Below are 72,089 nucleotides of genomic sequence, written 5' to 3'. Positions count from 1 at the left end.
GTTTTCTTTCCTTGAAACTGTGCCACGTTCCCTCATTGCTAGCTAATTTAAAAAAGATTATCCACCTATAATGGCACCAATAATAGCAATGGCAGAGATCAAGCTAAACTAAGCTAAAGGATGTGTTGCCTCAAAAGTGTGATTGGTAAAATTTTTGATTATGGAGCAATGACTGCTATTGCACCAACAGGGACATACACAGAATGAACTCACAAGCAGTGGGAAAGATTAGAAGTGAAACTCCACTGGGCACTCTTTCACACACAATTGGTTTACATTAATAAATGTCAGATTTATTGTCAAATCTGGTCAGATTGCTTGTTATGTCTGAGTTGTAGCAGACAGCTCAAAATCATTTTGGAACTATGGCCGATGGACAATAAACTGGACCTTTGGGAAGTTGCAAATAATTGCTTTTCAGAATGGCAGCTAGAATAAGAAGTAAATTGTACAAGTAAGTAAGAAGTAAATTGTTTGACTTTTAGAAGAAAAAGTTTTGACATTTTGTTCTAAACAGTTTTAGTTTGTACAAAGTGTCCTCTCATTATGAAATATCTCTTCACATATTAAACTCCATCAAATACTCTATAAATGTTTGAGTTTCAGTCAAATATCCAACATGAACACGCAGGAAGTCGACATGTCGCTACTGAATGTTTCGGTATCCAAACATTGGCCCCATTCTGCCGAGTTACTGACAAGCACCATCTCCCATCAGATATCTTTGCATCAATTCGAATGTGTTTACCTTTTTTTGGCACTACTGATTGCATATTGCGCAAACAGACTCAGAGACAAAGGTGGTTCGTCCCATAACGCACATTTCCAAAGGTGTGGGAAGGGGGGTGCTGAGGGTGCTGAAGCACCCCCTAGTGAGTAAGACTGGAAAATGGCATAAATGAGATTTCATATATTTCATTGCATTTATGTGTCACACCACGTTCTGTCCAGCAGAGGGGAACCTAGAGGACAAGTCCTTCCAAAACGTCCTCCTAATTTCCTGTTCATTATTAGCTCAATGATATCACCTGTGCCTGGCTTGTTAGAGTGTGTGTCTGTATAAGACATGCTTTTGTTTGTATCTTTGCTCAGTCTTGAATAGGTTAACCACCTGGCTATTTTGCAGGACAATGCGGGACACGAGGGAGTAATAACTTACTATTATCATATTAGGTGAATAAATACTGATTTTATATTAGATGTCTTTTTGCAGTGATGTTAACATGTTTAAAATCGCTAATAGGCTTTATAAAATATTAATGACGGTGCTGACCGTCGCTGTGGACGTCACTTAGTTTGGCAGAAGGTCTATGACTAATTTTAACAGCACGGACCTACTCAATCTAACTATAATGAAGTGAAAATAATAATCGAATCGTTAAAAAGCACATTTCCAAATAAGCACATAATTTCCATTAGGAAAATCTGTTCTTACCGGATTTAGTGCATCAGGTGGTCACCCTAGTCTTGATTATGTATTTGTCATGTTTAGTCTGTTGGTTAATGTTTTCATGTCTTCTAGTTTGAAAATCTAGTTCATGTTTTATGTCATGTGTTCCCTAGTCATGTGATTCCTGTTTCCCTCATGTGATCTTGTCATGTTTTTCCCCTGTTCATGTGTCTTGTTTTCATTGGTTAATTGGTTGATTACTTTGTTATTAGTCTTGTATATAGTTTTGTCTTGTGATTGGATGTGTTGTTTATTTGTTAACCATGTCCTTGTATTTAACCCCTCATGTTTGCCATTGTCTTTGGTCAGGTATTTGTAAGTTTGATTCATTACTTTGTTGTTTTGTTCATGTCAAGTCAAGTTTATGTGTAGTCTAGTTTTAGTCATATCAAGTTCATGTTTATGTTAACTACACGTTTGGAGAATAAACTGCACTTGGGTTTGCACTTCATCATCGTCTCTTCATCTAACAGTTTCCAGCAACGTTACAGTATTTAAAATACAAAATAAACGTAACTGTATTCCACTACAGTTACAGTTTAAATCATTGTTAATCAGAATACAGTTACATTCAAAAAGTATTTTGATTACTGAAGAGTCTGAGTGGTAGCGGTGTAGTGGGCTAAAGCACTAAACTGGTAAGCAGAAGGATGTTGGTTCGATCCCCACAGCCACCACCATTGTGTCCTTGAGCAAGACACTTAACTCCAGGTTGCTCTGGGGGGATTGTCCCTGTAATAAGTGCACTGTAAGTCTCTTTGGATAAAAGCGTCTGCCAAATGCATAAATGTAAAATGTAAATGTAAGAGATTACTTTGCATCTTATTGTGATATGTTTAGACTATTCAGTTGGAAAACATTTATCCATATAAATTATGCAATCTGAGGAGCTTTCGAACAGCAGTGAAACATATGGATATGACATCATTGAGGAATTTTCCCTTCTTAATAGAGGAGCTACATCATGTTTCTACAGTTGAACTAGAAAACAGTTAGAAACGCTTTGACAGATGAAACGTAAATCCAATAAATACAAGATTATACACCTTGTCAAAGTTTTTTATGAGATTAGGGTGCTTTTACAAGAAATGCTAACCAAAGTAGCCTTTACATAGTATAGAAAAATACAACCAATATATCTATGATGAAAATGTTTCTCTAGTAAGACCTTTTGATATTAGAGCAAAGATGTACTGCCAAAATATTATTCTTAATGTGAATTAGTTTTTCTGTAAAAATATCAAGAAATCCTTAAAGCAAGAGACATTTAAGTGAATTTTTTAGTCAAAACAAGTGAAACAATTTGCCAGTACTGAAGAAGTAGTCCAAAGTATTTAGATTACATTACTGATTTTGAGTAATCTAAAGGAATACATTACAAATGACATTTTACAGCATGTATTCTGTAATTTGTAGCAGAATACTTTTTAAAAGTAACCTTCCCAACCCTGGTAACAGATAAGACATTTCTTTATAGCGTAATAATTTAGCATATGGCTTTATTTTAATAGGTATTTTGTCTGAATAATTATATTGTCTTTTATGGTTATTTTTCATTCACACTGACACGACAGCGGTTTTGAACATGGTAGAATGTAACTAATGCATTGGCTGGCTTATTGAATGACTTAATTGCTGGTGAAAATTTTCCATTGCATTTTTTGTATTTGTGTATACAGTGATAGGGAGACACATGGTTCTCTGATGTTAGTGTTACTATCTTGAACCGCTCAAACAACAAGGGAAGCATTTCCCAATGCATCGTTAGCCCACTATGTTCGCAAGTTTCATTGTTACCAACATAGTTGGTGTTTCCCGAAACCAAAGTTCCAATGAATATCGCGTACAGCATCGCAAAGTTGTGTGGTTGGAACTGTCGTGACTAGCTAGTTAATTTCTCCAGTGATGGTTAAGCAGTTAGTTACGTCATTGTATGGGAAACGCACCCCAGAGCAATGTTGAAAGTGGTACAAACCACTTTGTTGACTCTTTTTGAGAATTAAACCAATGAATGACTTACTTAAAGTTCTCTCTGCACACCATCCTCAGGCTAAGTCTCCATCAGAGGGGAATTTCAGAGGGTTTTCTCCCTCACCGAGAGAAAACAGTCATCCGTACGCCACCTTTTCCACACCGTGTGGTGGGGCATTAGGAACTAGGCTCTTCCCTCTTCGCTCGCTGCTACTGAGAGAAACCTGGTCTTCTCAACAGGGTTTATATAAAAAAAATAAAACCAACAATTTAAACTGAATGTCTATTTTGAAAGAAGCTTGTTGGGACCAACAGTGACATAAACTTGGCATGAGGTATTATCAAAGTAAAACTCTATCTGACTGCCAAGCTCGCTATAAAGGTTTTGCCCTTGAGGTCTACAGAGGTTGAGAACAGGCAGATGGCATAAGAGAAAACAATGGCAAACAAAGCCATTGTTCTCTATTTAAATAAAGAACTTAAGGCTTTTAATCTTGTTCGGGGTTGAGTCAGGGAACTGTTGTTTCAAAACAAGAGGGTAAGAAATGTTTGGGGATCTTTGTACAATGATTAATGTATCAGAGAAAATGACTATTTGAAGGTAAGGCTTCTTAAGAATTATTCCCTTTGATCTAGCCAAAAAGACTTATTGTTCTGTACTTTATACTGGATGCATAAAAAACTATTTTTATGAGTAGTTATTCTTCTGTTTGCGAAGATGTGGGACAGTATATCCACCTCTGTGTCTGGTTTCACACCAAAGGAGCAAATTTTGTTCATTTCTTTACTCTTTACATAATTCAAAACAGTTTATGTTAATAGCATGGAGGAAGTGATTGCCTCCAGCAATTTTTTCTGAGCCAAATGCTCTAATTTTTGTGCTTACAACACAGCATTTGTTTTGATACACTTAAATAAGTCGCCCCCCCCCCCCAATATCTAATTTTCTCTTAAGGCTGTGCACTGCTTCAGCAAAACTGGTTCAGGCCAACTTGGATATGTCAATTCTCATGATTTATGTGTGTGTATATATAATTCTTTTTTTTTTTGCACTTTACTTTGGTTTTAGTGCTGCCCATCCAAGGAAAATACCTTGGTTGTACCTTGAATACCTTGAAAATACGTGTGGTTTTTTTTTAAGCAAGAATGACTATTACTAAAATAACTGAGGTGACTGTGGACATTAATGATACCATTGCCATGTTGAAAAAAGGTGTGTATGAAATGATTTTTATTATTTTTTCAAGGTGCATTCAGTAACTTTTGTCTTTGTATCATCTTGAACTTACACTGACACGTAGCAGTTTGGATGTAGCATCATTTAAAATCAATAGTTTTCTGTTTCCGATACCCTTGTAGAATTTTTTTATTCACAGTCAGCCATTGTTACTTTAACCAATGAGTAGGGTTGCCACCCTTCCCATAAAATACGGGATCGTATTTAAAGATACAATTATGCGTCCCATATTGAATCAATACGGTATTTGTCCAAGGCACCACTATTTGTCGCGTATTTAAGCTGGTCAGATGGCATCACGGTGAAATCGTTCCAGATTGTCAATTTAACATTGATATAAGTTGGAAATTTTGCCTACGGTCAGTAAGGGACCATCTGAAAAGTCGACACATTGTGCTAAAACGTGCTGCTACTGTAGAGGGTGTGGTACAGGACTATCTGAAATGGTCGTAAAACTGTTTTTTATATAAATGTTCAATAAAATTGAGCAATGTGTGAATACAATCATAAATAAGATAAAGAAGACAAATAATAGAAAAAAATAAAATAAATATATTTTTTACATATAAATAATGTATTTTTTTTTATAAGTCATGGGTCAGGAAAGTTCTCATTTTAGCATATTAGAAAGGATATAGAATTTATTTTAATAACACATATTAACTAAAACTAAACCTCCCATGCACCAAATCTTAGGAAGTAACATGCTCTACAGGACATACTGTACTGGATGTCAGTACTTATCTGTTATATATGCAAAATGCTGAGTGGTCACTACCCTTACAAGATGCAACAGTGTTTAAAGGTTTGGACATGCTGGTGTTATGTTCATTAATGTTGGTCAAGTATTCAGGGAATGGACTCTTAATGCCCACGGGCATGACCAGATGTCTAACATCCTCAAACCTTTTTTAGAGTGCTTGGCTCAGCATTGTAGTAGCCTCTGACAACACAATCACTGTTTTCATTATTACATCATTACATTATTTCATCATGCATACAATCACAAGATGTGTTCTCCTCAGGATATAGCTAAACTCCCAAAGCCTGTTAGCAAGAAAGTGCATCACAGCACCAAGGGGCTAGTTAGGCTTAAATATGCATCTTGTTGAATTTGTGGTCAAAGTATGTGGCTTGCTTGATGTGGAAGTATTTTTAAATAAAAAAAAAATAAAAAAAATAGGCTTACTTTATGATATAACATGTGAAGTATCTTAGTACAAATGCTCTTTGATAATACCAATGTCATTGGCTTCAAGTGAGATAGTCTATGTTGAAACAACTTTGTTGATACCTGTGGTGGTCTGGGAGTACAAGACCACCATAAGACCACCACAGGATATTATCTTGAATATCCCACAAGATATTCAGGATAATAGCACTGGAATACACTTAAATATGTGCACTGCTAGCATCACTATTCAGTAGACCTACAGTTTGGGTCCTATCTTGATCTTTTGATCAGGATCAAATTTGAACAGTAGAGCAAAACATTCCTATATTCGTCTATAGACTGGAAGGTTTTTACTACTAAGCACACAGACAGAAATGGATTATGTCGTAATAAGCCACACTATTGCACAGATGGAATATTTTTCACTTGGAGACATATAGAGGCCCACAGCCATATCTAGATAATGGAATATCTTTGAGACCCCCACAGTGGGGCTCCAGAGCTCCCTGGGACAAGCTCCCTGTCTAGGCAAAAGAATTGTCCAACTCTGACGTTTATGAGGACTTTTTGTGCATGTTTCATGTTTTTGTTGTTTTCTTCCCCTTTTCTCCTTGATTTGGAATGCCCAATTCCCAATGCACTCTAAGTCCTCATGGTGGCATAGTGGCTCACCTCAATCCAAATGGCAGAGGACGAATCTCAGTTGCCTTTGCATCTGACATCAATCCATGCATCATATCACGTGGCTTGTTGAGCATGTATTACCGCGGAGACTTCACCCTATTCTCCGTGGCATCCATGCACAACTCACCATGTGCCCCAACAAGAGCGAACCACATCATACCCCATGGGACTCTACCCTCCCTAGCAACCAGGCCAATTTGGTTGCTTAGGAGACGAGGCTGGAACCACTCAGCATGCCCTGGATTCGATCTAGCGACTCCAGGGGTGGTAGTCAGCGTCTTTACTCACTGAGCTACCCAGGCTCCCACTTTATAATGTATTTTGCATTAGAGCTCTAAGTGGAATAAAATCGGTGCCAGGACTCCTTCCCAGATAGTTAATTTGTCCGTCTAGGGGTGGGGTGCCCACAAGAATTTCTATATCTTCGCGCATTCAAAGAAGAGCTGCCGGTACGGAAGAGATGCTGCCGTTACTGTCATATAATTTTTTTGATCTGACAAGAAATTCTAAATATGTTTTCATAGGATGAATAATGAGTAGTACTTGTTCCCTTTTTATTTATAAAGTGCAAATTAATTAATAATATTGGCTATATACTTATATGCATAACAAATAGCTTTCTACCAAGTGTAGTATAATCAAACTTTGAGTCCACTCATGAAGCAGAAGCATTGCCTAAAACCAGCAATTTTAATTAGACGAGCAATAAACCATTAAGATGGTCTTTCACACCCAACGAGACGAGAGCTTACAGCAACTATGGAAGATTAAAGTTATAGTAACCTTAAATACCATCCGACCGTAGGAACCTGGATATCCTCTAGCAACTATGAACCAAAGCCACTGAAAATACATCAAACGTCCTCTCTAACCCACACTCCACCACCAGCACCCAAATGCAGCAGCTCACTGCTCACGTCTCAACAGCACATTTAATCAATGCACAGGCTTTCACAATCCTACACTGATTAGTCCATGTGTTTAATGGCTGCATTTTATGATTGCACATGCTGTGATGAAGAACTGCAGGTGTGCTCTATCGCATTTGGCAGATTGTTGGGAAACAAAGCGAGTGATTTGAGATTAGTGCTGCTTCTCGTAGCAAATTTGTGTAATTGTAAAACAATTTCTCAACGGTCCCAGAATAAACTCAAGTGTATTAAAAAGAACAGATATCAGACAAAACAATTTATAGAGGCAAGTATTTGATTACAGTTCTCCTAAATTGTACATACTTCTGGAAAAATCTGCAAAATGTTTATTATTAAAAAAATTAAGAATAAAAAAAAAATATAGTTAATAAAAAAATAGTTGTTTTTACTTTCATTTTGTACTAGCCAGATTATGAGATCTCCTCTACATTGGTTCAGTGATGTTCAGATCCAATTTTGACACTCACAATTTAGGGACTCACAACTAATACACAACTATTACAAACAGTTTCAAGTATTTATTGATACTTTGAGGCCACACGCAATATTAAGAACCAATTGTATGTAAACTTTGGAACTGGATAATTTGTGTAATTTAATTTATTATTTTGTCTTGTCATTTATATGTCTAGGTATTTTGTCTAGGTATCATGAACTAACTGTGAACAATATTTCTAACAACCCTTATAGTGGTGGTGGCGTAGTGGCTAAAAGCACAGGGCTGTTAATCAGAAGGTCACAGGTTTTAACCCCATGGCCACCACCATTGTGTCCTTGAGCAAGGCACTTAACTCCAGGTTGTTCCAGGGGGATTGTCCCTGTAATAATTGCACTGTAAGTCGCTTTGGATAAAAGCGTCTGCCAAATGCATAAATGTAAATGTTATAAATCTGGGTTCATTTTAATGTATAAACATACACTCATTGAGCACTCTATTTGAAACACCAGTACACCTACTTATTCGTGTGATTATCTAATCAGCTAATTGTGTGGTAGCAGAATAATGCATAAAATCATGCAGATAAGGGTCAGAAGCTTCAGTTAATGTTCGCATCTACCATCAGAATGGGGCAAAAATGTGATCTCAGTGATATAGACCATAGCATGATTGTTGTTGCTAGACAGGCTGGTTCGAGTATTTCTGTAACTGCTGAACTCCTAGGATTTTCACGTTCAGTATTCTCGAGTTTACTCAGTATGGTGCCAAAAACATCCAGTGAGCGGCAGTTCTGCATACAGAAACACATTGTTAATGAGAGAGGTCCACGGAGAATGGACAGACTGGTTTGAGCTGGCGGATGGGCTACAACTGCTGAAGTCCATGGATCGCAGAGAGCAGCATGAGCCACCATATGCGGAGTCTCCGCATAGTCATCCACAACGAGCTGCGTGATAAGATACGTGGATTGAAGTCTCAGAAGCGGAGGCAACTGAGACTAGTCCTCCGCCACCCGGATAGAGGTGAGTAACTGCGCTACCACGAGGACCTACCAAGTAGTGAGATTTGGGCATTTCATATTGGGAGAAAATGGGATAAAAAAAAAACATTAACTAATTATATTCATTGATAAAGATTCCACATTCCACAAGTAATCAGATAATATTACCTGCAAATCTAAAAGATCATGTTACTGATTGAAATATAATCTACCCAACAATGAATGTTAATGTACACATTTAATTTTAAAAATGTATAGGTATAAAATGAAATTAATGTTAACCAAAATTAATATATGCTGTAAAATTATTGTTCATTGTTAGTTTATGTAACTTAATGTAGTTAATTAATGTTAATGAATGAAGTACAACTTTATATTAAAGTGTTACAGTTTTTCACCACTGACTTTTTTTGAAGACCTCATAAATTCTTCGAGATTTCGCTAGGGTTGTGTAAACTTTTGAGCACAAATGTTAGTGGATGCATTTGGATATGTGTATCAAGATACTTTGCTTTCTAAAAATGGCATGATACAATCTTTCGCCACTTTTGGTAACTTTTAAGTTTGATTTGCATTCAACAACTGAAAAACATTTCAATACATCATGAGAAAGAATAATAAGAGATCATTTATTGTTAAAAAGTACATTTACAGTACATAAACAGAATAAGAGATATTAGAATGCACATTCTCTCTTCATAACTGGGACCCTGGCTGCAAAACAGGCCAGTTAAAGCCGGCAGAGAAGCTAGTCATCGGAAACAGATCTAAACAATCCTCGTGTGAATGGCTCAGCATGAAAATATAATCCATCTTGTTTGACCTTGGGATATGCTTTAATGATTTATTGCAGTCTGTTGAGGGGTGACCCTTCCAGGTTCAGGACATCTATGGTCAAACAAGGTCTTCAAGGCATTCTGTGTTACTTTGAAAGAGAAGAGCAAGTGTATGTTTACCCTCTGCTTATAGTGTTGCTTTTTAAGAAGATTCCTAGGCACCAATGTTTGGTTGGTTGTTATGGTCCAATTAGCCTTTACTGGTAGATGATGTAACTACACAACTGTAGGGGCAAAAACCCATTCACTATAAAAGTAGTAGTGTATTCTGATGAAATATATTTCGTTTTTACAAGCAAATCAGATCTACTGTATTTTATGATATTATACTGTAGGTGATTTGGAGGGCTATTATAAGTATGAAATCGACCAGACTGATCACATTGTGAATTCGGAGAAAGGAGGTCTAAATTCTGCTGCTGAAATCTTCCCACTGAAATCTGTTCCTACAGATTCCTTGCATGCAGATTGCATTCTTTGCACAGATTCTAGGTATAACCTAGACTTGCTATTGTTGTCTTTAATTAAATTTGCACTATCAGGCCAGTGGTCCACTATGTTCCACTGTATATCAGGCACAATGTTCCACTTCAGTGATAATACCCATCATAATGTCTCCTGCTCAGTAATTGATTTGGCTCCAGGCTGATGCTTTCGAAATATGGGCAACAAAGCATATAGGTATGTTTCCATCAAAATATACCATGCATTTGAATTATGAATCAAAGTTGCTATCAATAATGTATTCATTCTGGATTTTCTCAAGAAAAGTGTTAATCAAAATTGCTGACAAAGGCCAAATGTATTCAAGGCAGCGGCTTAAAATGTGTTTGCTTTCCAAGTACATGTTTTGATGGAGGTAATATATGTCAGCCTTTTTTTAAGTTTTTATGCACAGTGTCAGTGAAAAGAGCTGTCATCCTGGAATGGTTTCCGCATTTATATAGTGATTTAGAATTTCATAGAGGATGAGTATAACCATTTGAAAAAACTATATTGTTTATGTACAAAAATTTAAATGCTAATAGTCCTTTATGTATATGGAATTAAATCTATTATATATAAATATTTATCTTAACATCAAAAAAATTGTGTCATAAAAATAACAGTTTACACATTTTCAGTTTGAACTAATGGTAGCCTATTTATTTAAATTCTTTGGCACTTTGGAAAGTCTTCATTCCTGGAATTCAAGTATTTCATTATGTTTACTCCCAGCAAAGTTTTAAATTGAATTGTAATGCTATAAGCATTATTTTATTTTAAATCTAAATGTACGAGCATATTCAAATCACAGATGTTGTTTATATTTAGGACATTTTTCAGTAAGGAAAGCCAGATGATCAGGAGAAGAAAAAAAACAATAGATTGCAATTGTGATAATAATGGTAAATAAATGCTACTAATGTTTAATTTTCATGAGAAGATGTTGTTAAACCTGGCGTAAAGATTTTTGGCTGTTAGTTTGCAAGATAAATACAGTAATTAACAGTACATGATCCATTGGTAACCTGCATCAACCATCTGGCCCAAGGTCACCTTTTCATCAGCATTAAACTGGGGTGACTTTGGCTCAGGTGGTAGAGCAGGATGGCCACTAATCGCAGGGTTGGTGGTTCAATTCCTGGCTCACATGACTCCACATGCTGAAGTGTCCTTGGGCAAGACACTGAACCCCAAGTTATTCCCAATGGCAGGCTAGCACCTTGTATGCAGCTCTGCTGTCATTGGTGTGTGAATGGGTGAATGAGATGCAGTGTAAAGTGCTTTGAATACCACTAAGGTTAAAAAGGCGCTATATAAGTGCAGACCATTAAACTCTCCTCTTAGCAGGTGCCATGTGGAGCCATGTGGAGACTAAGTGGAGTTTGGTCTTGGCCAAAAGTGTTGACCAGGCTGAAAGCATGGTTTGTGAGATTACCAATCACTGTATTTTCATCCCTTTAACAATCCATGTTGTGGAATTTCATGAAATGGAATAATGTTTAAAGGAATATTCAGGGTTCAGTACAAGTTAAGCACAATTGACAGCACATTTGTGGCATAATGTTGATTATGACAAAACAAAAAAAAATCTAACTGTGATAGTGGAAGTGGAGATTTATAGTAAAAACAATGACTTAAATATTGATCTGTTTCTCTCCCACACCTATAATATCGCTTCTGAAGACATGGATTTTATGCTGCTTTTATGTGCTTTTAAGAGCTTTAAAGGCCTGGGCACCATTAACTTGCATTGGAAGGACCAACAGAGCTGATATATTCTTCCAGAACTCTTTGTATTCAGCAGAAGAAAGAAAGTCATACACATCTGGGATGGCATGAGGGTGAGTAAATGATGAGGGGATTTACATTTTTGGTTGAACTATCCCTTTAAGGTGTTCCTTTAGATGTTGGCTATATATGTGTGAGAGTATTCTTCATTTGTAGCCTGCCTGCTCCAGAAAATTGGTAATTTCTAAATACATAAATATATGTGTGTACACTGGTGGGCAAATGTTTGGAATAATGTACAGATTTTTTTGTTTCGGAAGGAAATTGGTACTTTATTTCACCAAAGTGGCATTCAACTGATCACAAAGTATAGTCAGCACATTACTGATGTAAAAAAAATAGCACCATCACTGTTTGAAAATTTTACATTTTTTTAATCTAGACAGGCCCCATTTCCAGCAGCCATCACTCCAACACCTTATCCTTGAGTAATCATGCTAAATTGCTAATTTGGTACTAGAAAATCACTTGCCATTGTATAAAACATAATTGAAAGCTATTTGGTTCATTAAATGAAGCTTAACAATGTCTTTGTGTTTGTTTTTGAGTGCCACAGTATGCAATACACTAGCATGTCTTAAGGTCAATATTAGGTCAAAAATGGAAAAAAAGAAAAAGCTTTCTCTAGAAAGAATAGGTCAATCATTGTTTTGAGGAATGAAGGCTATAAAATGCTTGAAGTTGCCAAAAAACAGAAGGTTTCATATAAATGTGCACATTACAGTCTTCAAAGACAAAGGACAACTCGCTCTAACAAGGACAGAAAGAGATATGGAAGGCCAGATGTACAACTAAATAAGAGAATAAGTGCATTAAATTATATTACATAATATAACATGTACTAAAGAAATATTATTATTATTATTATTAATGGAATCATTCACCATCATGTTGTTCCAAACCGTATGTCGGAGATATTAGACAGAATGTTTGCCCTGAGTCACTATTTACTTTCAGTGAATATATATATATATATATATATATATATATATATATATATATATATATATATATATATATATTGAAAGTGAATGGTGACCAAGGCTATCAGTCCCTAACATTCTGTCTAACATATTTTGTGTTCCACATAATACAAAGCCTCACACTGGTTTGGAACAACATGAGGGTAGAGAAATTACAGAATATTAAATTATGGCTGAGCTATCACTTTAAAGAGATAGTTTACCCAAAAATGAAAATTCTCTCATCATTTACTCAGACTCAAGCCATCCCAGATGAGTATGACTTCCTTTCTTCTGCAGAACACAAATTCAGATTTTGAAAATAATATTTTAGCTCTGTTTCTCATCCACACCTATCACATTGCTTCTGAAGATACTGATTTAACATTTCTGGTGTTAATGTTAGATTCTTATGGATTATGTTTATGCTGATTTATGTTTGTTTTTTAGCTTTCGAATGTTGCCACCCATTTACTTGCATTATATGGGCCTACAGAGCTGTAGGCCCAGGTTCTTCTAAAAACCTGTATTTGAGTTCAGCAGAAAAATTAAAGTTATACACATCTGGGGTTGCATGAGGGTGAGTAAATAATGAGAATTGTAATTTTTGGGTGAGCTAGCCCTTAAAGGGCTCTTGTCAGATCAGGATAAATTGGTCAATAAGAAGAGAGGTTTGGAAATGTTTCTAGTAATTATTACAGTGAAAACATGAAAATGTCCCACAAGAACATTATATATAATGCTGAAATATAATGCCTTATTTTGCTATTTCATAGCTTTTAAAGTCCTGTGTGGATTCTTATTTCAGTGTAATTACAGTTTTCAGTGTTGTAAGTATTTAGATCATTAGTTCAGAACAGAAGTACCGCTGCTCTCTAAATGCAGAGTACACAACCTATGTAGGGCACCAACCCTGATCGTGGAACACTCACTGTGTCTGAAACCACCCCCTATCCACTCAATAGTTCACTATTTCAAGTTTTCACTATTTTGTAGGAGTGTCTGAATTCTGAGTGAGCCTCTCATTCCCTAATTTTTTACACTCATTCTTACCCACAATGCATTCTAATTTCAAGTGTACATTTCAAGTACACTCGATGATGGTTAATTTCCCACAATCCACAACGGGTAAGATGTATGAGCTAGGAGTTTACTGCTTTCTTCACTCCTGCAATATTTTATTTCATGCTGAATGTAGTAAATTACTTTTTGACAAATCATTACTGGATTAAAAATAACATAATAAGATATAGAGAGACAAAACATACAGATACATTTTAAAATGTACTCTTTATTTGATCACATGTGTTTACAATTATATTAACACACAGTAAATATAAAAAATGTCAAACAGAATGAAGATTTATTGTATTAATATATTATTTAATAAAAATAACAAATAAGGCCCAAGCATTTTAAAATTTCATATGTGACGTTTCTGCACCAATCCCAGAGCTCTGACACTCTCGTCCTCAATCGCTAATTTCTTTCAATTAGTGCTGAGCTATAGTGAACTAACTGCCATTCACTCTATAAGAAATAGTGAATGAGTGAACGATTGTGGACACAGCCACTCTCGTTGCCACGATTGCCTCGTGCCCGCACATCTCACACGTGTGCGCCCCTTGCACCTCACTGTGCACTAGCAGAAATGCTGTCGATTACGCAAATGGCAGTGATTTACACTCAACTTGGATGTTTTCACTGTACAAAAATGTACACGTAAAAACTGATGTCATAAGAGCCCAGTTACACAATCACCCTGAAAATGACCATCTCATTAGACAGAAAAGCCCGCTTTAGAATTAGAGTAACAACTTACCTCAGTGTTCGGCCTGAAGTTGGAGCTGTGACTTTAATCTTGAAATATCAGCTTGTCTTGGTGTTAAATGAAGGCGTTGCATGACGAAACTATTCTTTTTTTCACTGTGTGGAGCACAGAAAGTGTTTCACTTTGAAGAGTTTGATGCTGCTGCACTGATGACTTGAGTGACAGTCTCATCACTCTAGTGGGAGCGTCTCATCGCACGCAGCTGTGAACTTCCACTCTCTTAAAAGTCCCATTTAATAATCTCTCAATAAATTACACATCAATTCAAATTAAACCCAGTAATGTAACGACAGTAACGCCACACATTGTAAAGAAGTAAAAGTAAAAAATATTCTTTAGAAAATTACTTGAGTGAGAGTAAGTAAATTTTCCCCAAAAAAGTTACTCAAGTAAATGTAACAGAGTAAATGTAATGTGGTGCTACTCACCTCTGTTTGAATGCCACTTTGGTGAATAAAAGTACCAATTTCTTTCCATAAGAGCAAAATCTTTACGTAATTCCAAACTTTTGGCCACCAGTACGTGTACACACACACACACACACACACATATATATATATATATATATATATATATATATATATATATATATATATATACACACACACACACACACACACACACACACATATATATATATATATATATATATATATATATACACACACACACACACACACACACACACAGTGTATATTTTTTGCTGCAAAATAACTTCCTAAATCGATATCCACTCTGCCCACACTGATTCCCAGCATATCTGAAGGTGCCTCTGTTCAAAAAATGGCTGAAAATATCTATGAGCAATTTCACCTCTGCTGAGACACCTTGAGTCACCAAGAAAGCTTTGAGAAGTGTCTGCTGCTAACTTCGGCTGACAGGCTTTCACAAGATTCACTTGTACACGTGTGACATGGCCAGGCAAGAATCTATGAAGCAAGTCAGACAGACAACAAAGCAAAAAATGACAAGGTCTAGCCCCCATATTGCCCTCATCACAGTTCCAGTGATGGACAATTGAGCTAAATTAGACCCAAGCCATCACTTTGCACTCCAGTCTATTTGGCCTAGAAGTGTTCTCTTTGTCCTCAGGTTGATGTCACCACAGCCGTATTTCAGAATAGAGGTGAGAATGATAATCATTCCAGATTTTTTCTTGACATTTTTGGATGATTGATCTCCGACTCTATTGGTAATTCAGTATTAAAGTTGCTGGTAGGCAGGGATAGGGAGTAATGGAATACATGTAACGGGATTACTAATTTAAAATACTAAATATAACTAACTGTATTCCACTGCAGTTCAATTTAAATTGTTGGTATTTAGAATACAGCTACATTGAAAAAGTATTCTGATAACTGAAGAGATTACTTTGATTTTATTGAATTCGTTTCATTTAATATTTAGTCATTTCAGATGGAAAACATTTCTACATATAAATGATGCGATCCAAAGTGCATTTGAACAGTGGTGAAACACTTTCTTATGATGTGATACATTCATACGAGCAGACAGTGAAGTAAGTTTGGAGCATAAAAAATAGAATTAAACCTTGTGTAAATTGTCAGCTTAACGCTAAGCTAAAATGCTATTTTTAGCAATTCTTTTATCAAGAAAATTCACATTTGATCATTATTTCTTTTTTTCTTATAAGACCTTTGATATTAGGGCAAAATCAAATAATATCTACAAATTCTTAAAACAAGTTCAATTTGATTTATCTTGTTTTAGAAACAACACTGAATAAGATATTTAGGTTTTTCAGAGAATGTATTTTCAACATGTGTATTTTATCTTACTGTACAGGCAGATATTTTATAGTCAAAACAAGTGAAAATATCTACCAGTGCTGAAGAAGTAATCCAAAGTATTTAGAATACGTTACTGGCCTTGAGTAATCTAACGGAATACGTTACAAATTACATTTTACAGCACGTATTCTGTAATCTGTAGTGGAATACATTTCAAAAGTAACCCAACCAACCCTGCCGGTAGGCAATAGTCATAAGGGATGAACATTAGCTCTGTGTTGGAGGTGCTGAACCTAAAAAAGCAGTGCAAAAGGCCTTACATTTTTAAACATGACATTAGGTAGGAATTTAGACTGATGTAATATTTCAGCTGGACACTATTTTTCTAATACTTCTAAAAAAAAAAAAAATCTGGTGTGATGTTTTGTCAAGCACAGCTTTATTCTGGTATAAATACAGTATATTTAAATAAGCGTAGCACTTGTATACACACTTCTGGTAGGACAAACTAAGCCACCGTAGCTGTGACTCAATTCAAATGGTCCCTAAAATATGCACATTACATATTAATCATGGGATATCTGTTGTAGTTTACTTCACTTGACAAAATAACATTTGAGCTACCCATATAAGGGTTTATAATGCATGAAATACTTGTGTGAATAAATATTAATATAATATATATTACCATACTTTGATATGCTATATAAAAGTATATAATGCATCCAAGTGTATTTTTATAAAATATTTGGAAATTTAACAAATGTTCAAGGTTCAAAACAAGTTAAACTCAACTGACAGCATTTGTGGCATAATGTTGATTAATACAAAAGTTAATTTCAACACGTCCCACGTTCATTTTTAAAAGAAAACAATAGCAAAAATCGCAGTTACAGTAAGGCACTTACAATGGAAGTGAATGGAACCAGCCTAAAAATGCAAAAATACACTCTTTCAAAAATATAGTTACAAGACTGAAACATCATACTTGCTATTCCCATGTGATAAAATCACATACTAACATATCTGTGTAAAGTTGTATCCAATATTACAACTTGGTTGTCGTTATGGCGTAATGTCGGTAAACCCTGCAATCTGGTTAATGTCGTATCACTGGTAAGTCCCTGATTTTATTGTACTAAAATCATGTCATTACATATTAAGTTTATGTGTTGTGGCTATACTATATAACGTTTTGTATTTTAGCATTTGTGAACTGGCCCCATTTACGTCCATTGTAAGTGCATTACTGTAATTGTGATTTTTGCTTCTTATATATATATATATATATATATATATATGGGACACATGAGGAGAAACTTTGCAGAGTGTTGACACTGCACTTTCAAATACAATATATATGAATGGTGATATTTTTTTAAATCATTTGAATTAAATCTCTTCCTCTTACATACAGAAGCCCCCAAAGACTTCAGGCTCTGAAATCTTGTGGAATCCTCGGTTGGTTGAAGCACTTATGGCAGCAGTTTCTTCCAGTAAATTCATTTTGCAAACTTGGAGTCCCACACCCCATTCACTATATTGAATCATTCCAACCACACTCTCATATAGGGATGTGCGAGACTAGTTGACTAAACGTTTCTGATGCTGCTAGTCGACACTGAAATTACTAGTTGGTTAATATTTCTGGAGCAGATATAAATTTACATTTCACCTCAGGCTGCGTGTGCTTCTTCCCTCTCTCTCTCGTGGCGCGTGCAGGAGAATGTCCTCTCGCTAGATACGCAATTTCAGTAAAGTAGTTAAGAAATTGAAATTTCACTTCAGTGGTGGTGCGAAAATCAGATTCCCAAAAGCTTGAATGTCCCTATGGGTGTTTTCACATTTGAGTATTCTTTACATCTGTGCGTGCTTGTATGTTATTTTCAACCCAATCTCATGAAACGTCATACATAATTTATGAGTTGGCTATTTCATATGGTCTCGCAAAATGCTGTTCGCATAAACTCGTATGACTTCATCACATACAAATTCCCGTATGTCTAATGCGGAAGCGACAGTTTTCCGTGCACAAGGCATTAAGGACAATGTGTAAACATGATAGGAAGCAAGTAATTGTCACGTATTACATGAAAACGATGTCCAGTGACGTCATTGGCTGTAGTGAAAGTCGTAGGAATTAAACAAGTGCAGTCACACAATATCATATGAATTAGGCAAATTTAGAAAAGTCCTGACGATTTCTGACGATTTCATCGTGAGAGTGTGTTGGTTATTTTTCTGCTGTGCAGGCTTTTTCAAGCGCAGGATAGCAGCTTCAGGTGAGTCAAGTCCTGTCTTTCAACATACTATGTCGATGTGTTAAATTTGTTCATCAAAAAATGTATGCGTTTGAGGAAGAAGCCTAGCCTAGTTTATCTTCAGCGAGGTGCCGACTGCTTAACGGGTTAAAAGCTATATTTTGTTCTGTGTGCACATCATGTTTAAAATACATTAGGTTAATTGCAGGCTACATCACAGGCCCATTTTTCCTATGGCTACTTTTTTCACATCGTAACTGTTGTTGGTTAACGTTCTTTACCGAACCGCTATCATATTAGATCAATGGCTAATACATGACAGCACATCGTGAAATACGTGTAACTTTTCAGCTAATTTTTTCTCGCTAGTAGGTTTGGCTTAGTCTACCTGTCAATTATTTTCAACAATGACCTGACTGTTTTAATATGTTAAGTAACTTGTACGTGGTGAATTCCGTTAAGAACAGGTTGAGTTGTTCTATTATTCCTGCACTTTCATTCAATTGTTAAAAATTCACTAACGTTGATTCAGTGAATATGTGTCATGTTCTATATTTAATGTACAATGATCATAATGTAAACACGTAGCAGATAAATGCCCCTTTTCAGTGGAATTACGCTTTGGATTTGGAATAAATGTAAATGTATTTTAAATTGGTTGAATAAAAAAAAAAATTGTTGTTGAATGTTTTCTGAAGGTTGGTTTCTTTTTAGAATATTTGACTAGTCAATTTCAAAAGTTCCATACTTCAAACCCATTCATACATCTCACTCGCAAGGATTATCCTTTTCTTTCACTCATTGCAGTGTCAACAATATGAAGACCTGAAGGACCTACTGATAAACCGCTAATGTGCCGAACAAAATAATTGAAAGCAGCATAATAATATAATGGGTGGATAGAAAGTGGGTAAACTGATGAAAATATTATGTGCGTGTGTGTGTGTCATATATGGAACATTTAATTAAGTAAGACAATGGTATTTCTGGAAGAAAATACTAGTAAAATAAAAATGTTATTAGACAGCATTGCCAAATTTAAGGAGGTGAATAAAACTGAACACAGAACATGCTTGAGCGGTCCCTGTTTTCCTCTCCTCATTCCCGACACACTGAATCTGATTGAATCAGGTTTTAATTGTTGTGGCATGACATCTTTTTTTATTTTACTGCAGAGTAAAGGAGTCTATGAGTAAATTATGTGTATAATTTGTAATAAATACTGAAACAAGTTATTGAAAGTTGAGAAAAACCTAATGATTGATGTATCAAAAATATTTCAGATGTCTATTTAAATAAATAAAATCTCAATTCAGAGTAAAATGAAATATATGGATTGGAGGACTTGGACATGTGGCAGCAACAAAACTCTTCAAGTGGGATGGCTATGATGGGTCCAGAAATACTGTAGCCTTACCATAAGATTTTGGGCTGAATACTCGCCTTAGTTTAAAAATGTGTGAAAACAGGTTGGGGGTGATGGAGTGTTCATGGTTAACAGTAACCTTAGAATCTGCAGTATATCGTGGTCAGACCGGGTGGTCCCAGTCCAACACGACCAGCAGAAGTTGCACAGAGAGGCAGAGAGGAAGCATCAGGGGAAAGAGAGTGAGTAAGAGGCGGGAAGTGTCTTTTAACTTCTGATGGAGGTCCCTCTTCTTGAGTCTGGCTTTACCAATGAGAAAGGTGTAATTTCCAAGCGGGCAATGTTCCTTTGTTTGGAAGCTTACTCATTTGCATGATTGGGAGTAAGCTGTTAATCTGTGCCCCTTTATGCTCTGATTAATATAGCAAGCATACAATGCATGCTATCAGGATTTGAAATATCCCACTTTGCAGTGTATCACAAAGGATTATTTTGATAGGAAACATGGTTACACAAATTGTACATTATCTGGTGGTTCTGTCATAAGGCATGCATAAAACAGTATGCAGTACAAAAGAAACTATACGAGACAGTAATGATCATATACACAATGTCCTAAGGATATACATGTTAATTTATAGAACAGTTTGTCTGTAAATTAATGAAGAAAAGTCTGTTGTTCTGGGCTTTTAGTCAATTTCTTATGGGGGCAATATGGCAATCTGTGGGGGAGCAGACATCTCTGCTTGGTTAGACCTTTGCTTGTTACAGTCTTGAGACATCAGTTGGCTTATTCATTAAATAATGAATAATTGTGTGTCTGATTGGTCCAGATGCTACAATGTCATATGTGTGGTGTGATTACCATCAGCATATGCAGTGGTGGCCAAAAATATTGGCACCCTTGGTAAATATGAGCAAAGAAGGCTGTGAAAAATATATCTTTGTTGTTTATCCTTTTGATCTTCCATTCAAAATATTCACAAAAATATATTCTCTAATGGATATCAAACCATTGAAAACACAACACAAGTTTGATAAAAAAAACAAATATTTTTGTCAAAGATATGTGTGGCACAGTTATTGGCAGCCCTAGAAATTCTTATGAGTAAAATATATCTGATGTATATTCCCATTCATATTTTACATTTTTTAGTACAACTGGGTGACTAGGAACATGAAATTGTTCAGTCATGACTTCCTGTTTCAAAGGGGTATAAATATGAAGTAACACAAGCTAAATTCCCTTAGTCATCTATCACAATGGGTAAGACCAAAGAATAAAGTTATGATGTGTGGCAAAAGGTTGTTGAGCGTCACAAAATTGAATCAGAAAATAGCTAAAGCATTGAAAATACCCATTTCCACCATCAGAGCAATACTTAAGAAGTTCCAATCAACTGGAGTTGTTATGAATATTGTCTCCACACAAATTGTTGAGGATGGTTCAAGTGGCCAAAGAATCTCCAAAGATCACAGCTGGAGAATTGCAGGAATTAGTTGGGACTTGGGATCAGAAAGTCTACAACCAGTCATCACCTACATCACAACAAATTGTCAGGGAAGGTTTCAAGAAAAAAGCCTCTGCTCTCATCAAACAACAAACTCAAGCTTTTGTCTGTTCAGTATGACAGACACCACTGGTACTTCGACCGGGTTCTATATTCAGATAAAACAAAATAGAGCTTTTTGGCAACAAACACCAGAGATGGGTTTGGCAGAGATGTAGCCATATGGAAAAGTACCTCATGCCCACAAAATATGGTTGTGAATCTTTAAAGGTGTGGGGCTGTTTTTATGCCAAAGGTCTAGGACATCTTGTTCAGATGCATGGCATCATGAACTCTATCAAATACTAACAGATAAAAAAATTAAAACATGACTGCCTCAGCCAGAAAGCCTAAAATTGGCACTGGAAGGATCTTGGATCTTTGGATCAATGATACAAAACACATCAAAATCAACACCAAAATGGTTCATTGACCACAATATCAAGGTTCTACCATGGCCATCCCAGTCTCCTGACCTGAACCCCATAGAACATTTGTGGGGTGAACTGAAGAGGAGAGTCCACCAACATGGACCTCTGATAGATTCTGTGTGGAGGAATGCACCTGGAGTATCTCCCAAATTCCAATAAATTGTTATTTAGAGCATTTATTTGCAGAAAATGACAACTGGTCAAAATAACTAAAAAGATGCAGTTTTTAGACCTTGAATAAAGCAAAGAAAACAAGTTCATATTAATTTTTAAACAACACAATACTAATGTTTTAACTTAGGAAGAGTTCAGAAATCAATATTTAGTGGAATAACTCGGATTTTAAATCACAGCTTTCATGCATTTAGTCATGCTCTCTACCTGTCTTTCATGTTGCTGTTGGGTGAATTTATGCCACTCCAGGTGCAAACCTTCAAGCAGCTTGGCTTTGTTTGAGGCTTGTGGCCATCCATCTTCCTCTTGGTCACATTCTAGAGGTTTTCAATGTGGTTCAGGTCTGGAGATTGTGCTGGCCATCATATGGACTTGATCTGGTGGTCCACCATCCACACCTTGATTGACCTGGCTGTGTGGCATGGAGCGTTGTCCTTCTGGAAAAAACAATCCTCAGAGTTGGGGAACAATGTCAGAGCAGAAGGAAGCAAGTATTCTTCCAGGATAACCATGTGCATGGAACATATGTTTTACTCAAACATACAAGGGCATATAACCATAGGTTTCTTTGCTCAGCTCCAGAGAACCATTTATGCCAAAATGGTTCTATTTAGAAAGATTGACAGAAAAAATAACTTTTTTTTTTGCATAAAAGTTTTATTTAGGTTGACAATTGCTTAATGTGGGTATGTATGTATGTGCACAAATTACATTATTGAAAGTTTTGTTTATAAATTGTTTTGAACACTAGCTACATTACTTTTGCATTTGCATTTCACACTGCAGAAATTGTTTTAACTTTTACAATATACTGTCCTTTCTCTTTTAGATGAGAGGTTTATCTTAGTAGTAATATACAGTCTTAAATAATCTGTTTTTGACTCATAAATCAACAAAGGATGCACACAAATCAAAAATGTGTTTATCATAAACAGCAAACAACTTGAGCGTATAGTGCTGTTTCCCCCTCCTACATAACACAAAGGCGAATTGCGCTCACAGACAAACGAGTGATCAAAATTTCAAATGGTCACAGAAAGTCAGTTGAGCTGAAAGCTTGAGGGCGACGTTACCCTGGAAAGTAAGATAAATAATTTTATTTGTTGATTAATGTTATGTATTATTTATTTTGACATAACTTGTGACTTACACGTTTATTTCAGCAAGCACCAATATTAAATGTCGACAAACTTGAATCATTAAAATATCTACCTAGTAATCCTGATTCCAGGTTATGTTATAATTACATTTTCTTTGCATCTAGAAAACATGGGGACAAAAAAACAAGTTTCCAGGAGCACATCACAGCAATGAATTATTCCAACTGCACTGATTTAAAGAGATTAATCAAACTATATTCAGGAGTGTGAATATGTCAAATGTGCAAGGTCAAAGAGACAAAGTAATGGAATGTGTCAATTTCTCAACTTGTGAGTATTTTGAGTTTGTAGTTATGTTGTCGTGTACAAAAATATGATAATCATGTGTGTGTGTGTGTGTGTGTGTGGGGTGGTGTGGGGTGGGGTGGGGTGGGGGGGGGGGTGCAGAGAGTAAAGAGAGTTGGCATCAAACTGATGATATGGAGATGACTGAAGGGAAGTTTTGTTTAATTTGTTGTATCCAAAAGACCTCACTCAGTATGTCAGACCAGTTGCAACTAAATTATTCTGTATCTGCCCCGGTGCTAAAATTGTTTAACAGCTTTTCATAGGTAATTTGTTTTTATTTATTTGTACTTAGTTTTTTACTTGTTTATTAATATAATTTATTTGTATAATGTTGACTTATAGTTAATGTTAAATTATTTAATATTTATGATTTTTATATTAATAATATTACTACTATTTAACTTTTAGCTTATTATTACAAACCTGTGGATTTATTAAGTCAATTCTCTATTGCATAATGAATTGTGTTAATTATTGCTTGCGTTTAAAATGCTTTAATTAATAATACATACATGTCTCTTATATGGTTATTTCACTTTCTTAGTGATATAGTATATGAACTATTAAATTTGCATATCCCTTAAACGTTCTTCTGTTAATAAAAAAAAAAAAAATTTTATTTAAAAACTAAACAAAACCCAAACGTTATGGTTGCATTTTGGGAACCCTTAAAAGGTTCTACAGTGAGGAAAATAAGTATTTGAACACCCTGCTATTTTGCAAGTTCTCCCACTTAGAAATCATGGAGGGGTCTGAAATTGTCATCGTAGGTGCATGTCCACTGTGAGAGACATAATCTAAAAAAAAATATCCAGAAATCACAATATATGATTTTTCAACTATTTATTTGTATGATACAGCTGCAAATAAGTATTTGAACACCTGAGAAAATCAATGTTAATATTTGGTACAGTAGCCTTTGTTTGCAATTACAGAGGTCAAACGTTTCCTGTAGTTTTTCACCAGGTTTGCACACACTGCAGGAGGGATTTTGGCCCACTCCTCCACACAGATCTTCTCTAGATCAGTCAGGTTTCTGGGCTGTCACTGAGAAACACGGAGTTTGAGCTCCCTCCAAAGATTCTCTATTGGGTTTAGGTCTGGAGACTGGCTAGGCCACGCCAGAACCTTGATATGCTTCTTACAGAGCCACTCCTTGGTTATCCTGGCTGTGTGCTTCGGGTCATTGTCATGTTGGAAGACCCAGCCTCGACTCCATCTTCAATGCTCTAACTGAGGGAAGGAGGTTGTTGCCCAAAATCTCGCAATACATGGCCCCGGTCATCCTCTCCTTAATACAGTGCAGTCAGCCCTGTCCCATGTGCAGAAAAACACCCCAAAGCATGATGCTACCACCCCCATGCTTCACAGTAGGGATGGTGTTCTTGGGATGGTACTCATCATTCTTCTTCCTCCAAACACGGTTAGTGGAATTATGACCAAAAAGTTCTATTTTGGTCTCATCTGACCACATGACTTTCTCCCATGACTCCTCTGGATCATCCAAATGGTCATTGGCAAACTTAAGACGGCCTTGACATGTGCTGGTTTAAGCAGGGGAACCTTCCGTGCCATGCATGATTTCAAACCATGACGCCTTAGTGTATTACCAACAGTAACCTTGGAAACGGTGGTCCCAGCTCTTTTCAGGTCATTGACCAGCTCCTCCCGTGTAGTTCTGGGCTGATTTCTCACCTTCTTAGGATCATTGAGACCCCACGAGGTGAGATCTTGCATGGAGCCCCAGTCCGAGGGAGATTGACAGTCATGTTTAGCTTCTTCCATTTTCTAATGATTGCTCCAACAGTGGACCTTTTTTCACCAAGCTGCTTGGCAATTTCCCCGTAGCCCTTTCCAGCCTTGTGGAGGTGTACAATTTTGTCTCTAGTGTCTTTGGACAGCTCTTTGGTCTTGGCCATGTTAGTAGTTGGATTCTTACTGATTGTATGGGGTGGACAGGTGTCTTTATGCAGCTAATCGACCTCAAACAGGTGCATCTAATTTAGGATAATAAATGGAGTGGAGGTGGACATTTTAAAGGCAGACTAACAGGTCTTTGAGGGTCAGAATTCTAGCTGATAGACAGGTGTTCAAATACTTATTTGCAGCTGTATCATACAAATAAATAGTTAAAAAATCATATATTGTGATTTCTGCATTTTTTTTTTAGATTATGTCTCTCACAGTGGACATGCACCTACGATGACAATTTCAGACCCCTCCATGATTTCCAAGTGGGAGAACTTGCAAAATAGCAGGGTGTTCAAATACTTATTTTCCTCACTGTATATAGAACCTTTCCACCTGGCTCAAAGAACCCTTTACTGTTCTTTTTATAGAACCGTTAAAAAAGGCTCTATATAGAACCTTTTAGGGGTTCCAAATATGAAGCGAACAAAGAGTGTACCCTGATTTACCTACACTTCTAAGAGTGTACCCTGTTTTACCTTCACCACCACTCTAAGACCTGAAAAATCATTCTTGCTTCATACATCAAGCAGGCTTGATTGATGCACTGTGGCAGGCCACCTGCTATCTGCACAGAAAGTTTCAGTACTCACACCTCTGAGCTGCCCACCCTGCCAGACCCCCAGTGACAAGAGCATACACAATTGCTCTTATAACTTTCAGCAGGGGGTGGATGAGAGTATTGCTCACTCTAACCTCTGGGTCTTGTTCTTCTTCAGTGTAATGTGATCAGACAGACTGCATGTATTTATGGACACTGGGCACCAGTGATCACCAGCAGACTGCTGTGAGTGAATGAGTACAGTGTATAAACATATGTGGATTGAGTTGTGGTATATTTACAAATAAAGTTACCTAATGTTGAAGCTATTATTAATTAGGAGGCTATTATTAAAACAGGAGAAGCGATCTATCTACAGGAGTCTGCAGTTGTATGTAAGTGTGTTTATTTCATTGTTTTTAACGTTGTTATAGTGGTATTCATTGCTAGATCAGGTGCTGTTTGTTTACTGTCTTTAACGCGGGTCGCTTAGACGTGTGTTTGGTGTGTGCGCGCTATATTTGTGTTGACTTGTCCCATAGTATTCGCTGATAGAATTGCTAGACTTGTTTAAACTTGTCACGTAGGATTCGTTGCTAGATTTGCTTAGACTTCGGGTTGGTTATCCTGTGTGTGTGTAAAACTTTCGTCGTTTTAGTGTCTGCAAACAGTGCTTCACTGGTTTCAGAGTATTATTTATTGCTAAGTGCAGCATAATTTATTTGCGCTGTACAGAAGTTGCGTTTGTTCCCGCGCAACCCTGAGTTTCGGTTTCGGGTGACCACGTGACTAGCTTTGTTGTGATAAGTAGCATTAAGGCGTGGCCAGCGCCAGGTAAACTATTTAAACTGTTAGAAACATAGTCATTCAGGAGAAGCGATCTATCTACAGGAGTCTGCAGTTGTATGTAAGTGTGTTTATTTCATTGTTTTTAACGTTGTTATAGTGGTATTCATTGCTAGATCAGGTGCTGTTTGTTTACTGTCTTTAACGCGGGTCGCTTAGACGTGTGTTTGGTGTGTGCGCGCTATATTTGTGTTGACTTGTCCCATAGTATTCGCTGATAGAATTGCTAGACTTGTTTAAACTTGTCACGTAGGATTCGTTGCTAGATTTGCTTAGACTTCGGGTTGGTTATCCTGTGTGTGTGTAAAACTTTCGTCGTTTTAGTGTCTGCAAACAGTGCTTCACTGGTTTCAGAGTATTATTTATTGCTAAGTGCAGCATAATTTATTTGCGCTGTACAGAAGTTGCGTTTGTTCCCGCGCAACCCTGAGTTTCGGTTTCGGGTGACCACGTGACTAGCTTTGTTGTGATAAGTAGCATTAAGGCGTGGCCAGCGCCAGGTAAACTATTTAAACTGTTAGAAACATAGTCATTCAGGAGAAGCGATCTATCTACAGGAGTCTGCAGTTGTATGTAAGTGTGTTTATTTCATTGTTTTTAACGTTGTTATAGTGGTATTCATTGCTAGATCAGGTGCTGTTTGTTTACTGTCTTTAACGCGGGTCGCTTAGACGTGTGTTTGGTGTGTGCGCGCTATATTTGTGTTGACTTGTCCCATAGTATTCGCTGATAGAATTGCTAGACTTGTTTAAACTTGTCACGTAGGATTCGTTGCTAGATTTGCTTAGACTTCGGGTTGGTTATCCTGTGTGTGTGTAAAACTTTCGTCGTTTTAGTGTCTGCAAACAGTGCTTCACTGGTTTCAGAGTATTATTTATTGCTAAGTGCAGCATAATTTATTTGCGCTGTACAGAAGTTGCGTTTGTTCCCGCGCAACCCTGAGTTTCGGTTTCGGGTGACCACGTGACTAGCTTTGTTGTGATAAGTAGCATTAAGGCGTGGCCAGCGCCAGGTAAACTATTTAAACTGTTAGAAACATAGTCATTCAGGAGAAGCGATCTATCTACAGGAGTCTGCAGTTGTATGTAAGTGTGTTTATTTCATTGTTTTTAACGTTGTTATAGTGGTATTCATTGCTAGATCAGGTGCTGTTTGTTTACTGTCTTTAACGCGGGTCGCTTAGACGTGTGTTTGGTGTGTGCGCGCTATATTTGTGTTGACTTGTCCCATAGTATTCGCTGATAGAATTGCTAGACTTGTTTAAACTTGTCACGTAGGATTCGTTGCTAGATTTGCTTAGACTTCGGGTTGGTTATCCTGTGTGTGTGTAAAACTTTCGTCGTTTTAGTGTCTGCAAACAGTGCTTCACTGGTTTCAGAGTATTATTTATTGCTAAGTGCAGCATAATTTATTTGCGCTGTACAGAAGTTGCGTTTGTTCCCGCGCAACCCTGAGTTTCGGTTTCGGGTGACCACGTGACTAGCTTTGTTGTGATAAGTAGCATTAAGGCGTGGCCAGCGCCAGGTAAACTATTTAAACTGTTAGAAACATAGTCATTCAGGAGAAGCGATCTATCTACAGGAGTCTGCAGTTGTATGTAAGTGTGTTTATTTCATTGTTTTTAACGTTGTTATAGTGGTATTCATTGCTAGATCAGGTGCTGTTTGTTTACTGTCTTTAACGCGGGTCGCTTAGACGTGTGTTTGGTGTGTCGCGCTATATTTGTGTTGACTTGTCCCATAGTATTCGCTGATAGAATTGCTAGACTTGTTTAAACTTGTCACGTAGGATTCGTTGCTAGATTTGCTTAGACTTCGGGTTGGTTATCCTGTGTGTGTGTAAAACTTTCGTCGTTTTAGTGTCTGCAAACAGTGCTTCACTGGTTTCAGAGTATTATTTATTGCTAAGTGCAGCATAATTTATTTGCGCTGTACAGAAGTTGCGTTTGTTCCCGCGCAACCCTGAGTTTCGGTTTCGGGTGACCACGTGACTAGCTTTGTTGTGATAAGTAGCATTAAGGCGTGGCCAGCGCCAGGTAAACTATTTAAACTGTTAGAAACATAGTCATTCAGGAGAAGCGATCTATCTACAGGAGTCTGCAGTTGTATGTAAGTGTGTTTATTTCATTGTTTTTAACGTTGTTATAGTGGTATTCATTGCTAGATCAGGTGCTGTTTGTTTACTGTCTTTAACGCGGGTCGCTTAGGCGTGTGTTTGGTGTGTGCGCGCTATATTTGTGTTGACTTGTCCCATAGTATTCAGCTGATAGAATTGCTAGACTTGTTTAAACTTGTCACGTAGGATTCGTTGCTAGATTTGCTTAGACTTCGGGTTGGTTATCCTGTGTGTGTGTAAAACTTTCGTCGTTTTAGTGTCTGCAAACAGTGCTTCACTGGTTTCAGAGTATTATTTATTGCTAAGTGCAGCATAATTTATTTGCGCTGTACAGAAGTTGCGTTTGTTCCCGCGCAACCCTGAGTTTCGGTTTCGGGTGACCACGTGACTAGCTTTGTTGTGATAAGTAGCATTAAGGCGTGGCTGCTTTTTTCCACTGAACGGCTCGTAAAAGTTGTTATTTATTGGACTTAATGCTGACGCCGAAGCGGCAGCGAAGTGGTGGCCCTCGTGTGAAGCCCTCCTTGTGTGAAGACCTACTTGGGTAAAGACCAGCGAGTCTACCTGTGCGAGTCCACCGAGCAAGGACACCGACAAGGCACTACTCACCAAAGCACTTAAGTATTTTTCTATTCTATCTCTTTTATTATTTTACTTATACATACATACTAACATGTCTAGTTCACTAATAACACATGCCTTCAAGCACATCCCTGTTATCTGTTGTAGACCGTTCACAAGATACAGATGCAAGACAAAACGCAACCCACACAACCTACGGCCGCTTTGCACTTCAACACCTGCTCCACTCTCGTTCTCAGTGGGACTCTGGAACTGCCAGTCTGCTGTGAACAAAGCTGCCTTCATTCCGGCTTTAGCCACGCAGTCCACCCTCAGCATCCTGGCACTGACAGAGACATGGATACGTCCTGAGGATACAGCAACACCTGCTGCTCTCTCTAACAACTTCTCCTTCTCCCACACCCCTCGACATACTGGTAGGGGTGGGGGAACAGGTTTGCTCATTCATAATAACTGGACTTTTTCACCACATGCTTCACTATGTAACAATACATCTTTTGAATTCCATGCCATTACTACAATGCAACCCACAAAAATACATGTTGTTGTCATCTATCAGCCCCCAGGTCAGCTGACAAGCTTTCTTGAGGAATTGGATGTCCTGCTGTCCTCCTTGCCAGAGGATGGCAGGCCACTTGTGGTTCTTGGTGATTTCAACATACACCAGGACAAACCCCAGGCCATTGAACTGAATACTCTTCTGGCCTCATTTGACTTGGAAAGACTACACACCACAGCAACTCACAGGTCGGGCAACCAGCTGGACCTCATTTTTACACGTAACTGTACCACCTCTAATATTCTTGTTACACCTTTACATGTTTCTGATCACTACTTTGTTCAATTCAACATGATTCTCCCATCCATTGTAAAACCGACCCCACCTTTGGTTTCCTTTCGCCGTAACCTCCGTTCCCTCTCACCCTCTCGCCTTTCCACTGATGTCTCTGCCTCTCTTCCCACAATAAATGTATTTTCCATGCTTGATGTGAACACTGCCACAGACACACTTAGCTCTACTTTAACAACCTGTCTAGACAACATCTGTCCTCTCTCCTCTAGACCAGCACGGACTACACCACCCAGCCCCTGGCTGTCTGACATCCTTCGTGAACATCGGACTGTTCTCAGGGCAGCTGAGAGGAGATGGCGGAAATCTAAAGATCCAGCTGATCTAGGTAAATATCAGCTTCTGCTCGCAACTTTTTCAAATAACGTTAAAACTGCAAAAACTTCATATTACCAGACCAAAATCAACAGCACCACAGACACTCGTAGCTTGTTTAGAACATTTAACACACTTCTCTGCCCTCCCCTCCACCACCTGACACATCACTGACAGCAGATATATTCGCCACATTTTTTACTGATAAGGTTACAGCCATCAGCAATACATTCACAGCACCACACCCTGTCAAACACCTGGCTCCTGTATGCAACCCTTCTTTCACTATGTTCTCTCCTTTAACTGACACTGAGGTCTCTAAACTCCTCCTCTCCAACCACCCCACAACCTGTTCCCTTGACCCCATTCCATCACACCTTCTCCAGGCCATCTCTCCGTCCATCCTACCGGCACTTACACACATAATTAACACATCTCTTCTTGCAGGCACTTTTCCCACTACATTTAAGCAGGCTCGAGTAACCCCACTGCTGAAAAAACCTGCACTTAACCCCACACAGATAGAACACTACAGACCAGTCTCTCTCATCCCATTCATGGCAAAAACACTTGAAAGGGCAGTTTTCAATCAGATCTCCGCCTATCTCTCACAGAACAAGCTGCTGGATGACAATCAGTCGGGCTTCAAAAGTGGACACTCCACTGAGACTGCCCTGCTGTCTGTCATCGAGTCGCTGAGACTGGCGAGAGCTGAATCGAGATCATCCGTTCTGATTTTGCTGGACCTTTCTGCTGCCTTTGACACAGTCAACCATCAGATCCTACTCTCCACCCTCTCTAAACTGGGTATCACTGGAACTGTGCTTGACTGGTTCAACTCTTATCTCTCAGAAAGGTCCTTTGAGGTAGCATGGAGAGGGAAGTATCCAAGCCACACCAGTTACTTACTGGGGTACCTCAGGGATCAGTGCTTGGGCCACTTCTCTTCTCCATATACACAACATCACTGGGACCCATCATCCAGTCACATGGTTTCTCTTACCACTGCTACGCTGATGACACGCAACTCTACTTGTCTTTCCAGCCCAACGACACCACAGTGACCGTTCGAATCGCTGCCTGTCTGGCAGACATCTCGGCCTGGATGAAGGAACACCACCTTCAACTCAACCCTGCCAAGACAGAACTCCTTGTCTTTCCAGCCAACCCTGCTGTTGAACACAACATCACCGTGCAGCTGGGTCCAACTACAGTTTCGCCTTCCAAAGCGGTCAGAAATCTAGGGGTAACCATTGATGATGAGCTAAATTTCACAGACCACATTTCAAAAACTGCAAGATCTTGTAGATTTACACTCTACAATATCAGGAAGATAAGACCCTTCCTCTCTGTACATGCCACACAACTGCTCGTTCAGTCCCTTGTCATAACTAGACTGGACTACTGTAATGCTCTCATTGCAGGCCTTCCTGCATGTGCTATTAGACCTCTCCAAATGATCCAGAATGCAGCAGCACGTCTGGTCTTTAATGAACCTAAGAGAGCACATGTTACACCACTCTTTGTCTCTCTCCACTGGCTGCCGGTTCATGCACGTATTAAATTCAAGGCCCTGATGCTGGCATATAAAACAGTCACTGGGTCTGCTCCAGCATACCTAAAAACATTTATGCAGAGCTACGTTCCCACCAGAAGCCTGCGGTCGGCTAAGGAACGTCGCCTTGTCGTACCAAAACAAAGAGGCACCAAAACACTTTCCCGGACTTTCAGTTTCATCATACCACGGTGGTGGAATGACCTTTCCAACTCAATCCGGGAAGCTAACTCACTCTCTATCTTCAAAAAGCGGCTAAAAACACATCTTTTCCAAAAGCACTTAACCGGTCAATAATAATAAAATAAAAAAAAAAAAAAAAAAAAAATATATATATTTACATTTCTTGTTGCACTTAAATCTGTTTTGTATACTATTATGATGATAGTAAAACTTTGTAATATGGCACTTTTTGTACCACTGTCTCCCTAAGATGATTCGCTGATGTTCTTCCTCTTTTGTAAGTCGCTTTGGATAAAAGCGTCTGCCAAATGAATAAATGTAAATGTAATTAAGTGATACCTTTCAATTGTGCTTGCAGATTTAATCTTAAATCATCACTGTGGGTCACATGAATGTTACCCAGCATTTTTGGCATCTAAATACCATTCATTTTGAAAATGAAAATATTGTGATACCTGATATTTTACAATCTATTGCACTGATTAAGTGATACCTTTCCATTTGTGCTTGCAGATGGTTTGAGTCATATCTCACTGGAAGATTGTTCAAGGTCTCCTGGAGAGGAGAGGTGTCCAAGACACACCAGCTGACCACTGGGTTTCTTCAAGGATCAGTGCTTGGACCACTCACTCGGTATACATATCACCACTGGGACCAGTCATGGCGGCACATGGCTTTTCTACCACTGATATGCAGATGATACGCAGCTCTACCTGTTGTTCCAGCCTGATGACCCTACTGTCTCAGCTCTATCTCTGCCTGCCTCTCTGACATTTTGGCCTGGATGAAGGAATGTCACCTTCAGCTCAACCTTATTAAGATAGAACTCTTCGTGATCCTAGCCAACCCATCTGTTGACCACAACATCACTATTCATCTTGGTTCAACTACACTAACACAACCACAACAGCCCAGAACCCTGGAGATGTGGTTGATGACCAGCTTCATTTCACTGCACACATCTCATCAACAGCCTGGTCTTGTAGAGTCAAGCTTTACAACATCAGGAAAATCAGACATTTCCTGACCAAATATGATACACAGCTCCTGGTTCAAGCTCTGGTCATTTCAAGACTGGACTACTGCAATGCTCTTTTGGCTGGCCTTCCAACTAACACAATTAAGGCACTGCAGATGGTCCAGAATGCAGCAGTGTGTCTGATCTTCAATCAGCCAAAAAGGGCTCATGTCACCCCTCTCTTGATTTCACTCCAATGGTTACCTGTAGCTGCCAATTCAAAGCTCTGGCTTTGAGGACAGCCAATGGAACCGCACTCTTTTACTTCAATTCACTTTTTCAGGTCTATGCCCCAACTTGCTCTCTCCAGTCTGTGAACAAGTGATGCCTGGTGGTCCCATCACAAAGAGACTCAAAGTCCATTTCACGGTCATTTTCTGTCTCTGCTCTTCTGGGGTGGAATGAACTTCCAACCTCCACACAATCTGCTGTTACTTTCTCAACATTCAAGAATCAACTGAAAACACAACTGTTCCACGAGCACTTAACAAACCCACCCTAATTGCACTTACCACTGCACTTAACTGCACTTAATGTACTAAAAAAACTATAATAATTCCTTGTCTGTCTGTTTCTTTTGTGCTAGCACCTTTACTACTTAAGCCACTGTAAGAACTTGGTAGTCCTATCTTGCAGATGTTGTAAAACTTTGTGTGACAAATTGCTTGTTATGTGTCTCACTTGTAAGTCATTTTGGATAAAAGCATCTGCTAAATGACTAAATGTAATTCTGTCACAGGTCTAGGGATAGAAACATTATAAATATTACACTAAATTGTCTTCCACTGTGACTGGACCATGAAATAGTCATTATACAATACTGACATCCAGTGGTAGAACATAACATTTCAGACCAGAAAAATGCAATGCATGTCTCTAAAAGCTTACACAAGAGAGGGAGAGTTAAGAAGCTACATGTCTGAATAAAAAGTACTTAATTTGTAATTTTGTGACAGTAGCGATGGAGTTGTTATTTAGCTTACTTAACATAGGTCTTTAAAATTGGCTTTTCACAGCAGCTATAACATTGAATTAATTAATGAATTAAACTGACAGGTGGCCTGTCATTTCTCTTACAACAAATGAATTTAAGGAGGAAAGTTTGTATATCTATTTGCATTTGTACATTTAACTAGCATATTATTTAATCAGAGATTGGTCAACTGAAAAGGAAAGGGTTAAAACATAACATATATTGTTTAGACCCACCATTTAAAAAAATTATAATAATTATATTAAATTATAAAGCATCAATATTTCAAGAAATATCTTAAGGCATAATATTATTAGAATAAACTCAATAGGGAATATGGATGGTATACAGTATTTATATTGCCTGAAAGATTAAAATGGCTATTTTACATCTTTCTACATGACAGCAACAAATTACATTTTTCTTTTGCTGAAGGCAAAATCAGCACTTGGCCCAAAGGCCTTAAAAGAAACAAAAACCTGAGTTACAGTTTTTATGAAATGACTGAATGTGTTGTAAACCCATATTTTGATAGAGGGAGATGCTGAATGCAATTCTAAATCCAAGTGCAAGTCCAAAACCCTGTAAACCAGATGCTGGACTAAGACCAATAACAATTCAGTCTGCCCCTATGCAATCAATAACAATGACATCATTGCAGGCAGTTCGATTTTAAATAAAAGTCAGTGGGTGTTACAAGTGTTTAATAAAAAATTATAATAACTGATTCGCCCCTTTTGCTGTAAGCTACTTGAGACAAGTTGGTAAAAATTGTTTGTCAATTATTTTTATAATTTTTTATGGCTATACCATATGTTAAATCATATTGGATCTCTTTTTTTTGGAGTAAACTAAAAGTGATTACTACAGTATACCACATCCTTTATACGGTATGCTTAATAGTGATGTAGATTAAAGAGGTATTTTCTTTATTTTCTTTTATACAGCAGAAAATATTTTAAATTAAACAAAGATATTAATATAACTGCAATGATTCATATTATATAAAGTAGAACAAGGCCAGTTCTTACAGTCACAATAGCTTACATTTGTTTATTTTTACATATGTTCACATACCTTGCAAACGTAAAACATTACGTGTGTATATATATATATATATATATATATATATATATATATATATATATATATATATATATATATATATATATATATAGGTTTTTATATATATTATGGCATATACAAATGTTTATTTTAATTTATTTAATTTTTTTGTGATTTGGCAAGTGAAAATATTGCCAGGTCAAGTAAAATCTGAACTTCTGACCAATTAGCAAAATTTGCATTACAGAAGAAGCGAAGCTGAAGAGCGTCACATGACGGGGGCGTGTCTATCCATGACTGAAAGGAAGCAGACCCGTGTCACGTGACGGGGAGAAATAGGGAGGCTCTTGTGTGTTTACATCAATGCATTGAACGGCAGCTGCTGCAGAGCGTTCACACATCAATGTTTCGCTTTCATTTCCTTATAAACCAGCACGATCATCGTTACTTACGCTCGTAAACGATCACATACGGAAAAATACTTCTGCTGTTTGTTGAAGGAATCGCGAGTTGACTGCAGCTGTGATCAGTTTTGTATTAGATTACTGGCGTCATGGACGAGCTCGCGGTGGAAGTGCGAGGCGCGAGCGGAGCTTTCTACAAGGTGCGGTTCATGTCTCATATTATACGCCTCCTATATGTGCATAACTCTCCGGATGATTCAATTATCGATGAGAAAATACGTTTCAACAATCCATGTACGCAGATCCTCATGCATTATGGTGCGTTAGGCCCAGTCTGCCTTATTACACCAGGCCTCTTCGCCTTATGTATCTGAGATCAGACGTTAAATGGGGTTTAAAGATACATCGTAATCATCTGATATCATGTATATTTTTAATGCATATCTTGACACCAGTGTATGTCAATGTTCTGGCTTGGTTTTACTGGGTCAGTACTGTAAGGTACCTCTGTCCTTCATTTAAGGGTGATTGTTCACAACGTGCTGAATATTGGATTATAATATCATCTATTTCTATAATAAGGATTATTAGGAGGTGTTCCAAGCACTGGAACTAAGAGTACATTCAAAAGACATGAATAGCTATTAACATGTACCAAAAGTTTGAAATTATATACAGATTTTGCTGTTTTGGAAGGAAATTGGTACTTAATTCACCAAAGTGGCATTCAACTGATCACAAAGTATAGTCAGGATATTACTGATGTAAAAAACAGCACCATCACTATTTGAAAAAAGTCAGTTTTGATCAAATCTAGACAGGCCCCATTTCCAGCAGCCATCACTCCAACACCTTATCCTTGAGTAATCATGCTACATTGATCATTTGGTACTAGAAAATCACTTGCCATTATATCAAACACAGTTGAAAGCTATTTGGTTCGTTTAATGAAGCTGAACATTGTCTTTGTGTTTGTTTTTGAGTTGCCACAGTATGAAATAGACTGGAATGTCTTAAAGGCCACTATTAGGTAAAAAATGGCAACTCGTCAGTCAATCATTGTTTTGAGGAATGAAGGATATGCAATGCTTGAAATTGCCAAAAAATTGAATATTTCAAATAAAGGTGTACACTACAGTCTTCAAAGAAAAAGGACAACTGACTCTAACAAGGACAGAAAGAGATGTGGAAGGCCAGATGTACAACTAAACAAGAGAATAAGTACATCAGAGTCTCTAGTTTGAGAAATAGACACCTCACATGTCCTCAGCTGACAGCTTCATTGAATTCTACCCGCTCAACACCAGTTTCACATACAACAGTAAGAGAAGACTCAGGTGTGCAGTCCTTATGGGAAAAATTGCAAAGAAACTTTTGAAACAGAAAATCAAATATAAAAGGTCCGTGTGAGCAAAGAAACACAACAGAATATTGGACAACAGAAAATTGGGAAAGGGTGTTAAGGATCTTAAACCCATGAAGCTTTTGCGGGATCAGCTAGACTTTAAGGTGCATGAGAAGTGCCCGACCAGACAGCCGTATCTATGGCAAGTGCTACAGGAAGTGTGGGGTGAAATGTCACCAGAGTATCTGGACAATCTGACAGCTAGATTGCCAAGGATCTGAGAAACTGTCATTGCTGCACGTGGAGGACTTTTTGATGAGAACTCTTTGACTTTAAGAAGAATATTATTTATTTATTTATTTTTTTTCAAATTTTAATTAGTAATTTTTCATGTTATTAATGTCCTGACTATACATTGTGATCAGTTGAATGCCTCTTTGGTGAATAAAAGTACCAATTTCTTTCCATAAGAGCAAAGTCTGTACATAATTCCAAATGTTTGGCTGCCAGTGTACATTGAGTCTGAATAATAAAAACATCATTATTACTTAATAGTCCTTTCTATATAATAGGTATATTGTATAATATAGTGTAGTTGAGGCATAACGCTTCCATGTTTATCAGCATCAAGATTTTAGGGTAAAATGTATATAATGTACTTCAAGGGAAAGTTTTTATTTTTAGGTGCTGTCACCATTTCTTCTAGGGTTTTACCATTTTATTCACCTTTTTGCATTTTAAATGGCTGTCCATTGTGACAAATGAATTAGGTCATAAAATCGACATGCGCTATTATAAAAGAATGAGCAAAGTAGTTTTAGATGTAGTATAGCATGTCACACCGGAGAACAGGCCAATTCTCCAAAAAGTATTTCATGCCCACTACTCTAACCAGCCATTGTTTTAATTCTGAAGATACATAGGCAGCTTACTAATTTTTGAGACGCAGCCATTGAGTAACTGATGCAATGTCTCTTCTTACAGGCTCTTATTAAGGATGTTCATGAAAGCACGGTCACAGTGTCTTTTGAGAACAAGTATGTATTAACTTCAGAAAACAAATGCATTGTGTACAACAGTTACAAATGCATGTTTACAGTGTCACATTAGTATTAATACATTGTTACCAATGTTGTGCATTGCATAATATTATGCTTTATGTAGGATTATGGAGAATATATATATACACACACATACAAACAAACATATTCTTTATTTCACAGTTGGCAACCAGAGCGACAGATTCCTTTCCAGGATGTGCGGTTTCCACCTCCAACTGGATTTCACAAAGAGATAAATGAGAGTGATGAAGTGGAGGTATGAACGAACAAAGATTGTCCATACATCAAACAAATATATAATTTCTGTAAAAAAATAAATAAATAAAAATGTACATCTTTTCCACAGGTGTACTCCAGGGCCAATGATAAGGAGCCATGTGGCTGGTGGCTAGCCAAAGTTCGCATGGTAAAGGGAGAGGTAAGCAATTTGGTAACCAAGATCTCATCTAATCAAAGCCATAAAACAGGGTCCTGAAGTACCCTACAGAACAATTATATGCTAGAATGATGTATGCAGATTCATAAATATTGTGTTTTAATGAAATTGTCATTTCTTTTCCATCACTCCCAGTTTTATGTCATAGAATATGCAACCTGTGATGCTACGCTAAATGAAATAGTCACATTAGAGAGGCTACGACCTGTGAACCCCAACAAACCAGCTTTAAAGAACACCTTTCTCAAAACCAGACTAGATGTTCCAGAAGACCTAAGACAAATGTAAGTTTTCATAATCCGTAACCAGGTATTAAAGGTTCACACAAAAATGAAAATTCTCATTTTCTCACCCTCGTGCCATCCCAGATGTGACATTCTTTCTTCAGCTGAACACAAACAAAAATATTTTTTGGAAAAATATCTCAGCTCTGTAGGTCCATACAATGCAAGTGAATGGTGGCCAGAATTTAAAGGTCCAAAGAAGCATAAAAGCAGCTAATCCACATGACTCCAGTGGTTAAATCTATTTCTTCAGAAGCGATATGATAGGTGTGGGAGAAAAACATATTAAAATTTCAGGTGTTTTTTTTACTATTCTTCAGCTTTTGATTTTGGCAATAATTTTTTGCAGTCTTTGTACATATCGCCACCTACTGGGTGTGGAGGATAATTTATAGTAATAAAGGACTTAATTATTGTACTTTTTCTCATCCACACCTATCACATCCCCTCAGAAGATATGACTTTAACCACTGTAGTCGTGTGGATTACCTTTTGCTACCTTTTAAATGCTTTTTGGACCTTCAAAGTTCTGGCCATCATTCACTTGATTTGTATGGACGTACAGAGCTGAAATATACTTCTTAAAATCTTAGTTTGTTCAACAGAAGAAAGAAAATCATACTTCTCTAACGCGGGTTTGTAAATGATGAGAGCATTTTGATTTTGATGTGAAATATTTTTATAAAACACTGTAGAGTTAAGTAGATTCCTTTGTCCTTAGCAACTTTTCAGCTGATGTGCTACCATATAATATTTTGTATTTAATTTTTTTTACAGTAATAAACTGTATCTTTTTATTGTTTCGTAGGTGTGCAAAGGACTCTGCTCATAAGGATTTTAAAAAAGCGATCGGAGCATTTAATGTCACATATGACTCTGACGAAAAGCAGCTGGTTATTTTGGTAGGTGGCAGTGTTGTGAATCAGTTTGAGGACTAATGTACGATTAGGAGTTAAGTTTAATTAATCAGATCATTCTTTCTTTTCAGTCCGTTAATGAGGTTACAGCAAAACGAATATGTATGTTGAGTGACATGCACTTCAGGAGTCTGCGTACAAAGCTAACGCTGATCCTGCGGAATGAGGAAGCAACCAGGCAACTTGAGGTACAGCCGTGAACACTCCTGTTGTTTAGTGTCAGGTTCACCCCAGTCATTTACAACTAGCCAGCAAAGACTTCAGTCTTAAATATTTTACCTAAAAACGAAAATTCGTATGTTTTTCCAAACCTAAATGTCTTTCCTCTGTGGAATACAAAATAAGATGTAAGGAAGATTGAAAGCCTCAGTCACCATTCAGTTTTATTGAATGGAAGAAAAAAAAAATGCTATAATGTGAATGGTGACTAATATACAGCGCAATTTCTCTTTATCAAAGAAAGCATATGAGGTTAAGTAAATAATGAAGGAATTTGTATTTCAACAGTGTTTGTTGCTTTTATTTTTAGTAACACAGTATAATGTTATTTAATTCCTATAATAGAGGTGTCAAAGAAAGCCGATGTGGTTTATGCATGCGGTGTCATTAGAGACTGTCTATATTTAACAGGTGCAAATGGGTATTACCTTCTTATATGTGCAAATGCACAGTTGTGGCCTGTACCCATGTTTAGTCAGAATATGATACTCTGATGAAATGCAAAACTGTATTTACAGATGCGTGAGCTTCTTATTTGTAATGTTTAAGCTCTTGAAAATGTGCTTTTTAATACTACTGATTGTGACTAAATATTTACCTAAATTGATAACCATCTAATTTGTGTCTCCCAGAGCTCTCGGCAACTTGCCTCAAGGTTCCATGAGCAGTTTGTGGTTCGCGATGACCTCATGGGTCTGGCTATAGGCACCCATGGGGCAAATATCCAGCAAGCCCGGAAGATTCCAGGAGTCACCACCATAGATCTAGATGAAGAGACGTGCACGTTTCACATTTATGGAGAGGTAACAAGACAGCTGAAGTTACAGCCAGCGTTTAGTGTCACATTCACCCATTCATCCACAACTAGTCAGCAAAAATTGTACTAACAGCTTACGATATTATACACTACAGCTTTTATATACTGCCCTGTATTGTTTATAGTACCAATAGAAAATCATACCACTTTGGAATGTACTTTTTTGTCTTAAAGCCTGTATTCAAAACCCATTTCAGCTTTTTCAAATAACAAACAAAAGGCAACAGTTCCAGAAATGTATGTAAGCTGAAAAGCTACAATAACAGGGTTGGAAATTTGATTATACCCCTGGATTTTGCTTTAATGACAGCCATCAGTATCACACACCTAGATTGGGGAATATTTGCCCATTCTTCCTTGCAGAATTGTTTGATTCCAGTCAAACTGTTGGGTGTGTGGCGATTGACTGCTCTCCTCAAGTCCATCCACAGGTTTTCAATTGGATTCAGGTCAAGGCACTGACTTGGCCACTCAAGGACTTTGACCTTCCCATTCTTAAGCCACAGCATTTTTTTTTTTTTGACTGCATGTTTAGGGTCATTGTAGTGCTAAAAGGTGAACCACCTTATAAACACTTCTGCCAAATGGCATCAGAAGCCAAGTGCAAACGAGACTTGGTGTAGCATTTTTTCAGAAGAGGCTTCTGTGTTGCCACCCTTGCATACAGGTCATCTTGGTTTAAAGCTTGGGATATTGTTGTCACATATACAGACCACACAATCTTAGTCATAAGGGCTTGTAAATCCTTCAAAGTTGCCTTTGACCTCTTGATAGCTTCCCTGATCAATATCCTCTTTGTACGGTCACCCAGTTTAGAGGGACGGCCCAAAGTGGCAAGGGTTTGGTGGTGCCATGTGCTTTTCTCTTCTTAATAATGCTCTGAACGGTACTCCGAGGGATAGAGATAACCTTTTAAAATCATTTTGTACCCTTCTCCTAACCTGTGCCTTTCTAAAATGTTATCTCGAAGCCCTTTTGAAAGCACCTTTCCAACCAAGGTAAATTCTTGGATTCATTACCATGCACTACTAGTAATAGAATCTTCATGGAACATCCGGTTTTATTCTGAAGTATTCAAAACCACTACAACTGATGTCAGTGGGGTCTGTGATCTGAAAGGTGATCGGTTGCACCTGAGCAAGTTTGTAGTGGTTACTCTTATGGGGCTGATTACTTATCCAAACCAGGCATTTTAATAATTTTTTTTCATGTTATTTTCTCTTCAATGTTATAATTAGGTTATAATGGTTGGAATGTAAACACGGCTGAATAAACTAAACCAAAATAAATCTTTGTAAATTTCCAGGGTGTAATGATAAGGATTTTGACAGGTATGATGACTTTCTATAGGCACTGTATAAGGAATTTATAGGAATTTATAAGTTGTGATCTCGAGGCCTGGAAAAGTTATGGAAAGTTCAGATGGACTGGGAAAAGTCCATTTGCACAAGGTGCGGGAACCTTGTAATTCATACACACCATTGATTTATTGTTGTAGCCATGTTGTGCATTTTCAAACACCGACTGGGTTGACCACAGTGAAAACACTTTAAAGGTCATTTTCAGGTTCAATATAAGTTCAGATCAGTTGAAAGCATTTGTGGCATAATGTTGATTACTACAAAAAATCTTTTCGACTCGTTCCTCCTTTTGTTTAAAAAAATCTGGGTTACAGTGAGGCACTTACAATGGAAGTGAATGGGGCCAATTTTATAATGTTACAATACTCACTGTTTTCAAAGTATACCCACAAGACATAAAAGATATGAGTGTAAACATGAGTTTAGTGTGATACAATCACTTACAAACTTTTTCTGTGTAAAGTTACAGCCAATTTTACAACTTTTCCATGATGATGTAATGTCAAAAAACCCTAAAACGACTGTAAAAATGACAGTTTAAACATCTTTGCAGCTCAAATAATGCACAAGTTTTAACAGAATTAATGTAAGTGTTTTTATAAAATTAGAAGCTTCACATTTCTGGGTTTAAACCCTCCAAAAATTGGCCACGTTCACTTTCCTTGTAATCACTTTGCGGTTGATTTAGCTTCAATTGTATTGAACCCCGAACATTCCTCACCGAATTGTGCCAAGTAGTACCGGCAATGAAAAAAGACTTTTATTTTTTATTATTGTCTTTACATTTTTTCTACCAAAGTACCAGTCCTTTTGATATACATAGTGGGAATATGTCAGTCCAAAATACAAACATCTGAGACGACTTGACCTTTTTTGATTAATTTTGTTTTGTATTCTAGGACCAGGAAGCAGTACGGAAGGCCAGGAGCTACCTTGAGTTTTCAGAAGATGTTATTAAAGTTCCTAAAAATTTAGTCGGTAAGGACGAATACAATGAAGTTCTCACAGAATACAATTCTCTTTCATAGACTGAATCTTCTTATTTATACACCATTATTTATTAAATGATTAAATAATTTTTCCCTGGTCCTACAGGCAAAGTCATTGGCAAGAGTGGTAAGCTGATTCAAGAGGTTGTGGATAAATCAGGAGTTGTCAGAGTTCGAGTGGAACCAGAAAATGATAAAAAGCCGTCTCCATTAGAGGAAGTCAGTGTCTCTCTCTCTCTCTCTCTCTCTCTCTCTCTCTCTCTGTGTGTGTGTAAGTGCACTCACTGTTGTATTTATGGGTGGCAGATGTGTTGATGCTGGCGAAATGCATTAATACTCTTATCCCATCTATAACGAATGAAACCATGCATTTTAATAAATAAAATGAAGACACTATATTATTGTCTCATACTAATAATATAGAATTTGCCCAGATCCCTTTGTCATAAATTTGAAATGAATCCAGTTTGCAATTAATTAAATATTCCCTTCTTTTTTGCATCTAAAACCATTATACGTACTGGCTTTTCACCTCCAGGGAATGGTGCCATTTGTGTTTGTGGGAACGAAGGAAAGCATTTCAAATGCCCGCATTCTCCTGGACTACCATCTGAATTATCTAAAGGTAGGATTAATTTTCCCCCTTGCTGTTTCACAGATTGTACCTCCAGTGCACATCACAACAAGTCATGAATACAGCAATTAAAGAGAGATTTCTCACATTAAATGAACATGTAATCATTTACTCACCCCCATGTCTTTCCAAACACGTATGACTTTCTTAAGTGGAACACAAAAGAAGATATTTTGCAGGATTTCCAAGCTGCTCTTTTCCATTCAAAAAGTAGCGACTTTTGGTCTGTTGATCGTAATTGTTTGTTGAACAGGAGGTAGACCAGCTGCGGATGGAGAGACTACAGATAGATGAGCAGCTCAGACAGATCGGTGGAGGACCCAGAGCTCTCCCAGGACGACCCGAAAAAGACAAACCCTTCGTGGCTGATAATGGAATGGGCCCGTCGCGAGGTGGTGGCAAACCCTTTGGTCGTGGAGGAAGAGGGAGGCGGGGCCCGACACTGGCATCTGGTAAGATGGACCCAAAATATAGTGGCCTCAAAAAAGTATTTGGACACTAAAGCCACAATTAAAAAAACTTTTTTAATATAATTTAATTAAAAAAAATTAACTTTCATATATTCTAGATTCATTACACATAAAGTGACAGTGTTGTAAGCTTGATTATTATTATTGGCATTTGCAAACCTTTGATGATTAAGTCTTATCCTCACTTTTCTTAGCCATTTTGCATTTACTTTTAACTAACTGGGCTCAAGGTGGTGTATTGTGGCAATATTAAATCAACCATCCTCAAGTTCACACAGATATCCTAGTAGAGTAACCACAGGTGTAGTTCATGACATTAACTATGGACATTTTCCAATAAGTTTGACAATTTAAATGTCACTTATTTTGGTATTTTGTTGTCTAATTCAATGAATCTCAAATTAAAACTCAAATAAATTTTGGGGCCAGGTTATATATGCATTATGTCAGTCATCGACCACTCTTGTCCATATAGTAAAAAACATATCAATATAGTCAACCACGATATAAAACACAGTTTTAATTGTGTATTTTTGGAAAATGTGAGCATGAAATATCATTCTTTACTATTGATTGTATTTGCCCTAGGCACCAACTCTGAGGCCTCTAATGCATCAGAGACCGAGTCTGATCACCGAGATGAGCTAAGCGACTGGTCCCTAGCCCCCACAGATGAGGAGTCCATGGGGTACCCCAAAAGAGCCACAGACGGACGCAAAAGGGGTGGGGTGCCCCGGGGCCGTGGAGGGAGAGGAAGAGGGGGAGGATACAAAAGTCAGTAATGCAGTATTTTTATGGTCCTATTCAATGGTTTAAAAATACATAATACATATTGTTATATAAAAAATATCTGTAGAATTTGGCTATAAAGAGTGTATCAGATAAAGTTATCAGTATGATCATTTCATGTATTATTTTTTAAACATAGTTATTTACATTTCGCTTTTTGTGATCTGGAGGTAGCATAACATCAGTTTTTTTTTTTTTTGTTTATCTTTATTGTTATCCTAAATCAGCTGAAGACATGCACTGGAATGAGTCCCGCTCTCGCAGTTCCAGAGACTCCAAAGTGAGACCTCAAGATGATTCACTGCAGGTATTGTATTATTGATTTTAATGTTCTCTTATTGACCTTCACTGTAAGATCTCACTTGTCACTTTGATATTACACTTATTGTACTGCGGTTGTCAAAAAGAAAACAAAAGTTGCTTAGCTAACCCTCTGCCTTATTTTGTGTTTTGTAATTTCATCACCTGAGAACTGAAGAAACACGTTGAAGAATACACACAATAATAACATTTAGAAAAGGTTAATTGCATGTTGATATCCAAAGTTTGCTTTTCAAATAAATTAATTCTAAATGTATTTTGAAATTTGATCTTAAAAGTTCTCCAGTCTGTTTAGAAGAATTAGGAGCCTCTCTTTCAGACTGGCTTTAATATACCATGCTCAAAATTGAGTGCTAAATTCAGTATTTTGGAGTCAAAAGGAGGCCATTGTAAAAGCTTGCCTTCATAAATGTAGATGTTTGTTATGAGGCCAGTTTTTTTTTTCCTGGGTCAAAAATGGTCTTTGGTTGTGACTGATGTATACAGTCATCCACATGCTCGAAGTAGGTTTATTACATAATTGCATTTAATTTATATATAAAATAATTACTTAATTGCATTTTTCATGTTTACATTTGATGAGTTATTTTTCACCACCTTAGAGTTGGAGTCAGAAGTTTACATACACTTTGGTTGAAGTCATTAAACAATTTTAACCACTTTAACTGTAGTTTTGGCAAGTCGTTTTGGACATTTACTTTTTGCATGACACAAATTATTTGTCCAACAATTCTTTTAGAAAAGACAGATTGTTTAACTTTTAATTGACTATATCACAATTCCAGTGGATCAGTAGTTTACATACACTAAGTTAACTGTGCCTTTAAGCAGCTTGGCAAATTCCAGAAAATTTGCCTTTATACAATTAGCCAGTTAGCTTCTGATATGAGGTGTACTGGATTGGAGGTGTACTTTTGGATGTATTTTAAGGCCTATCTTTAAACTCAGTGCCTCTTTGCTTGACATGGGAAAATCAAAAGAAATCAGCCAAGACTTTTATTTTTTGGACCTTCACAAATTCTGGTTCATACTTGGGAGCAATTTTCAAGCAGCTGAATGTACCACGTTCATCTGTATAAACAATAATACGCAAGAATAAACACCATGGGACCATACAGCCATCATACCTCTCAGCATTCTGTCTCCTAGAGATGAATGTAGTTTGGTGCGGAAAGTGCAAATCAATCCCAGAACAACAGTAAAGGACCTTGTGAAGATGCTGGAGGAAATAGGTAGACAAGTATCTATATCCACAGTAAAACGTGTCCTACATCGACATAACCTCAGCAAAGAAGTCACTGCTCCAACACCGCCATAAAAAAGCCAGAATACTGTTTGCAAGTGCACATGGAGACAAAGATTTTACTTTTTGGAGAAATGTCCTTTGGTCTGATGAAACAAAAATGTATCTGTTTGGCCATAATGACCATTGTTATGTTTGGACGAAAAAGGGTAAGGCTTGCAAGCCAAAGATCACCATCACAACTGTGAAGCATGGGGGTGGCAGCATCCTGTTGTGGGGGTGCTTTGCTGCAGGAGGGACTGGTGCACTTCACTAAATAGATGGCATTATGAGGAAGGAAAATGTTGTGGATATATTGAAGCAACATCTCAAGACATCAGCCAGGAAGTTAAAGCTTGATCACAAATGGGTCTTCCAAATGGACAATGACCCAAAGCATACCTCCAAAGTTGTGGCAAAATTGCTTAAGAAAAACAAAGTCATGGTATTAGAGTGGCCATCACAAAGCCTTGACCTCAATCCAATGAAACTCAATAACTCAAAGTGTGCAAGCAAGGAGGCCTAAAAACCTGACTCACTCACACCAGAATGGGCCAAAATTCCAGCAACTTCTTGTGAGAAGCTTGTGGAAGGCTACCCACATGTTTGACAATTAAAATAAACAATTTAAAGGCAATGCTTCCAAATACCAGCAAAGTGTATGTAAACTTCTGACCCACTGGGAATGTGAAGGAAATAAAAGCTGAAATAAGTAATTTCTCCACTATTATTCTGACATTTCACTTTTAATAAATTAGTGATCCTAAATGACCTAAGACAGGGAATGTTTTCTACGATTAAATTAAAATGTTTAAATGTATTTGGCTAAGGTTTATTTAAACGTCGGACTTCAACTGTAAATTGAACCTTTTGAATTCAACGCAGATTGTAAAGGTGCTATGGCAAACTAAATGTAATTTAATTAACACCTTATTTCTATAACTTTTTTGAATGACTAACTACATTGACCTAACCACAGTAATGAGAAGCCCCCCATGGTCTTACCTATGCATATGGCATTTCAATGTAAATATAAGGACAAGTACATAAAGGGATTTGAAGTCTGGACCTCCAAGACTAATCAACAAATTCTGGACAAATTGTTCCTTCTAATATATGTTCTGTTTGTTATTAGGAAATGAACTGCCTCATTTGCTATCATATATATCTTGAGACTACTTAAATAATTTGAAGTCTGATGAAAGAAAAACAATAACTGTTCTGGAGTAGGATTTCCAAAGTAATGTGTGTACCACCTTGAGGCAACATACATATTCAAATCTTCATGGTTTTAGCTTAAGTTTTCATAATTTATCAACTAGTCCAATCATCTTGTTCTTCATTAGATCCGCATCGACAGCAATAACGAGAGGAGCGTCCACACCAGCCGAGGGTCCCAAGGTCTTGCAGCAGACAGCGGAGGGAACCGACAGAGACCCATAAAGGACAAAGGGATGAAGAAAGAGAAGCAGGATGGCCCAGACATCCAAGCTGTTGTCAATGGAGTTTCATAGACAAAAATGCCCCCCATTCTCCCACCAAGCTCCACCAATCCAGATGCTTCTTCATTAGAGACACATTAGGCCAAAGAGAAGCAGGTCAGTAGGACTGTTGCGAGACATGACATAAAGCACACTTTGTAATTGATCATGGGATAAGAAGACAAGGTTTCTTGGTATGTGGTGTGTTGAATTTCGAAGTCCTCATTGATAAGGAAGATTGGTCTCTAAAATCTGAACTGAAGCTTCACGTATTCTAATTGACTTTCTAAACGACTACCTATGAAACTAACAGAAGCTGTGGATACATGTATTTCAAAATAAGGAATCATGACTTAAAATTGTATTTTCAAAACATTTGTTTTCACTAATGTCCAAAAAAAGGGAAAGAAACACTCCAGCACTTGGGCCCAAGTTTATGCCACATCATGGCATGCATTTTCTTTTGTGTGCTTTGGTGTCCTTATTCACTTGAGCCCTTTCTGATGTGAGGTTTTCGCCACATCATTAGCAAAAACATTAAAAAAAACACACAAAAAAACAAAAACAAAGGAGAAAATAAACAAAACATAGCAAAAAATATAAAACTTGTTAAAAATAAATGCTCCTGTCTGATCTGTGCCTTTTAACTAGTGTGGATAGTATCATAATTTGGATGTTTAAATCAGGGAAGAAGACACAACACCTGTCTAACAAACATTTGTTGCAATCCCAGCCGACGACTAAAACTAAGGTGTTTTTTTCCTCTGTGCTGCATGTATTTCAAAATAATTTTGTATGTCTGGAAAGATTCCATCAAGTCAATTGATTTTATGCTTTTCATTGAATTGTGAGCAGAACAGGTATTAACCCAACTGGAAATCAAAAATTGTAAGAAAAATACTGATGCTAATTCAATAAAGTAACAGGCGGCACGAATATTAATTTATTTAGAAATTTAGCATATCTTTACATTATAGCACAGTTATGAGTTTATTTTTAAACGTAGCATTGCAGTTTCCTTTCAATGTCTTTGATTTACATTTATTTTACCTCCCATAATTTCACCTTAACACCTTTTTGTAAAAAATGACACGAGGTGAATTCGCTTTTTTCTCACAAACAGGGTGAAAATGCTCTATATGTTCCGTTCATGTTGGCCACAGTAAACTGCCACCTTTGCTGCTGTATTTTTCAGCATCAAGTGTGAAGCACTTATATCAGAGATCTATAGCTTTTTGTCTATGTCTTAACAATGGCTCATCATAGACTGAAAATATTAATCTGTGGGGTTGCATACTGTATATTATGTCATCGGTTAGGAGATTGTTGCTGTTCTTTTTAGATTTGAACTTTAAATGTGCACTTATCATGTTTGTGTTAACTCTGCAAGTACTTTATAATCTCTTAACCTATAATAAACTAGAATGTGATAAGACTTCCTCGGCAGGTGAATCACATGTATGCTGTCAACATGACTAAACTGAAGTTTAGATGTCTTTGCTAATTTTGAGTCTACTGTACTTTTTGCAGCTGAATTCGCCTTGAGGTAAAGAGAGAGGGGAATATGATGTTAACTTTGATATGAAAACCATTTGTCTTATCTGACTAGTGCTTGTGCATTAAACTTTAGTTTACATTTTGAAAAAGACGCAATGCTGTTCTGAACCCACGATTCTTTCGAAACCTACTGTGACTGTAACCATGGTAGTTTTTATGGTTTTATTTGACTGTACAGCAAGAAACCTTTTATTTAGAGTCAGTTGTGTCCTCTTTCCATTTTTTTTTTCTCTCGCTAGTCACCTTGGCAAATAACCAGCTCTACCTGTTCAGCTTATACACCAGTTTCAAAGTGATTTGCCTGGCTTAATGTCCTGTGAAAACTGTTGGAATCGAGATAAATGCAAAAGGAAAGACTTTGTAAATGTAGAAATACTCTGTGACTGGCAGAGAATTTGCAGCTCTGTGGTTTGGGAAAAAATAAACCACTTTCTTGTGGCTCTTAAAATTTTGGCTTAGCCTTCACTTTAAAATAAGGTGTTTAAATGGTTTACGCTCAGTATTTTTACAACCTGCACGTCCACGGCGGGCAGGAAACTGGCAAAATGGCACAGTTCAATGCAGTCTGTTAAAAAAAAAAACGACGTTCAGAATCTTTGAAGTGTTGCCAAAACAGACTGTTTTCTAGTTATTTATTTTTTGGAATGTATATGAAATTATGACAAATTGTAAAACCATCTCTTGCACACATCATAGGTTATTGTGATTTGAAAAGAGCTAAAAAGGGGGAGTGAAAAAAAAAAACATGAAATACTGTAGATACTGAACCGAGGTAGACTGACCTTGTATGTTACTGCACTTTGGGTAATAATTTCTTTGTACATAATAGCAGAACAGACTGGGTTTTACGTTGACATTGTTTGGTTATAGTGCAATATATTTTGTATGCAAGCAGTTTCAATAAATAAAGGTTGATCTTCCTCTGCAGTTTTAAGTGTTTTTATTCCACAAAGGGAATTTAAAAGTTTTACATTCCATATGTGATGAATATACTCATCATTAAATACGACAGCATAATTTATTAGTCATTTCCATAGTATGTTATCATCAGCAAATTCTTTTCAACATTAAAGACCCTGTGAATTCGCTTTGAGTGTAGTTTTCTTTTCTGTGTTGATGTATTTCCTATTGAAACAAGTTTGTGTTGGACTTATCGCAGGGCTTATTCCATTTTCTTTTAATAGCCTATGAAAGGAATGTTCCGAGTTCAATACAAGTTAAGCTCTGTCGATGGCATTTGTGGCATAATGTTGATTACCACAAAAATGTATTTAGACTCATCCCTCCTTTTCTTTAAAAAAACAAAAAGCAGAAATCAAGGTTACAGTGAGGCACTTAAAATGGAAGTGAATGGGGATAAAGAAAGTGAATGTGATACATTTTTTGTCATTTTAGGGTTTGTTGACATTACACCATCATGGTAACAAAGTCAAGTTGTTTTTATTTGCTTAGCACTTTTCACAACACACATAGTTTCAAAGCAACTTTACAGGCAATCATGCATTAACAAATTTGAAAAATAAATAAATAAAATGTAATGTCTATAAAGGCTTAGTGGTCATTCTGTAGTTTGATTAAATCTGATTCTAAAATGTGTATTGAAATTAAATAATTGTATTTAGAACCCCTGTGAGTAAGCTGAAGGGCGACTGTGGCAAGGAACACAAAATTCCATAAGATGTTGGTTAATGGAGAAAAATAACCTTGGGAGAAACCAGGCTCACTGTGGGGGCCAGTTCCCCTCTGGCTAAACAACATGAATATAATGCAAATATTAGTTATTTGTGTGCAGTGCAAGTCATGAGTGTAGTCCATTGATAAACAGAGGTGATGCAGGCAGAGATAAATTATGAGGTGCATCGCAGTTCAATCTGCAGAATATTTCAGTGAGTTTTGGTGGGGTCCATCCTAAGTTCAAGTTCAGTCAATGACAACCGAAGTGATATCTGGCTAGCACCGGCTGTAGTCTGTCGTCATTTCTAAGTGATGCGTAGCAGTGGAGTCCAGCACCAAGCAGGAACGGAGCTGGATCTGGTAGGCTCTGCTAACCTTGGGATATAAATCCAGAGGTTGAGACATGGAAACAATAGAATAATATTAGTGTAGATGCCATTCCATTTTATGCAGAGTAATAGATCATGATGGATCTTTCTTGTTCCGGCCGACCTAACTAAAGCAGCCTAATTGTGAGTTAAATAAATTAGGTGTATGCCTGGTTAAATAGATGAGTTTTTAGTCTAGACCTAAACTGAGTGAGTGTGTCTGCATCCCGAACCTTGTTATGGAGACTATTCCATAGTTTAGGAACCATGTATGAAAATTATCTACCTCCTTTTGTGGATTTTGATGTTCTTGAAATTATTAACAAGCCAGAATTTTGTGATCGTAATGAACGTGATGAAATATAGCATGTCAGAAGGTCACTTAAGTATTGTAAAACTAGACCATTGAAAGCTTTGTATGTAGTTAATACGAAATTGAACAGGTAGCCAATGTGACTGATAAAATTGGGCTAATAAAATCATATTTCTTGGTTCTAGTCAGCACTCTGGCAGCATATCGTTGGCAGTTGGGAGGACACTGCCTTTTCTAGTATTTTTGACATAAAAGGCAGATTTGAAATTGGTCTGTAATTAGTCAATTCTCTAGGATCAAGCTGGGGCTTCTTAATAAATGGTTTTATTACTGCCATTTTAAAGTCTCTTGGGACATGGCCTAAGGATAGCGAGTTAATAATATTAAGAAGAGGTTCTGAGATTACTGGGAATACCTCTTTTAAGAACTTAGTTGGTATTTTATCTAACATGCATGTTGTGGCTTTTGATTTGTTTGATACGTTTTGATAGTTCTTAATGACCTATTACAGCGTTGCACGTGAGCAAAATTATGAGACACTGTTTTCTGAGGTACTGTGACAGTTGATTGCATAGTTCCAAATGTATTTCTGATTATTTGAATTTTATCAATGAAGAAATTCATGAAGTCATTACTTGTGTTGCAACAGAATATCTGGTTTAGTCGATGCTGTATTCCTAACAACTTTTTTCTTTAATCAAAGGGGGCAACACTATCAAGAGTGCTAGCTTACGGAGTATGTGAGTCTTCAATTCTTGAAGATTATTAGTGAAGATATAAGAATAGTTCTACCTGAATGATAGTGTTGTGTAGATTGAGTGACATTAGCTGATCACAACAAACAAGAGACAAGGTAATGATCTGAGATGTCATCGCTCTGCGGTAGAATTTCTATAGTATCAACATCAACACCATATGACAGAATTAAATCTAGTGCATGATTATGGTGATGAGTTGGTCCTGTCACATTTTGTCTGACTCCAAGAGAGTTAAGAATATCAATAAATGCTAATCCCAATGTATTATCTATGTGAATCTTGTAGTCACCAACTATTAAATCTATCTGCATTAACTACTAGATCAGATTTTTAGATCAGAAAATTAGCAAATTCACCAAGGAAACCAGAGTAAGGCCTGGGATATCTAAATACTGTAGCAAATACTAAATACTCTGACAACAGAGATTTTTTTTATTAAGCATTAGTAGTTCAAAAGAATTAAACGTATATCCTGTCCTCTAAGTAACACCAAAAATGTCACTGTAAATTTTAGTAACACCTCCTCCTCGACCCTTCAGATGTTATATATATATTTTAACGTTCAAAAATGTATTTATTTTTTAAGAAAATGACTGAGTCAAAATAAATTTGAGGTAATCAATATTAAGCCGCAAACGCTGTTGATTGTGCTTAAATAGTTTTGAACCAGGAATAATCCTTTTAAAAAAAAAATAATAAAAAAAGTTTACATTACTGCTATGAACCATTGCTAACATCCACTTTCTACAGAGCATTTGACTGGACAAAAATCTTGGTTGTGCAAAATGAGTCATCAATATTTTTTGTCTATTTTCCAGAACAATGTTTCATTTGATCAACTTTTATGTGTACTAACGTATAGATTGCATTAAAGCTAATATACATGGACTAAAAGACACACAACACCAATTTCGATTTCATTGGGGATTTCAAACAACCTTCCTTTGCTATAGTAAAGGTAAAAACTTGATTTTCTATGCATAAACTGATGTCATTTGTCAACATTTTATTTGCAGCTGTTTGGTCTTTCTGTATTCATTGTTCTTCCACTTGGTGGAGCTCTTCCACAGGCTGTGCAGAAAACAATAAGATACATCACAATTGTGATACTAATGCCTTTTATATAATACATTTTGGCAATACATCAGTTGTTTAAATTGGCAATGGTAAATACTGCTATTAAGTAGTGTTGATCCTTTGTGTAGCAGTTATTTGCTGCATCATTCATAATGACATTTTAATTGTGAGTTTTAACCTTACATTTCTTTGTTAGGTAAGGTGTGAGATTACATTGCTAGGTTTGTGGATCTGTCCTTTGGAACCGATTTACTATTCTGGAGTTAAAGGAATGTTCCAGGTTGAAAAGTTAATCTCAAACGACAGCATTTGTGCAATAATTGTGACATTAAGGCACTTACAATTGAAGTAAATGGGGCCAGTCCATAAACATCAAAATACTAAAGTATAGCCACAAATGTAAGGTCTTACTGACCTTATTTGTGTAAAATTATATCCAATATTACATTTTTGTTGTCATGACAACGTAATGGAGGTAAACCTTGTAATTTGGGAAACGATGTAATGGCAATTAATCCTTGATTTAATCACACTTAAATCATGTTACCATGTATAATGTTTATGTGTTGTGGCTATACTTTTAATACAGTGTGTATTTTAATGTTTATGGACATGCCCCATTCACTTCCATTGTAAGTTCCTTGCTGTAGTAAATAAATAATTTAGTAAATAATTTTTTTTTGTGGTAAGCAACATTATGGCACAAATGCTCTCAATTTAGCATAACTTGTATTGAACATGTATGGATTGAGTGCATATCTGTCAACACATTTTGTTTGTTTTTACAAACTGAGGTACAAGTTGAAATAATATTCCTGTCGTAATTTACATCATGTAGAGTGTTACAGTAAAGCTTGTATTAAAGCATTCTCACAGTCTGACATGCCTTGTATTTATCATAAACAATATAATATTTTTTATATATGTTGCTTTGCAGTTATTAGGGTGCTCTGTGTGGTTCCTTTTTGCTAGGTAGTTGCCTACTGGCCCAAGTCAAAAGATCCAACCTCTAAAGCTGCGTTCACACTGCCAGTGACACGCAACAACAAAACAACCTCATCTCATTCATTTACAATAAGAGCTGGGGACTTTTGGCAACATGAGCGACGGCGACAGTTGGCGACCAGATGTGGGCGTTTCCAACAAAGTTGAGAAATGTTTAACTTTATGCAAATAAAGAGCGACTTTCGGGAGCGACATCCAATACAAGAGAAGATGGTTGAGCTCACGTGATCCTAATATTTTTATATTAATATTAATTGTAAAGAAACAGTGCTGTTTAGACTCTCCATACACAACACTAGTGACCTAACAGCCAGCCACTGGCGACGTGCCAGTGAAAACACACTGCCAGCAAAGTAGCTGGCAGTGTAAACGCAGCTTAAGTCTTCATGATATTCTGGTCCCTACATATCTCTCCTTCAGTGTAAGTCTATGGGGGGGGGGGGGTTTCACCCACCATGCATAAATTGTATTACAGTTATAGCACACCTCTCCTCAACATGCCTCATGATTTGAGGTTTCATTCTTGTCTGTAGCACAAACATGTGGGATGGGTTTTTCTTCCCCTAACAACCACAAGAAAGCACATACACTGACCTGGGATGGTTCGTCACACCCAGTTTAATCCATTATACAATTGTGGCGAATGGATTTAACAATGTAAAGAGTTCCAGTATGATATACAGTGCATTCTATGTAATCTATATACACTGATGAGAAAATTAGGTGTCCTCTGGTATCTGGCAGTAAGACATTAGCAGCAGATCCTTTAAGTCCTGTAAGTTGAGAGGTTGAGCCACCGCGGATCGGACTTGTTGCTCCAGCATCCCACTGATGTTTAATCGAATTAAGATCTTGACAATTTGGAGGCCAGAGCAACAATTTTAACTCTTCATCATGTACCTCAAACCATTCCCAAACAATGTGTGGCAGGGCGCACTATCCTGCTGAAAGATGCTACTGCCATCAGGGAATACCATTGCCATGAAGGGGTGCACCTGGTCAGCAACGATGTTTAGTTTGGTGGCACATGTCAAATTGAGATCCACTTGAATGGTTGGACCTATGGTTTCCCAGCATTGCCCAGAGCATCACACTCCATAACAATTTGGCCCTTGTCAAAGTCACTCAGGTCTTTACTCCTGCATTCTACACGTTGACTAAGAGAACTGATTGTTCTTTTACCATCTAATAATCTACCCAAACCATGACATGTGGCCTTGTTAGGAGATGATCAACATTATTTGTTGTTATGATTATTATACCTGTGAGTGGTCATAATGTTTTGGCATGAGAGTCAGAGTCAGAGTGTCGAGGCATATCTTTGGACAATTACATTTCTGGGGGGAACAAAATGCTTTTTATTGTTTGTTTTTTTTTTTTGTCAAGATCATAATATAGGGGGAAAAAAAAGATTTCTTATTTTATTTATTTTTTTACTACTGACTGTATGTGCAGTATATTACATGCATCATATGGGAGTTGTCATTTTTGCACAATTCATAAAAATTTCCACTTGTGTAATTTCCACCACATTTCAAATTTTGTATTGTGTTTTATAGAATCCCATGGTGGACATTACATGTCAGTAAGTCTCTTAAAAATATCAGACAATTTGACATTGCATCACTAGTTCAGTGATGTCAATACAACTATTTGTTTAGCTTTTTGATGAGTATGATGTAACTGTGTGTACATTTGTGTGTATTATATGTGTAAGGAATATATTGGATTACCTTTTACTTGATTCCAGAGTCTTGGTAGTTTTGTAGTCACTTGATAAAACTTTTTGTGATGAATGGTATGAACTTTTTCCGAAATGTGTGAAACCAACATGACTACAAAGACTGCATTTCTAAATTGGGACAAACATTTTAAACTAGATTTCTCCTTTTCATCGTCATGAAAATCATTGGTCATTGACCCACAAATAATTCTCTTTCTGCTTGTTGATGTTATTGTGCATCTAATTGCAAAACCATTACAGAATAAACAGTGTGTTCTGTTCTCTGTATTGTTTTACAGGGCCAGCCAGACGTAGTTATGTTCAACGTGTAAAGAACAATGTGTTTTACAGTGTAGTGCTAACAAAAAGATGCACTCAATAACCAGGAGAAAACGCTCTTCCACGCTCATTTTGAAGCCTCTCTCTCTCTCTCTCTCCGTCCCCCATGACTCATTTCTATGTTGCCTCTGGCTTGAAAGTGCCGTGTTGGTCTCATGCATGTGGTGGAGTGGGATTCAGGGGCCCACACACACACACACACACTGAGCATGATGTTAAACCACACATTCATGTGTCATTAGTCTGGGTTTAATATCACTGGCATGCTATCTGTTCTCTATCACAATATTGTCTTTCAAGTGTGACACGACAAAGCTGGAATTCTCATTCTATAGTAACTGTCATTTTTGTTTCCACAAATAATTATAGATGATTAAAAGAATTGAGGGAATTTTGGCTCTGTATTAGGGATAGGCGATATCATAATTTTATTTTCGATCCGATACCAGTAATATCAAGTCCAATATCGTTGATACCTATACCACTGATTTGTATTTTATTTTGGGATAAAATGGCTCATTTAAAATATTATTTTAGTCAAAGTCATTATTTATTTCTGCATTTACAATAAACAAAATACTATTGAACTTCTGCTTTGTTTACCCTTACAAAAATGTACCGTTGGTTTACTGCAGTAGCCATAGTTTATCTATGGTATTTAGTTAAACCATAGTTACCTCAAAATTAACTATGGTGAATGTTTGACATGGTTACTTTAGTAAAACCATGGTTTTCACCGAAAAGAAAAGAAAATGAAAAATGGTTATTACAGTCATTGTTACTACAATAAATATACTTATAAATAAACTATACATGGTTAATTTTTGTTTATTATTATTATTATTATTAATATTATTTATTAACGACAATTACAGAACATTATCAAAGTTTAATTTAAATAAAAGTGTAACAAATGTCACACAAACACATAATACGTTTTAGCTTAGATATGTTTTTATTTAGTGCAAATTTAATCTAGAAGCATGATCTCTGTTTGTCTCTCATTACCTCAGCATGGCACTGCTCCCTCTTTGAGTGAGCGTTGTGATGGCGCAAGCGCTTGTCTGCATGTTAAGATAAGCGAAAGAAGAAATAGTTCCTATCCTGCTCAAGTATTTGCTAATATAGCCTAATTATTTTTATTTCTCTTTGAAATGTATGATATATGTTCATGGTAGCCAAATAGTAATAGGCTATCCCTAGTTGAAGAAAAAAAAAAAAAACTTTAGAATCGATGTGAGGATCGATATTTTTTGATACAACATCAATATCGGAAGTATCGATACATTAGGATTGATCCGCCCTTCTCTTCTCTTTATTTTATAGGTTCAGTTCTTTTAAGTGTGTAATGCAAAGAAGTAATAAAAATGTATCAGAATCAGGCAATTTGTATGACACTAAATACATTTTATGGGTAAGGTTCAGTGGAAAGAAAAAGTATGTGAACCCTTTGGAATTACCTGCATTTATGCATACATTTGTCTTAAAAATATGGTTTGAACTTCATCTAAGTTACAATAATGGACAAAAAAATCTGTTTCAACTAATGACACACAAATTATTGTATTGTTCTTGTGCATACTGAATACATCATTCAAAAATTCACAGTGTAGGTTGGAAAAAGTATGTGAACCCCTTGGCTAATAACGTCAACAAAAGCTAATTAGAGTTAGGTGTTGGAAAACCTTGCATCCAATTAATGAAATTATATTGCAGGTGTGGTTTAGAGTGCACAAACTGAAGCTCAGAAGTTTATTGATGCAGCAGGCCAATGACCCTAAACATCGAAGTAAATCCACGTTTTCAAGTAGCCGAGTCAAAGACCTTATCCCAATAGAGATGCTGCGGAATGACATCAAGAGAGCTCCATCACCAGACATCATAAGAATATGGCTGAGCTGAAGCAGTTCTGTAAGAAAGAATGGTCCAAAATACCTTCTGAACATTGTGCAGGTCTAATCTGCAGCTACCGGAAACACTTGATTGAGGTTATTGCTGCCAAAGGACGATCAGTTATTATATCCAAAGGTTCACTTACTATTTCCCCTATACTGTGAATGTTTAATCGGATGTGTTTAATAAAGTCATGAAAGATTATAATTGTTTGTGTGTTGTTAGCTTGAGCAAATTGCACTTGTCTATACTTGTGACTACTGAAGATGAGATCATATTTTATTACCAATCAATGCAGAAAACCACCTACAAAACACACACACACCCATATCGATATAAAGAAAAGTCCCACAAAGTACAAAAAAAACCTGCTTTTTTTTTCAACCTTTAATGTTGTGACTTTCAACTTGAAACATTTAGAATGTAACCGGTTTGAATGATCATTGCACAAAATATGTTGTTAGAGAAAAATGTTATGAAGTATTAATATATTTTATTTTATAATCTTATATTTATTACAAGGCACCAAAACATTGAACATATTTAGGATTGGCAGTATATTTTTAAAGAATCAGCTGTTGAGAAATTATTGGTTGACCACTAATCTGAATGTTAATTGGTTGTTTGGGTGTGTTTGAGGTAATGTACATGTTAATGCCAAGCTGTATAATAGAGTTGATTGATAATGTTGTTTTGACAATTGACAATGTTGTATCATTTCAGAATCAGAATGAGCTTTATTGCCAAGTATGCTTTCACACACACAAGGAATTTGTCATGGTGACGGAAGCTTCCAGTTCAAGAGAATGCAATGCATATGCATACATACAAACGTATACATTTAAACATATATACATATAGTGACGTAAAAAAATAATAACATATAAAATATATATATAAACAATAGCCCAATAATGTTGTGACAATATTTTATATACAGTTATTTGCAGGTGATATAATGTATAAAAGAAGAGGTAGGATATGTTAAAGACTAAAAATATGGATATAAGTAGGAATGGATGGATTGAATATTGCATATGGTTGTATTGACAAGAGGAAAGTATTTGGGGGCAGTTTTATCTGATCATGAGGTGGATGGCCTGATGGAACAAACTGTTTCTCTGCCTGGCTGTTCTTGTGTTCAGTGCTCTGTAGCGCCGTCCAGAGGGCAATGGTTCGAAAAGGAAATGCGCTGGGTGAATGGGGTCAAGAGTGATTTTTCATCACTCTAAGTGTGTACAGTTTTAGCAGGGTGGGTAGGAGAGAGCCAATAATCCTCTCAGTAGTCAGAACTATCCTTCAAAGTCTTCTTATGTCTGACTTGGTAGCTGAACCAAAGCACTCAGTATAGAAGTGCAGAGGATAGACTCGATGACTGCTGAGTAGAACTGAATCAGCAGCGGCTATGGCAGGTTGAATTTGCTCAGCTGGTGAAGGAAGCACAAACTCTGCTGGGCAAAATTAAGTCTATGTGGGTCTCCCACTTCAGGTCCTGTGAGATGGTAGTGCCCAGGTACATGAATGACTTCACTGCTGCCACAGTGCTGTTAAGAATGGTGAGTGGGGTCAGTCCACTATCATCTCCACTGTTCTAAGCATGTTCAGCTTCAGGTTGTTTTGACATTTAGTTATATTTAAGAGTTTATAATCATCTGTAATTTTTAATCAAATGTTTTTTGTCTAGAAATTTCATCTGGACTACATTTTCCCAGTAGACTCCATTAGAACAGCTTTCTAATTCCTATTAAAATCATTCACCATATATCAACTGAATAATGTAACAAAATTGACCTCAGTACGCCTGCTGATACTGTGTATCTGTGATGAAATAATTATTTATACGTCTTTGCAAACGGTAATTAAATTGAAAATGGAATACAATGGTAAGCCCTGTTAACCTGAAATAAATCACCAGATAAACAAAGATGGGAAGACCTATTAAATATACTACATAGTATTAATTAGCAAGAGTCAAACGATGTTACCTACCTATGGGCCTTACATTTCCAGATAATACATGACATGCGGAGCTGGTCATTATTTTCAATGAGCGCTAATTCAGATGGATGGCTTTGGAGGAATTTGTGGTCAAAGAACACTGGGACTAACCTCTGTTAGTTCACTTAATTGAAAAGTGAAATTAAATTATTGATTTTTGTATTTTCTCCAGACAAATGGAGGGCCATGCTGACATCTAGAGAGAGAGAGAGAGAGCGCGAGAGGAGTCTAGCAATGGCACACAAAAGCAAAGTGCTCCCACGAGCAAGACGTCCCCTCACCAGAGTAGTCCAATTCAATTTGTGCAAGAGCCATTTTAATGCCTGTGTCAGATGCTTGTCTCCTAATGCATTTTGATGAATATGAAGTCTTCTGCTCCTAATGAGGCAACGCGCCGGGTGCATCTGAGCGATCTGATAGCTTATCTCTCTGAAGGAGAAACAATAACGATGCTTAAATGCCCTTGCCCTCATACACACATTCATGTAGCATACATTTTGTTGTTCATATTGTTAGTGGTACTTGTCAAGGCAACTATTACTATTGTTTATTCTAAGGGTTGTGGGTTTGTAAAAATCCCTAAACCAAATATTAAATGTTGTCCACTGTTTATGCTACAGGCATGAATGATTTTGTGCAGCTTATTAATCCAAAATGCACTATTACTTTTCTAAGTGACTTACTGATTTATGATTTTTCCCTGGTGGACAAAAAGGGGCTAAAAAAAGTCCAATATCAAGTATATCATAGAGACTTGGAAGTAGGCTTTTTAACTTTTGCCTGTAAGCAACCACCAGAACACACTAGCAACCTCATAGCAATGCCCTCTCAACCACCCACAATACCCTAGCATAATGGGGGCAAGTTAAGAATTGGACAGTTCTTCTCGCTTTTTCTTCAGAAAATGTAAAGCACAAGTTGTTCTGTATAATACCCTCTTCTGCATGTGCATAATGTGAAGAATCAATTATGTTTTTTGGAAACTCAATGTAGTATAAAGGTGCATTAAGTAATATTTTCTACTTATTTATTTTTTTATAACCAGAAATAAATTATTAGTACCTAAAGATGTGTTAAAACAAGTGTCACACAAGTGGAGTAAACAAAGGGGGTTGCCCCAGGTGGTTCTTGCCATGTTGAGATCATATGACCAGCATAATACAGTACCTGGGTTGTGGACTCGAGTCACACAACTAGGACTTGACTTGGACTCAAGTCACAAATGCTATGACTTGTGACTTAGACTTTGACAACAATGACTTGCAACTTGACTTGGACTAAAGCCCTCTGACTTGTGGAAAGATGTTATACCTTCTAAAATCAAAGATCAGAGTTGTACATTTAAAAAATGTGCAGCAAATCAACGATTCATTCCCCCAATATACAATTTGTTTGATTTTCAAATCTGCTTTTCCACACCACATTCAACCAATCAGACCACCAACCAATCAACTTCCTCGAGAGTAGGACCAAGTTTGAAGATTGCACATTCAAGGATGACAGCCAAAATTATACCAAAGGTAATTTCATTTGAATATAAGGAATACAATGGGCAACAAAAGTATTGCAACATGTAGAACCTGCTGTTAAAATATTACAGTTGCTTCATCAACAACGTCCAATTTTGTGAAGCATCTGAAAACCCACAGACAAGTTGACATTGTTAACTGTTACACATCAGCTATGGTTCAGATGCATTTATCGTGTTAGCTAGCTAGCTACTTCATTCCACAGAGCTCAGTGCAATGCAATTACAGTTTTGGTGTGTGTTATTTTGCATGCTTCATTGCAGAAATCAGCTAAAAGATGCACTGTTGAACACTGTTTGCCTCCCATCCCATAAAATATGGGATCATCCTGTATTTAAATATGAAATGCATCATTTCATCTTTAAATACAGGATCTAATCAATATGGAACACTATTTGTCCCATATTTAAGCTTGTCTGATGGTGTCATGGCGAAATCATTCCAGATCGTTAATTTAACATTAAGTAGGACATTTTGACTTCAGTGAGTAAGGGATCATCTGAAAAGTCCACACATTGTGCTAAAACATGTTATTACTGTGGAGGTTGTAATTACTATAGTAATTAATACTCGGACACTAATTTTGGCAAAGAGCACTAATGACTTACTTAAGACTTTAAACTTAAAGTTGAGGACTTGACTTGGACTTGCTTGTCTTGACTTAGGACTTAACTTGAGATTTCTATGCAAAGACTTAAGGCTTACTTGTGACTTGCAAAACAATGACTTGGTCGCACCTCTGTAAAATGCTATTGGTAATCCCATATTATCAGACACACATTGTGGATAAATTAATTAATGGTTGACAAATACGCCCTGGCAATATTGTATTTCTACAATGACATCAGTAAATGGAAACCTTTTCTTTTGCATAATGCTGCATCCATGGAGATAGCTGTCAGTATACATTCCTGTCTTAAATTCCTGTAAAATCCTGTTATATTGACCAAAATATATATATATAAATATATATATATATATATATATATATATATATATATACAGTATATATATATATATATATATATATATATATATATATATATATATGATTATTATACAGGCCTGAACTATGCAAACTCTGATAGTTCCTTATAAACGTTTTACAGTGTGAATTTGTGTACGCTATAAGGTGTTTTAGACATAGCTAGATTTAAGGAAAGGTCATAAGGTTAATGGAAATGGTAATTCATTAACTGTAGACCTGAGGAGGGCCGGGCTGGAACAATGCACGGTCCCCAATCAGCCTGATGGGGGCACGTGAGGGATAAAGGCGGCCGGTGACCACGGTTCGAGAGAGAGAATGACAGGCAGCTGCTCTGTGTGTTTATGTTTGTGTGTTTTTTGTTCAGTTTATTATTAAAATAATTATTTATATTTCAAGCCGGTTCTAGCCTCCTCTTTTCCATCCTGCCATCCGCCAGGGGACTGAGTAGCCCAACCGCCCGGACGTGAAGAGCGGCCGCCGTCCGTGCGGTGAGTGGGGACTGGACTCCCTGACCACCTGGAGAGGTAGGGCCACTGCCAGGGGCAGAGGAGAGGCCCACGGGTCGCCGAGAACGCGGAGGGGTGTTCTGTGCGCTGGGGGTCGGTCTGACTCCGGTCTGCCCGGGGAGGAGCAGCTGCCGTCTGCCTTAGAAGGTGGAGGAGTGATTGGGGACCACGTGAAGGTGCATCAGATAATTGTTTTTTTCCTCTTTCTCTCCTCTCTCTCTCTCTCTCTCTGTCGTTCTGTGTTGGCCTTTATCCCTCGCCTATTTTGTTTCGTTGTTGTTTTTACCCTCCTGCCTCCTCCCAGGTCGAGCAAGGTGAGGATGACCCGCCGGCAGGGGGGGGTGTACGTCATGCCAGGGGCTCCCCGGCCTGAGGCAACACCGGGAAGAGTGCAGAGGAGGAGGGCCGGGCCGGTCTGGAACAACGGATGTCCGGTCCACAATCAGCCTGATGGGGGTGCACGAGGGATAAAGGCAGCCGGTGACGATGGTTCAAGAGAGAGAGAGAGAGAGAGAATGACAGTGTGTTTTTCGTTCAGTTTATTATTAAAACTATTATTTATATTTCAAGCTCGTTCTCACCTCCTCCTTTCCATTATCCCGCTTTACATTAACTAATTCAGATACTTAAATTTAATTATTGTCTGTATTGGAGATCAGTAACCTTGGCACTGGTTCTGTTTGAGTTCTTTTAAGCATGTGCATATCATTTATGCGCTTCATGAAATGTATCAGAAGCCTGCGAAAGACTTCTCTCACTATATTTAATTATTTGTTCAAGACATTAAACTGCAGTTATTAACTGTTCAAGGATTATCAATGAGTTTTATCATTCCATTTCCATCCGAGTGATCTTTAGGAGGTAAAGTTCTAAAGACTCAAAAATTAGACTTGTTTTAAAGGTTTGGCATGTAAGCAATATTTTTAGCAATTTGTTTAATAGCAGGCTGGGTTTTAAGCACTTCAATAAACAGCAAAGACGACCTGCTGGCTTTAACTGTCCCACGTTTGTGACTGATGACCTAGTCTAGTCAGCTTAAAAACCTGAAACTTGAGACAGGAAGTGAAACATGTTAGGTATCTCTTCAAAGGACTTAGAGTCCATCATTTAGTCATGGTTTATTTAAGGTTGTCATTAATGTTTGATTTATAATATTTTATGAGGATTTGGGTTTTTGGAGATGTATTTATCTCCAAGGTGGGTGTCAAATACAGTGGGTTCTGCAAGCCTGAAACCTGCAGTATACAACTTTATTTAGGAATTAGAAAAAAGAGAGGGAAGTTTTAGGATTTTGAAAGTTATGACATCAGAAATATTAAAGATTCTGCAACATTTCTAGGTCACTAATCAAATGTAAACCAATTTGTGACATTGACCAGATACCATTTCTTCCACTGGAGCATGCAAGATGATCTTTGAAACATTCTCAAATCATGCTGCGAACATGGATCATCAGGTTTTGTACAAACATGGATTCCATGCCATAGCTTAAATGCTGCCAAATTCTGAAATTCTATTTCTTATTTAAATTGTTATACTGATAATAAACATTTAACTTACAAATTTAATATGCCCCACTGGATGTCACATGCTGTATTGCTAAATACCACACAGACTAAGATCTTCTAGGTTTACCAGCTCCTCTGAGAAAGTTGACCCAATTAGGGTACAAACTGAACATATGGTTTAGCATCCTCTAAACGTATCTGTGTCTACGCATAAGTCAGACCTGCTCCTGACCCCACCTGTCTTTTATTCTGCTATTCTCTTCCCTGTGGCTGTCAGACGCAGCAGTCTCCATGCAAGGATGTGGGAAATGTCACTCTCAGACTCCGAAAGTAGCATTGTGCGTAGTGGCAGTGAATCACTCAGCATGAGGATGTAGACTGAGCTTGATGGCAGTTGCAAGTATGTGTGTGTAGGCTGCATTTGACAGCGCCCAAGAATGCAAAAAAAGGAAAACAGAAAGTGACAAGGTTCTTCACTGGATTTGTCATTGCTCTAGTTTGGTTTGTGTGGACCAATTTTGACTGTCATCCCTGGGTCTCAGTCAGACATATACAGTGAGGAAAATAAGTATTTGAACACCCTGCTATTTTGCAAGTTCTCCCACTTAGAAATCATGGAGGGGTCTGAAATTGTCATCGTAGGTGCATGTCCACTGTGAGAGACATAATCTAAAAAAAAAAATCCAGAAATCACAATGTATGATTTTTTAACTATTTATTTGTATGATACAGCTGCAAATAAGTATTTGAACACCTGTCTATCAGCTAGAATTCTGACCCTCAAAGACCTGTTAGTCTGCCTTTAAAATGTCCACCTCCACTCCATTTATTATCCTAAATTAGATGCACCTGTTTGAGGTCATTAGCTGCATAAAGACACCTGTCCACCCCATACAATCAGTAAGAATCCAACTACTAACATGGCCAAGACCAAAGAGCTGTCCAAAGACACTAGAGACAAAATTGTACACCTCCACAAGGCTGGAAAGGGCTACGGGGAAATTGCCAAGCAGCTTGGTGAAAAAAGGTCCACTGTTGGAGCAATCATTAGAAAATGGAAGAAGCTAAACATGACTGTCAATCTCCCTCGGACTGGGGCTCCATGCAAGATCTCACCTCGTGGGGTCTCAATGATCCTAAGAAAGGTGAGAAATCAGCCCAGAACTACACGGGAGGAGCTGGTCAATGACCTGAAAAGAGCTGGACCACCGTTTCCAAGGTTACTGTTGGTAATACACTAAGACGTCATGGTTTGAAATCATGCATGGCACGGAAGGTTCCCCTGCTTAAACCAGCACATGTCAAGGCCCGTCTTAAGTTTGCCAATGACCATTTGGATGATCCAGAGGAGTCATGGGAGAAAGTCATGTGGTCAGATGAGACCAAAACAGAACTTTTTGGTCATAATTCCACTAACCGTGTTTGGAGGAAGAAGAATGATGAGTACCATCCCAAGAACACCATCCCTACTGTGAAGCATGGGGGTGGTAGCATCATGCTTTGGGGGTGTTTTTCTGCACATGGGACAGGGCTGACTGCACTGTATTAAGGAGAGGATGACCGGGGCCATGTATTGCAAGATTTTGGGGAACAACCTCCTTCCCTCAGTTAGAGCATTGAAGATGGGTCGAGGCTGGGTCTTCCAACATGACAATGACCCGAAGCACACAGCCAGGATAACCAAGGAGTGGCTCTGTAAGAAGCATATCAAGGTTCTGGCGTGGCCTAGCCAGTCTCCAGACCTAAACCCAATAGAGAATCTTTGGAGGGAGCTCAAACTCCGTGTTTCTCAGTGACAGCCCAGAAACCTGACTGATCTAGAGAAGATTTGTGTGGAGGAGTGGGCCAAAATCCCTCCTGCAGTGTGTGCAAACCTGGTGAAAAACTACAGGAAACGTTTGACCTCTGTAATTGCAAACAAAGGCTGCTGTACCAAATATTAACATTGATTTTCTCAGGTGTTCAAATACTTATTTGCAGCTGTATCATACAAATAAATAGTTAAAAATCATACATTGTGATTTCTGGATTTTTTTTTATTTTTTATTATGTCTCTCACAGTGGACATGCACCTACGATGACAATTTCAGACCCCTCCATGATTTCTAAATGGGAGAACTTGCAAAATAGCAGGGTGTTCAAATACTTATTTTCCTCACTGTATTTCAAATATCTCACAGAGATAAGAGCATTACTGCACAATGTATTGTTTACTCTATGTTTAGATATTACTGCTGCCCATATTGAATTTATGGAGGCTGGTTTGGGTTTCAAAACTTTTAAGACCAAGTATACACCTATTATTAATTAAAATCCAGTTCGGGTGATTTGACCAAAAGAGGATCCAAAGCATTTTTTTATTTGAGCACTCAAACTACAAAGCTAGATGAAGACATGTGATACTTTGCATTTGTAAGCACTAATATTTTATAATGTGTCCTGAACAACAGTATGAATGCCCATTTCTGCCACATGAAAATAAAAAGTTGCTTTGGTGAGTCATCCTGTAATTATGAGATACTAAGTAATATTTAAGAGATAACAAGTCATAATTATTCGATATGAAGTCATAATTATGAGACAAAGGGTAAATTGTCGTTATAGTATCTCATAATTTGTACTTTTTATTGTATGACTAAGTCATATTTATGACAATTATAATTGTGAGATTGACAAAGTCATTTAAAGTCTCACAATTGAAAGTGTAATTTAATCTCATAATTATGACTTACTATCCACATTTTTACTTATCTCAAAATTATGACTTAGTAAGTCATACTCATGAGATACTAAGTAGGGCTGCACAGTTATCACAAATAGCATAATTGGCGATTATTCAGCTTGATATTGTAATTGTTATTATTCATTTAGATTAAAATACTTTGTGTGGGGCAACAGCATGCCATATTCTTTTTATAGGCTGCACATAGAAATGCAGAGGATTGTTCTTAAATTGCTTTATTGCTTATAAAACAAGTGTTTTAAAATGTTGTTTACATTTTGTATAAAATGTGAAACTGTGCAACACAACAATACTAGAATACTAAGTTGACGTTTCTGAAATGATAATAGAGAATTTAAGCAGATTTCTGATTGTCTAATGCATTCATGCACACCCCTGGTGTTTTATCAAAATTCTAGAAACAGAAAACTAGAACACTTCATGTTTTTGCTGCAATATAACTCAACATTGTCCATAATTTGTCCCAGTTTAAAAATTCCGTATGAATATTCTAAACATGGCCAAATGCAACTTGTGCTGTTGTTTGTAGGTTTGTTTTGTTTGTTTTGTCATTTTCTTTCCTTCGTGTTTCATTGGTATGCTCAACTGGCATGATTAGTGTTTCCATGGGAACCTTCATTGTTCTCACGGCAGCGCCGATCATGCCATTTGATTGCTTGTCGAGCAACACCTGTTCCAGCCTGATTGCACTCCCTACATTATGCCTTCATGTTTCTCTGTTTCTTTGCTAGATTATTATGCTGAATTGAGTATTAACCTCGCTCTCCATGTTTAGCTGGTCCTGTCTTGTCACTCTGTTGGTTTTTCTGCATTTTTCAGGTTGTGGTTTGCCTTCCAGTCTTTGCTGAGTTCAGCCTGGCAGTCCACAAATTAATTCTGCTTTATGCCCACATGCCAGGGATCTACACTTCTGGTGTTGTTCGCATTGTCCACTGGACATCTCTCTCATCGCCAAGCACACACTCCACTGACGAACACTACTCTCTACTCTGCATAGTAGCGCATAACTGACATTATTAATAAAGATTTTTGGAACTGTTGCCTCTGTTCCTGGGACATTCTGTCAAGCAACTATACATTACAGAATAATCTGGCCAGAACATGGACCCCGCGGAGGATTCCATTCTTCGCTCTGCACTTTCTCAGCAGGGAGTTCAGCTGGGACGTCAGCAAGACCAGAACGCTGCTGCTAACCAGGCTTTGGGGGTGATGGCCTCATGTCTCGCCGATCTCACCTCCTACGTCCATCTCTGACTCCTGAATCTCCACGAGATGTTTCCTCACCATCCCTCGTGACGCCTTTGTATTCTGGACATTTTGATGCCCGCATTCCATATCCTACCCCGTATTCAGGTGAGGCTGATTCCTGCAGCACATTCATCTCACATTGTTACCTGTTCTTTACGTTGCAACCCTCTGCGTTCACCTCGTACGCCATGAAAGTGGCTTGTGTCATTGCACTCCTCATCGGTAGGGCTGGTGAATGGGGCACTGCTATGTGCAACAACCGGCATCCCTGCTATGCTTCATATCAGAAATTTATTTCGGAGCCCTGCCAAGTGTTTGATCGATCGGTTCATGTTTGTTTATCTAGGCGAAATTCTGATCTTCTCCCAGAATATCCAGGACCATGAGCAGCACGTCAGGCAGGTGCTCCAGCGACTGGTAGAGAATCGGCTTTTCATCAATGGGGAGAAGTGTGCTTTTCATGTACAGTCAGTTCCATTTCTGGGGTTCATCGTTTCGTCCGAGGAAGTGCGCACGGACCCGACTAAGGTAAAGGCTGTTTCCGATTGGCCAACCCTAGATTTTCGCAAGGCCTTGCAGAGGTTTCTGGGGTTCGCTAATTTTTATCAGAGGTTCATTAGGAATTACAGTCAGCTCGTCGCACCTTTGATGGAGCTCACCTCCGCACACACTTTGTGTTGGTCCCCTGTAGCCGAGGACGCTTTTTCAAAATTAAAGAAGCGGTTTTCTACTGCACCTTGGTCTTTTATGGTCTGGACAGATCATAAGAACATGGAGTATATTTGCAGCGCCAAACGTAATAGAAAATAGAAAAAACCTTGTGTAAATTGTCAGCTTTACGCTAAGCTAAAATGCTATTCCCTTAGGTATTCTTGGGGAGTAGAATGTTTATTCGACGTAATTATTCAGTTGAAACTGGGTAGACATTCCTGTGTTTTCGCGGCTACAGCAGCACTTTTTCTGCCACTCTGAACTCTTTGCTCTCTCACCACGATACCTTCATCTTTCCCTGCATTTATGTTATTAATGCATTTGATTAAGAGTGGGGCACCCCCCAAGAATTCTGGCACAAATCAAACACTGCAAGGTGTCGATGATGCAAAGGGCAAGCTGAGCAACTTCCATTGAGATGAATGGGAATGCTAATGGTTTGCTCCCTCCAAGGTATATTAGACCTCTTTGTTTCAACACAATGCTACGTATTTATAATGAGAATATGATCTTGCAATCATTGCTTAAGCTTTCACGTATGTGTAGAGTCTGTTTCTGGCCTAACTGTTCTCTGTATGATTATTTTTTTAAACAGTTAGTTATTTAATCAATTAAAAAGGAAAAATGCTTATTTTTCATCAAAACTCTGCCAAAAATACTATATTCCAAGGCTTAATATGACCCACGCTTTTGCCACCCATAAAAGTTCCCTTCAGTAAATTATAATAAAGTTCCTGCCTATTCCAGCAGAAAGCACTGGACCAAATATAGAGCATTGTTAACGTAACACAGACTAACCCTAGTATAGAGTACTGTGGGAAAGCATAGTTTATCCAATTTGTTCAAGAAAATCTGAGTGAATATGTCCAGATTCTGTTGTGGCACTTAACTTTTCATCACAGATAAAAATGAAAATGATGTCATTATTCCACAGCTGTTTGATGCTTTTTCCCCCATGGATTACAAAAGGAGAAATTTTTAAGTATCTTCATGCAGGTCTTTTCCATAACAATGCCAGTTCAGAGTGACCACATCTGTCAAGCTCCAAAAAGGACAAAAATAAACCATAAATGTTGCTTATATGTCTAATGCACTATATTCCAAGTTTCTTTAAGCCATTCAATAGTTCTGTGCGAGAAGCATATTGAAATTAAAGGCACTTTTTGATCTTGACAGATTTGGTCATTAAGACGTGTCATTGTATAGAAAAAGCTGTTTGAAGATTTATCAATATTTTCCTTTTATGTTCAAACAAGAGAATAAAATGAAAAAAAAAATGTACATTGGTTATGACATGAGGGTAAGTAAATGAAGAATACATTTTTTTTGGGTAAACTATTCCTTTAATCATAAACTTAAATGGAATATATTTTGTTCTGCAACTCTTTATGGCCTGTATAGTGCATAGTGTAATTCACAGTGCACCTGCCTGCTTATTCAGACCTGTATGAGTGGGTTATGCTAAATGTTTGCCACCTTTAACTCTCGACAGCATTGGAGCAGATTGATAGGGTCTTCAGGTGGGATGCTGGCTGGATGAGAGGTCCAGATGGCTCATT

General features: G+C 37.4%; 2 protein-coding genes across 7 annotated transcripts; both read left to right on the top strand.

The window, feature by feature from the left end:
- Positions 1-29,393: 29,393 nt before the first annotated feature.
- Positions 29,394-34,853, top strand: LOC127659888 (uncharacterized). 6 transcript variants are annotated; one of them, XR_007972578.1, is made up of 5 exons: positions 29,394-30,257; positions 30,390-30,570; positions 30,886-31,001; positions 32,034-32,219; positions 33,240-34,853. XR_007972578.1 is itself a non-coding variant. In XM_052149849.1 (4 exons), exons 1-4 carry the CDS (start codon positions 29,915-29,917, stop codon positions 32,165-32,167), a joined length of 756 nt encoding a protein of 251 aa, XP_052005809.1. In that variant the 5' UTR covers positions 29,394-29,914; the 3' UTR covers positions 32,168-32,871. The 6 variants fall into 6 exon arrangements, 3 of the variants coding, with proteins under 3 accessions (XP_052005809.1, XP_052005811.1, XP_052005810.1); XR_007972580.1 differs by having other exon boundaries at positions 32,034-32,234; XR_007972579.1 differs by lacking the exon at positions 33,240-34,853 and having other exon boundaries at positions 29,394-29,862; positions 29,971-30,257; positions 32,034-32,871.
- A 1,271-nt stretch (positions 34,854-36,124) lies between these two features.
- On the top strand, positions 36,125-51,070 carry LOC127660091 (fragile X messenger ribonucleoprotein 1 homolog A-like). The gene is made up of 15 exons (XM_052150159.1): positions 36,125-36,386; positions 38,516-38,568; positions 38,755-38,848; positions 38,939-39,010; positions 39,164-39,312; positions 40,121-40,214; positions 40,301-40,417; positions 41,081-41,251; positions 43,526-43,604; positions 43,722-43,834; positions 44,154-44,240; positions 44,503-44,701; positions 45,308-45,493; positions 45,736-45,815; positions 48,458-51,070. The coding sequence occupies exons 1-15, from the start codon at positions 36,336-36,338 to the stop codon at positions 48,623-48,625; spliced, it is 1,713 nt and encodes a 570-aa protein (XP_052006119.1). The 5' UTR covers positions 36,125-36,335; the 3' UTR covers positions 48,626-51,070.
- The last annotated feature ends 21,019 nt before the right edge of the window (positions 51,071-72,089 follow it).

Source organism: Xyrauchen texanus, chromosome 19, assembly GCF_025860055.1.
Source record: "Xyrauchen texanus isolate HMW12.3.18 chromosome 19, RBS_HiC_50CHRs, whole genome shotgun sequence".
In the NCBI taxonomy this organism is placed as follows: domain Eukaryota; kingdom Metazoa; phylum Chordata; class Actinopteri; order Cypriniformes; family Catostomidae; genus Xyrauchen; species Xyrauchen texanus.
The sequence above is the reverse complement of the archived record's forward strand: the minus strand, read 5'-3'. Positions and strand labels throughout refer to the sequence as shown.

Excerpts from the sequence above, each read along its gene's own strand:
- LOC127659888 (XM_052149851.1), top strand. The coding sequence starts at position 29,915 with ATGTCTAGTTCACTAATAACACATGCCTTCAAGCACATCCCTGTTATC. Across the intron at positions 30,258-30,389 it reads TGGTAGGGGTGGGGGAACAG|GTCAGCTGACAAGCTTTCTT; the intron begins GTTTGCTCATTC and ends ATCAGCCCCCAG. Across the intron at positions 31,002-32,033 it reads TAAAGATCCAGCTGATCTAG|CCCAACGACACCACAGTGAC; the intron begins GTAAATATCAGC and ends TTGTCTTTCCAG.
- LOC127660091 (XM_052150159.1), top strand. The coding sequence starts at position 36,336 with ATGGACGAGCTCGCGGTGGAAGTGCGAGGCGCGAGCGGAGCTTTCTAC. Across the intron at positions 36,387-38,515 it reads CGAGCGGAGCTTTCTACAAG|GCTCTTATTAAGGATGTTCA; the intron begins GTGCGGTTCATG and ends CTCTTCTTACAG. Across the intron at positions 39,011-39,163 it reads TTCGCATGGTAAAGGGAGAG|TTTTATGTCATAGAATATGC; the intron begins GTAAGCAATTTG and ends CATCACTCCCAG.